Source organism: Squalius cephalus (assembly GCF_949319135.1).
Source record: "Squalius cephalus genome assembly, chromosome: 6".
Lineage (NCBI taxonomy): Eukaryota > Metazoa > Chordata > Actinopteri > Cypriniformes > Leuciscidae > Squalius > Squalius cephalus.
In genome coordinates, this window is record NC_137127.1 from 18224041 (window position 1) to 18296129 (window position 72089).

The 72089-nt window shown below is 39.4% G+C and overlaps 2 protein-coding genes across 2 annotated transcripts; one reads left to right on the forward strand and one right to left on the reverse strand.

Moving 5' to 3' along the window:
- The first annotated feature begins 6527 nt into the window (after window positions 1–6527).
- On the forward strand, window positions 6528–25178 carry LOC307160452 (regulator of G-protein signaling 9-binding protein). The gene is made up of 2 exons (XM_079874584.1): window positions 6528–6592; window positions 23388–25178. Exon 2 carries the CDS (start codon window positions 23418–23420, stop codon window positions 24144–24146), a length of 729 nt encoding a protein of 242 aa, XP_079730710.1. The 5' UTR covers window positions 6528–6592; window positions 23388–23417; the 3' UTR covers window positions 24147–25178.
- Window positions 25179–32474: 7296 nt separating this feature from the next.
- Window positions 32475–38164, reverse strand: LOC307160451 (uncharacterized protein). The gene is made up of 13 exons (XM_079874583.1): window positions 38024–38164; window positions 37454–37659; window positions 37223–37360; window positions 36937–37075; window positions 35550–36252; window positions 35313–35454; window positions 35083–35226; window positions 34931–34989; window positions 34652–34827; window positions 33585–33985; window positions 33389–33485; window positions 33061–33250; window positions 32475–32894 (listed from the first exon to the last, which is right to left on the reverse strand). Exons 1-13 carry the CDS (start codon window positions 38144–38146, stop codon window positions 32752–32754), a joined length of 2661 nt encoding a protein of 886 aa, XP_079730709.1. The 5' UTR covers window positions 38147–38164; the 3' UTR covers window positions 32475–32751.
- Window positions 38165–72089: the final 33925 nt, after the last annotated feature.

Sequence of the window (72089 nt, forward strand, 5' to 3'; positions counted from 1 at the left end):
CACTACTACATAATAATAGTTAATTAATCCCATTATAGTAATAGCCATATATTGTAAAACAAATGCACTGAAAAATAAAGGAAACTTTCATAATTAATTTTGTACTAATTTCTATTCTTGAAAGAGTATATTTCTATACTTTACAGATGTGATTGGGCCAGCCCAGTGTCAATCAAGAAAAGAACCAATGGGCCGCTGATCTACGTGTTTCATGGGGTGTAAGAAAAAAAAAACTAATGCTGACTTTTTTAACCAATGCATTACACCGGCACAAACCCATGCGCCGCCAATTAAGCAAAACAAAACGAATGGGCCGCCGATGTACGAGTTTTGTGGGCCGTTAAGACAAAAAAAAAGTATGAGATGTATCGGCCCAAAAAGCACGTCGGCCCACCGGGAATCTCCCGGTAGTCCCGATGGCCAGTAACCTACATGCCTGGACGTCACACTTTAAATCCTACCTGTTGCCTTTCACCATCCACTTACTTACAGTAGCTGCTGTCGCATCAATTGACATGCCATCTCCTTTTCCCTCTTTCTCTTTCTATTTTTAGTCCCCGACAGTTTTTTTGCTTTATCCATCTTTTTCGACGACAACTCACTACGTTACTCGTTCCTGCTCGCTCAGCGCTCACGGCGACCGCGCCCGCCCCCGCCAGCGCGTCCGCTCGCGATTTTTAAATTATTATTTAATTCCTATTTTTAACAACATGAAAAAGACTATTTAAACATGACATTAAAATATAAATATAAAAAAATTACAGACATTTCTTGGGGGTGCTGGGCAGGTGCTATGGCTATTATAGGGGGAGCTACAGCACCACCTAGCTCCCCCCTGGCGCCGCCACTGCCTTGCGGGAATATAACGTTAGTCGAAATTGCCCCCTTCGTCCGTTTGAGACGCCGAGAGAAGCCTGGGTGCTTGATATTGTTCCAGGTTAGAAAAACAGTCCGTGGTGAAATGGACAGAGCAACTAACAACTTCGAATTAAACTGTAGCGGTATCCGATTATAGATAGATTATAGATAGATCTGCCATTTTCCCTATGATCCTCCTCCTGCTTGTTTCTTCACCTGCAGAACTTCTGATGATTCGGCTGCGCAGTTCCGCCTGGCATTGAACATGGGCTGGCATATGCAAATTTTTGGAGGCGTACATATTAATGATCCCAACTGTTGCGTCACAGTCGGTGTTATGTGGAGATTCGCCTGTTTTTCAGGAGATCCAATCGTTCTGCTGGTACTCTTATTTTGATGCATAAATTTAGAGGAGATATTTTAAAAACTTTTTCATCTGATGAGGGTAGATGGATCATTCTAGTATGCAAGACCGAAAATGTGATTTTCATCTTGTGTAATGTTTATGGGCACAACTCTAGAAATGCTAATGCATCTATGCTTAAAGAATTGGGAGCTAAGCTTATAAGTATACAAAGTTGTTTTCTAAATTCTTATTTAATTATAGCTGGAGATTTTAATGAAACCCCTGACAATGCACAAGATAGATTTCCTATAAGAACTACCTCTAATTCACATGATAATATTATTTTATGGTTGTGTGAAAATCTTTCAGTGGTAGATGCTTGGCGTTTCTTTAACAGTAGTTGTAGAGGCTTTACTTGGTCCAACAAATCTGGTTCACTTAAAGCTAGAATAGATCTTTTTCTTATTTCTCATGCTATTTTGAAAGATGTCCATACTGTTAATCATCAATTTGCCCCGTTTACTGATCACATGTTAATTTCTTTGAATCTTGCACAAAATAGTAAGTTAAATAGAACAAGGGGTTACTGGAAATTGAATAGTTGTCTTTTGGAAGACGCCAATTTTAATGATAGTGTAATTCAGCTGGCTAATTCTATGTTTAGTAATACTGGAAACGACCCTGGCTCTAGCTGGGAGTTTTTTAAATATAGAGTTAGAGTCCTTGCTGTCAATAGAAGTAAGCAAATTAAAAGAGAAAAGAACATTAAAGAATTAGAACTTATTAATAGATTAAGTGTGTTAATGCAGAAGGAAAATCCCAGTAAAGAGGATGAGGTAGAAATGAGCACATGTCATTTGCAAATTGAAAATATGTACACAGAGATTGTTAAAGGTGCTTTTATACGCTCTAGAGCAAAATGGATTGAGAAGGGCGAAAGAAACACCAATTACTTTTTTGCTCTTGAAAAACGAAATCGTAAAAAGACATCTCTCTCTGCCTTAAATATTAATAGTGTTTTATGTACAGATCCAGGAATGATTTCAACCTTTGTATATTCCTTTTACAAAAATTTGTATACTTCTCAGTTTTCTCAAGAAAAATCGGACGATTTTCTTTTAAGTATTCATGATAAGATTTCAGGTATTAATGATGACTTTAAGCAACTTTGTGATTCTGATATCTCTATAGTTGAAATGGAGGATGCACTGAAATCTATGAAGAGGGGGAAGTCTCCAGGTACTGATGGCTTATCTGTTGAATTTTATTTACATTTTTGGGACATTTTAAAGCAACCTTTACATAATTTGTTTAAAGACTGTATTAAAAAAGGAGAGATGACTTCCTCAATGAAGCAGGGTCTTATTTCTTTGATCCCCAAAACTGATAAAGACCCACTTTTAATTGAAAACTGGAGACCTATATCACTGTTAAATGTTGATTATAAATTACTTGCTTTAATTTTGGCGGTTCGTTTAAAATCTGGCCTTAATAGTATAATTGGCGAAACACAAAATGGATTTATGAAAAATAGGCACATTAGCTCCAACATTAGATTAGTTCTTGATCTTATTGATTATTCAGAGAATATTGATTCAGAAGCTATTATAATGTTTTTAGATTTTTATAAAGCTTTTGACTCTTTAGAACACCAATTTCTGCTTAAATCTCTTAGCCTTTTTGGTTTCGGATCTACTTTTATCAACATGGTGAGCATGCTTTATAATGACATTAACTCTTCAGTTTTGGTTGGCCTTCAAACCACTAAACGCTTTAATTGTGATAGAGGAGTGCGTCAAGGTTGCCCTATTTCTCCATTTCTTTTTCTGCTAGCTGTTGAATTGTTATCAATCGTTATTTTACAAAATCCCAGTTTAGAAGGTATCTCTATATTTAGTAAAGAATTTAAAATATCTCAACTAGCTGATGATACAACTATATTTCTTAAAAACCAAAGTCAAATTCCCTTGTGTATCAATATTATTAATTCTTTCTCTGAAGCTTCAGGCTTATACTTAAACGAATCAAAATGTGAATTATTCTGTCTTTATGACACTCAACAATCAATGTTGCACAATATACCTGTTAAAGTTTGTATCAAGTACCTGGGGATTTTCCTTACTAAGGATAGATTGCTCCGCCAACAACTTAACTTTTCACCTAAAATAAAGAAAACAAGAACCATCTTTAATCTTTGGCTACAACGTGATCTCTCAATCTATGGGAGAGTACTTATTTCTAAGGCAGAGGGTTTGTCTCGTTGTGTTTATCCTTCTTTATCTTTATTTGTTAGTGACAAAATCTGTGATGATATTAACAAAATCTTATTAAATTTTATTTGGAAGAACAGATCTCATAAAGTTAGGAAATCTGTTTTGTCTAATAGACGTTCTGAGGGTGGATTGGAAGTTTTAAACTTTAAAGAATTAGTCAGCTCTTTCAGAATTAGTTGGTTAAAAAAATGTCTTTGTAGCAATGGCTCAATTTGGTACTATATACCCAATGCCATTTTTAGTAGATTAGGCAGTTTAGAGTTTCTTTTAAAATGTAATTTCAATCCTTCTAAATTACCTATTTCTCTCTCCAAATTTCACCAACAAGTTTTACTTGCTTGGAAATTGTGTTATGTGCACAATTTTTCTCCCCATAAAGAAATTCTGTGGAATAATTTGAACATTTTAATCCGAAACAAATCAGTTTTTATGGCTAAGTGGTATGATAGAGGTATTGTTTTTGTTTTGGATTTATTTAAAAATGATGGCAGTATATTAGAATATGAAGAATTTATGACTTTGTATAATTTTCCTCTGCCTGCTAGAACTTTCAATTCTGTCATCAAAGCTTTGTCTCCAAGTTATGTGCATTTATTTAAAACACACCTTTTCTTTAATGAGAGAAAAACTATTTTGCCCAAACTTTTATTGGATGGAGTTAGCATTCTTGATAAAAAATGTAATAGTAAACTGATAAAGTTATTGTTACATTACACTGTTTACACATCCCCTCGATGTAAATTTTTCTGGAATAATTTTTTTGACTGTATTCACTGGAAGAAAGCGTGGTTACTCCCTGAGAAATATTGTATGTCCAATAAAATAAGAGAGGTACACTTTAAGATTCTTCATAATGTTTACCCAACTAACTCACAAATTTCCTCTTTTGTTGATATCTCTGACCTTTGTGTATTTTGTAAAGTTGAGAAAGAAACTTTGCTTCATTTATTCTACCACTGTAACCAGGTTAAGCCTCTTTGGCAAAGCTTGGGTCTCTATCTTTCTCATTTTGTCAATTGTGATTTAAACTTTTCATTGAAGGATATATTCCTTTATTTTTCTGGGAGTGACTGTGCTATTGATAGTGTTGTTAATTTCTTTGTGTTGCATTGTAAATTTTTTATTCACAAAAACAAATTTCTCAAGACTTTGCCTAGACTTGAGGCCTTTATTGCTGAGATTTCCCTTATTGTTAAATCTCTTAAACTCATTGACAATAGTAAGAACAAGAAGTTTCTTAACTACTATGAACAGTTTTTTCTTATTTGAGGAGGCAGTTATTTATTCTTTTTATTTTTTATTTTATTTTTATTATTATTTTTGTTCATGTTTTCAATGCAGTGCTGTATATTGTATTTCTTCGTTAAAAGAATATCAATAAAAAAATAAAAAAAATAAAAATAAAAAAAAAATAAAAAATAAAAAAAAAGCCTGTTTTTCAGGGGTGTTTTTCAAAAACGAGATTTAAATAAGAAAGAGAAAACTATGGTGTTTGAGACTCACTGTATGTCATGTCCATGTACTGAACTCTTGTTATTTAACTATGCCAAGATAAATTCAATTTCACATTCTAGGGCACCTTTAATGCATGTTCACTCTGATTTACAGTGAATTTAGAACAGCTAAGGGAGCGGAGCGCCTTTTATAAAACGGTTACTACATAAAAATATTCATTCTAATATTTATTTCATTCATAAAATAAACACCAACAACAAAAAATATAACGTTATAACACATGTATTCCTCCGCCAAGCAATGTAGTTCCAAAGAGGTTGCCAAGCAACACATGCAACAAAGAATCACGGCAGTTGCGCAGTACTATACTAATACTAATGTATTGCGGTCACAGGTGTATGTTTGTTGAGTAATTTACAACGGCTTTGAACGCGGCTCAACCAATCAGAATCAAGGACCAGAACTATCCATTTTATAATTAAATATAGATTTTTCCATTCCACGCTGCTACTTTTCCATTGTTTTTCAGTGTGAACGCACTAGCCATGTTAAAGTGTTGCGCTCGCGTCTCGCGCATGACACAGCGTTCTCAAAATGCAGCACTCAAGTTAAAATAAGTTAAACTAAAACACACCTCGAGACCTTACGTTTTTCCCCCGTTCCACTGCCCTCGTTTAGCGTCTTGCGTTTTCGCTTTGAAAGATTATGTATTCTGTGTGAACTGGTGTCATGCCAAATTTAGTCTCCCTGCCAAATTATTACCCCTCGTTGAAGTCAGTACCTGATTGCCTAATCCTTACCCCACCCCTAGTCCTAACCCCTCCCCCACAACTATTCCTAAACCTACCAATACTAGGGGGTATTAATTTGGTGGGGGTCAGAATTTGGCACTAGCTCCTGAGCGTGTATCATAAGGTAAGATGCAGATTTTTGTGCTGTGTTTTTAAAATTGATCATGAGTTCTGAGCATTCTCACATAACTGTCCTCATTCATGTTCATCTTTTTGTTTAGGCTGTTTAATATTAGGATTTTGTTTAAAATGCTCTACCACCACCACCCTGCAATAGCAAGCCCCGCCCCATTAATCCCGCCCCCAGCACCCTCCTGATAAAATATATAACAGGAACGTAATCAGGGTGAAACAGAAACATGCAAACTGAAACAGAGCAAACAAAACCAAAACAGAATAAAACTGTTACATAAGTAATATTTATTTAAATTGTAAAGTATTTATACATGATGGTAGTATGTTGTACCACCTTTCAAACTAATTTTAAACTAACTAATTAAACTAACTAACTAACTAACTAACTAATAAAAAAAAACATAAAAATAAAGTAATTAAAACACCCTTTAAAAACAATTTTACAAAATAAACAAACAATATAAAGATAATACATATCTTTAATAAATAATACGTCAAAGATAATATTCAGGTTTAAAAGATTTAATTTACTATGATAAAATCTTACAAAGTGTGAAATTAACGTCATGTCATAATTCTCTGCATCTTGTTCTTTTGTTTTATGCTGCTTGTAGTATGCAAAGTGCATTGAAGTGATAATGATTTTGTCACCAGGCCAAACTGAACCAGCAGTCAGCAGGCAGAGTGTTTGGCTCATAATGACTCAGATACACCAGGCGTGGCAGGTGGCAGTGGTAAGTAACAGTCTGCACAAAACATCTTTGACTAAACCTGAATTATTAAACATCCCACTAATGCCACAAGCCCCTCCGCATGAAAAACCAGAGTTTTAGAAGAACGACTCAGAGCTAATTATTTTTTAAAAGCTTTTATAAACCTCTCGAATATGGCCTCTGTGGACGAATTTAGTTCTCTGTGCACATAACTGAGCTTTCATGCAGCAACTAAAGTGCACAAGGATTATGATTCAGGCCTTGAAGTTTTCCCCTGCATTTTCTTTCATGCCATGATATTCTTGCCATTTTTGCTGCGAATAATTTGAGTGACAGTACTTGAGTAATATGACACTTACATCATGTTTCCCTCTGAATTAATATTTCAGTTTTTGTTATGGTCTCTAAAACTGCCAAGCTGCAATTATGTACACTGATGTGGTTTAATTTTCTTATTGTAAATCAACAGCAAATATTGCGTGCTTCAAAGGCCCTCGCGATTTTCCTCTTGAGTTCACACTTCAGTGACTTAACGTCGCTTTGACTGCCGGGAAGAAGTCTGCTGTGGAGTTCGTTTCAGTTCAACCTCAGTAAAAGTGCACATCGAGGGCGCATATCAGCCGCAAATGGGGTGACCACGAGCACCCTTACAAAACCTAAAATGACAAATGAGACCCTACGGTTTTGTGGACTTAAAGTCCCCAGAAAATCAAAATGAAAGTTTTTTGGCATTTAGTATGAATATGTTAGCCTTAAAGTTATCTATAAGCTTGTGTGCAACAAAACCATGACAAAAGTCGTATTTAGAAGAGATAAGCATTCAAAACCTACAGTCTATCACTTCTGTTAATATGTATAAATGATTTTGATCATTCTGCACTTCAGCTTCTTATTAGATTTTCTGTCCAATAAAATGCTCTCTAGAATCTGAAGCGTCCCGTCTCCTACACTATAAATAGACGCTGAAGCTGCAGCTGAAATCAGTCACTTGTTTACAGAATTACTATTTTCTATATGATGAATGGCCCATATTGGGAATAGGGAACGATTCAGACAGTGTAAATATGCTTTCCATTGGGGCGAATGAGTTTGCATTTGCAAACCACCACAGTTTGCACACAGTCTGCTCTGGTCCAGAAACATGATGGCACAGAGCGGATCATACGCACAAGTCGGCCAGACCACAAAACATATCGAACACATTTGAAGTCTACACAAAATGCTATATATTAAAGCAATAGAGTGGTGCAGGTATGATATCATTTTGTAGGCCAACCAGCAGTTAGCATCACACTGGTTCCCTCGACAAAAACCCAATAGGGTTTTTCCCTAGGCTTTTGGATTATCGCAAAAAACAAGCTCTTTGATCAACAAAAGTTTATGATACTTACATGTTCATTTCCCCCCTGTTATTGGCAACTAAGAATAATTTTATTCCTAAGAATGTTTCGTGAAGCCGGCCCCGGTGTTGTGATTCAATGCTATTGCAGCCACGTACACCTTCAAGGTGGAGGCAGAAAGGTGCCCCTCCAGGCCCTCATCTCTGTGTGTCTTCCCCATGGCAAGAATACAGAGCAACAAATAGGCACCACTTCAAAGCATACAGTCGCCTCATTGAGGGTGCTCTAGCCTGAGTGATTGTGTCTAGATAACCCATCCAGAAAGTTTCCAAAGGTCTGGGCGCAGGTGCCAGATTGTGCCCTGTCGCTGAGAAAGAAGGTCCTTCCTCAGGGGGATTCGCCAGGCAGGGGCCTCTGCCATCAGCGTGAGCTCTGAGCAGATGTGGCATCAGCCGATTTTGCCAGGGCTTCAGCCCCGAATGTTTTGAGTGTAGCCCCGAATGTATTTTGAAAAGTTGACTGACAAATATGAAACCGGACAATAGCCTATGTAAACCCCCGAAATCATAAGTTGCCTTATTTTATTGTGCTTTGGCTTTGCACATACTGCACACAGCCTTTAAAAATAGACATAGGTCTTAAAAATAATCGAGCCTATAGAATAAGTTTCTTTGCTGTCGGTAGCCTATGGGCTACTCCGTTTCTTACTCTCTGTTGAATATGCAGCAGGTAGGGGAGGAGCTAGCACAGTCGTTGACATCAACTAACGTTACTTGCTGGTGAGTTAACAGCAGTTAGCAGGAAAGACAGCAAAAAAAAAAAAAAAACTCTTTGAGTGATTCCTGTATTTGCATAAAATGGTCTGGGCTAAGCCCCGGATGTCCTTCAATGCTGGAAACGCCTGTGGCTCTGAGAACCAGGTTTGATTAGGCCAATAAGGTGCGACCATAAGGACCTGTTCTGCGTCCTCCCTAACCTTGTGTACTTGCGCAAGCCCTTGGACCAGCTGTGTGCAAGTGCCGAGGGGGGCTCGGTCAGGGAATACCACAGAGGACAATGTGAGGATTCTTGGGAGGTGAACAGATGTTCCTGGCCAAATCGACTCCAGATCAACCGGACTGTCTGATGATGGAGTCTCCACTCTCCTCGGAGCGCAAGCGAGAGTTAGCCACGCGTCCAAACTCTGTACCAGCGGCACTAAAACAACTATGTCCGGTACATCCAAGGCAGGGTTACCACGGTATTGTGAAACAAGGTCCACCATGCCGGGAGATCACGTATCCCTTGATGTTTGTGGTGGAAAATGTGCTTACCTTGTTCCAGGGGTCCGCTGTGGAAGAGGCCGCAGGGAGCCTTGTCAAATTTATATTCTTTTCAAATAATAATTATTATTATTTATTTATTTTTTCAGTAAAATTGTGTTGAATATTGTGGAATAATGTAAAAAAAAATTTGCAGTTGCAAAGCATTAACTGGTAAATAAATCAAATAAATAATTTTGATGTATTGCTGCGCTGTTGAGAGGGACATCTAGAGGCGAGTAAAAATCATTGCGTAATAAAGTCATGCGTAGAAGACGGTTCCTCGAAAAACAAAACAAAAATGAGTTTAAAACCACAATCGAGTGGATCAATGAAAAGAAAGCAAAAAAAGGACAAAGAAGCAAGAGAAGCTCAATTGCTACAAAATCTACCAACAATCTCCAGCTTTTTTAAAAGTCGCGAGTAGCACTGATAACGATAACCGACCTTCTCATCTAAGCTGCTTCAGCACTCTCAAACACATGACCGAGTGACCAGATGACCAATCAAATCACAGTAGGCGGGCTTTATGTTCACAGAAGCGCGAGCCGAGCGCGAATTCCAGTGTGACGTGCTTCACGCTTCATTTAACGGTCATACAGTGCGAGATAAGAAGCAAAACAGCTGTTTTAAAGGGGACATATCATGCTAAATCCACTTTTTTAGCCCTTAAATGCATTTTGTTGTATATTTGGAGTGTTTAGAAGTACAGAAAAGTTGAAATTATTCTCTTCAGGTGCTTCGTTGATATCTTTATATTCTGTTTTGGCCTTTTTTTTCCGACCTGTTCCGATTTTTCTGTTATCTATGACGTTTTGTGAACTATTACGTCACAGTATTTGTAGCGGAACTGCCAAATAAGGACATTGACTTCCAGCCCAACACTTCGAGCAATCCGCCATTTTTATTTCTCGCTGCAATTTTGTAGTCCAAGCTAAAAGATGCAGAAGTTACGAGAGGGTAAGTTAAAATGTTCGGTTGTTGGATGTAGTAACCCACACGCTTCATTACACCGTCTAATGTAGATGAACTGCCGCGCATGTTTAACTGAAAGAACGAGCAGAGATAGAGAGACCCGGTCGCGCGCACGCACTCTCTCTCTCTTCGGAGCCAGGCGAAAGTGTAAACAAGACACCGTCTCCAAACTAGACGCTGTCTTGCTCTCTCTGCCACGCATATATTAATCAAAATAAATCGAGACGGCGGTAAAAGGTCAGAAGACCAAAGTTTCATGTGTAAATACAGTAACACACCATTGCGATACATCCATATGAAGACGTTGTTCTGCAGGTTCGTCGTCTTCATTTTCATCTCGCTCCGGCTCCGACTCTGGCTCGAACATGTAAGGCTGGTTGGACAAGTCTTCCGTTGTTGACATTTTGTTAATAACGTGTGAATAAAAAGTTTCTGTGCGGCTAGATAATCGTATCTCTGCTATCAAACTACAAAAATGGCCGAACGGGGTGGAGTTGAACCGAGTGTCACCTGGAGAGGGGGCGGGGTATGAAGTGTCTCAATTGTATTTAAAGAGACCGCACCAAAACGAGTTGCTCTCAGACGCACATCAGAAAAGGGGTAGAAAAGGGGCCTGTGGAGCTATAATAATGAAGAATTCAGACCCAAGCATTGCAGTTCCGCTTTATATAGACTACAAATGTATGATTTATATGTAAAAAGGAACGATTTAAAAGCATGATATGTCTCCTTTAAGACAGAAGTTTTAAGCGACGACAAAAATAATCAGTTTGCATTAAAGACTGTATCAATCAGAGCTCGAAGGGAAGATACAGGTCAAGATAAAGAGACTGAGAGAAGAAAGAGAGAAGGAGATGGAGATGACGAGAGAGGAAGAGCAGGTATTGCATACTGTGCCCAGAATGAATTCATACGAATTGGGCAACTCGTAAAATATGTACGATTTAGCAAAAAAAAAAAAAAAAAGAAATGTCAAAAAATGTGGTGAATAGGGCCTTTGAGACATCCGTGCCCAGGGCATATCATCGCCATAATCCATCCTTGCACCGGAGGGGTCGCCGTCCCAGGCCCGCTGTAAAGCATTGTTTTATTGCCTCTGTCTGCTTTTTAACTGTCGAGAACTGCTGTGCAAAATCCTTGACAGTGTCGCCGAACAGGCCATCTTGGGAGATGGGACTTTCTCGGTATCTCACATCCCCGTCAGGTTAAAACACAAGTGGTGCTCCTTCCTGGACCACTAATGTGGACATATTCCTCGACCCAGAGCATGGATTGCCATAGCGTCAGGGCGGAGACGGCCTGGGCAGCGATGTTGTAAGCCCTCGCCATGAGCTGAACTTACATGCCCTGAAAGGGAGTGGCAGTATTTTGAGGGAATAAATACAGACCTCGTACCCGGAGGTAGAAGGACCAGGGCGGGATGCAACTGAGTGACTCTGGGTCTTTTGTAAAAGAACATTGAGGACATTAACCATCCATGAACAATGTCTCGCGTAAGCATGGCCCAAACATTGAAGGCAAAGATTGTGGCTGTCCGAGGGAGATATGAATAGACTGCACCCAGAAATTGGAAATTCACACAATTCGCTGTGTAATGCTCTTATAAAGCATTATAACAAAGCTCGCTGTAATAAGTGACACACGCTGGCCCTTTTTAGATGTCCGGGAAGTGGACAGACACAAACATTTCACTTTCCAATTCCATTGGCCTTTTCTGAATATGCCAGAGGTGATTGGGGCTCTCAAGAGTTTTCGACACAACATTTGAAAGTGACCGACAGAAAGGGAACTTTATTTATTTTTTCCTGAAAGGTTTTAGTTGGACGGTTAGGGTTAGGTCTAATGTTTTTCAAATGTTTCAAAATGTTCAGAGAACATTCAAAAATACCATTCTCATAATGTTTTCAAAATGATAAAATGTCCGCTCAATGTTCGTATAACCAAAATAAGTAACTAATTATAACTCATGGGAAAGTTAGCAAAATTTTCTTAGAACATATTTTTGGTAGCTGGGTTAACAGATATTATATTATGTAACTGATTATTGACCAAAACCCATTTTAGATTCTAGTCAAGCATTGATCACCGTTTGATTTTCTCAGACTGTGAACAATAGGTTAACATAAAAGACAGAAATCTCTTTAAAAATATATAATTCCATTTTACTGTGTGGTAGATTATAAGAGAACTGAGAATTACATTTCTGAATTTAAATTTAATTTGAACTTACTTCGAACACAACATGAAATGGCACCAATAGAAATTTGTATTTAACTTATATGTATTTCATATTTGATAAACCTTCATTTTATGGAACAGAACAACTCCAAAGTCTAAGCTATCATTTATGACTAAATGATTCCATTCAGATGTGTAAATCATTGTTCTCTCTATATGACAAGCGGGAAAATAGAAGGGCTTGATGTTGTAAACTGAAAAGTAATTTCACAGTGGCCGCATCCAAAAGCTTAAAAATGCTGCCTTCGGAGGATTCCAAGAAGGCATCAAGGCACATCCGAATCCAATGTTAGCTTCTCTTCCTGTCTCCTGAGATACCTTCATCTGATTGCTTTTTGAATCCTTCGCTGCATTCGATATCCCACAATACTGTGTGTTCCATTCTGTGACAGTTGAGCTAAAAAAATTAAGATGGCGTCTGAAAGTTGCAGTTGGTGGTCAGTTTGTATGTAAAAATATATGTTTTTGACCAACGTTTTCCACTTTTGATGTAATTTCTAGCGAGAAAGTATTGTAGTTATTAATATTAGTAACACTTTATTTCGATAGTCCACTTTAGACATTCTACTAACTATAAGTAACTTTGCAGCTACATGTCAACAACTGTCATTGGAGTATTAGTAGACTGGCTGCTTAATATCTCAACGCATTCTCATCCTAGGGCGTCATATACTGACGCTTTTGACATTTCGTCTACATCCAACGCACATAGCACCCTTTAACATCTAATATGAGACGCAGATAGCTTTGTTCGGTTATGGGTAGGTTTAGGTCTGGGGTAGGGTTAGGGTTAGACTGCTAGGAGGTGCCTTCTGGTCCATATCTATCTGCGTCTCATATTGACGATAAAGGGTGCCGTGTGCGTTGGATGTAGACGAAATGTCAAAAGCGCCAGTATATGACGCCTTGGGATGAGAACGGGCTGAATATCTGCTAACACTTTATTTTGATGCTCCCCCAATAGACATTCTACTGACCATAAGTAACTTGGCAACTACAAGTCAAATTATACTAACCCAAACCCTAACAACTAACCATAACCTAACAGTCTACTGACAGTATACTACAGTCTACTAATACTCTAATGAGAGTTAGTTTACATGTAGTGGAAAAGTTACTTATAGTTAGTAGAATGTCTAAAGTGGACTATCAAAATAAAGTGGAACATTAATATTAGCTTAGTTATCACCAAAGCTCTCTCTATTTTATTATAGATCATTAAACCGTTATTCTGCCTCAGAAGTCTGTCCAAAATCAGTTTGTGCACAAACGCTGCCTGCAAGGTAATTGCCTGCCTGCCTAAGTTTTCGGACGCAGACACTTTTTCCTTTGGAAAAACATGTACTGATGAATCATGCACATTCAGTCCAGGAATATGTTATATAGTACATTTTAATTTCTTGCTGATTTAATGAATATTAAGATGAGCACTTTTTCTAGCTTGACAAGCCTTCAGATGTGTTTTCTAAGTATAGGTTGTTCTCAAAATCTTTTGTCATGTGTTTGGAATGACACAGGATAAAGCCATATCCATTTGTTGCAAGAGGAGCGATGGATGGTATGGAATGAGGGAGGAGGCTTTTCACTCTCACCTCAAGTTCTCGGCTATTTGCGGGTAAAGATGAGATCGGATTAGTGCTAAAACTGGCACTGGCAGATGCTTCGTCTCTCATCCAGATGATCCTTTTAGTGGAGAGTCATGGTTCATAATGCAACTGCAGACATCAAGGTAATCTGCATGTGAGAGGCTATCAGCAGATTTATGTTAAAAAAATGTTTAGACTGAATTATATATATGAAGCTAAAGAGCGTATGTGTAATAAAGTGTATGTGCAAACAGACTGGAAAGGTTAACAATAAATTAGACTGTATCAGACTAGTCATTAAAACACCCAGAAACGACAATAGATAGATGTGAATTTCCGGTTACGCCAGGTCAGATATTGCGTGTACTGTGCCAGGAACTACACAGTCTGTGAATCTGTGGATTTGGGCATCAATAATTCAATAAAGAAGACAAGCACTCCTTTTACCTCTATTTTCATCTTGCTGGTGTGCTGTTTTATTTTTTTCTTCATATCCTGCTGATAAAACACTCATCTCTTTTTAATGCGCGTTGAAAAACTCCAAAAAAAAGATCTTTAAATATTCACTGCAGCTTTTGTTGATGTCTGGAAAAAGAAACACGGAACGAACATTACTGTTTAGAATCATGCTATTTTTACTATAAGTATACTGTGCATATTCATTTTCTGCATGAAATATCCACAAGAACAGCATTTGAGAAGTTGTGCAGCTTGACTTTCCATTTCCATTTCTCACAATGCAATCACCTTTACATTTCCATGTGACACATGAATAAGAAGTAATATGATTTAATATCAATTTTTTGCTCGAGTGTTTGAGTGTAGTGCTAGGAGTTTACCTCAAACTGGATTTAAAATGCATTTAAACGTTATATTAACGTTAAAAAACGTTTATTTCCATTTTTTATTTTTATTTCCAAGATGTTTGTTGCACTGCATTCTTTATATATTTGAATAATACATATATTTAAATATCATTTAAATTCTTTTTATTTATTTTTTAAATATTAGGCAATATTTAATGCATAGTATGTACTCCACTGGTATGTGCAGTTCTCTAGTATTGCATTCAAGATTTTATGCTTCTTTTTTTAACCACTTGAAAACAATGCTTTGTTTGCATTATAATATAACATTATAGCTTCTTTATAGGCTACTTGGTTGTGTATCTTTATTTTTCTAAGTACAGAATGCAAATTCATGTAAATATATTTGCTGGTCCTCCTGCCTCTGATAAAGCCCTTTTAAAAACTCTGATGTGAAGAAGCCATTTCATATGGTCAGTGAGCTCAGAAGAAGATTGAGGAAAAGGCTACTTCCATTAAAAGGGGCATTAGAGAGCATTATAGTGTTAATCCAGGGGCCTTTTAGTAACATGGTAATCTGGATTACATCATGTGTAGATCATCCTGTGGTTTGGGCTGGTGACCTTTCAGCCAAAGACCAACTTTATACTGCATTAGCGTCCTCATAGTTACCCCAGCGTCACTTTTCTGTACCATTTCCATATCTGATCTACTGTGCAGCTGCTAGAGCTAACATGAACAACTGTACTCCTTCCTCTGCTCTGTGTTTCTCATTAATATGTAAGCTTTTGCAAATGTTTAAGTGCCTCAAGGGGCCAGTAAACACACTTATTTCGCTTATTTGGCTCAGTGAAAAATGTGCCTTCCTTTCCATAGTTAATTTACTGGAAGTTCTTTACAGGGTTGTTGATCAGGTAAAAAAAATAATAATAATAATTAACCCTTAAATGCATGAATGTTTCGCCAATTATTATTACATATTTGGGTCTTTAGCGACCCGGATCTATATCGAACACGGATGGATCTCTACATTGTGATAATATAAAACTCTCCTGATATTAGAGTATCAATTACAGGAGAATAGAATAAAGCATATGCTGTTACCTTTTGTAGCTTGGAAGGGTTCAGTTTGAGCATATGTTTTATACCATCATCACTGTCCTCATCAGAGCTTATTTTCCAGTGCATTTAGCATCTGGCTCATATTAGCGATCTCAAACATATTCTCAAAACTATCATTTTCAACATCTTCAAAATCAATATTTTGATTGCTGACAGCTTCTTCAAAAGATCCACCATCAAGTGACAGTAACACTTATATTTGATAGCATTCAGTACTTGCTCTACAGTAAATCACTGAGCCATTTCATGTTTTGCTGATGATACTTCATATTCTTTTGTTTTCTGCCTGTGGTAACTTACTATGAGTGAGGCTACGTCTACAGTAATACGGATACATTTGAAAACGGCGTTTTCGTTTAAAAACGCCCTAAGTCCACACTAGCATTTTCAGGCGTTTTCCGACATTTCAGTGTGGATGAGAAACTTTTGAAAAACTAAATTCACCTTACTGCGCATGGGTAAAACCTAACAAAAGCTCACAGAGATGATACAGACGGAAAAATAAATAATAAAGTTATCGCGATTCTTCTGACAGGATAATTTTATTCAGCAAAATATCTCACCATTCACTGATGCATCCAGCTCGTACTTAGTCACCATACGTTTGGTCTAAAAACCCAACTGCTCAAACAGTCATTCTTTTATTATTATAATTTTTTTTGTTAGATTGTTTATAATAAATTGATTGAGAAATATAAGAAGGTTGATGTCTAACTTAAAAAATTGAATGAGGAGGAGGGTATGTGTAACGATGAGGTACAGTAGGAATGAAGCGAAGAGAGAATCCACATGCAAGCACTACTTTAATAAAACTAACAGGTAATCCAGGCAAACAACGGAACACGGAACTCAGGACAGGAACATGGAACATGGAAACAGCTACAACGACCGACAAACAACAACTGAAGCACAGAGGTTTAAATACACAGGCAAACAAGCTAAACAAGATAACAAGGGGGCGTGGTAAATCAGAACCACCTGGGGAGACTAATAAACAAGAAAAACTACAAAAGACTACAAAACATGGCACAGGACAGGAAATAACAAAAGTCCACACAAGACAAGGGGAACACAAGACAGGAATCATGACAGTATGAATGACGTCCTGGGTCGCTAAAGATTAAGACTAAGGGCCCTATCTTGCACCCAGCGAAATTGACTTTGTACACCGACGCATGTATCATTCCTATTTTGCACCCGCGCACAGCGGACTTTTCCCTCCACAGACGCACGTCGGTAAACTAGGAAATGCATTTGCGCTCTCGGGGGTGGTTCAGTGCAAAGAGGAGGCGTGTTCCGGCGCAAACGTTCCCTGATGCTATTTTGCAGGTTTAGAAAACAATTCCGCCACTGACCAGGAAAAACCTAGTCTAAAGTCAGTGGCGCGTTGCGCATGTTATTCATATGCTATTTTAAGGGCACATGCTTGGCCATAATCAATGTAGCGTGTGCACAACGCGCATGCACTTTGCTTATCTCATCTACACACAGACGCAGCAGTTCTCATTTTTAGAAAACCATACATTATTATGTATGAAAAATATTAACACACGAGGGAAATCATTGCTGTGTCCATGAAGATGGGAAAAAATAGGCATAAATCTAGCTTACACATTTTTATACGCCTGTTTAACCGAAGCTAATTTGGGTGGGTTTCTTCCATCCCCATACAATGTCACTTCTCTATGTTTTACGGCCCTGATGAGAACATCGGTCTCCTCGGCTGTGAACTGCTCCTGGCGTGCACCTGGCAAATCCGCCGTTATAATAGCAATCCACCATGGAACAAGCGCACCTGCTCTTAAAGGGAATGTGAGATGTCGCTCTGATTGGTTTATTTCACGTTACGCCCAAACCACACCTATGAATAATGAAGCTACTTCAGACCAACCCATTTTAGATTTGCGTCGGGCGCAAGAGTCATTTATCCCACCGGTATAATAGCAACAGCGCCCAAGACCCGCCCACAAAGTTACTTGCGTTTCGAGCTTGATACTTGCATTTCAGATCATTAAAATAGGGCCCTAAGGGTTAACGAGTTTGCTTGCCCATAAAATCTTTCAGATATTAGGTTAAACTTATTTGGCTTGCTGTCCACTGAAGAGGGGCTCGATGAAGCAGCTTCAACTCGAGCTCTGATATACCCCCCAGTGGCTAAATGTAGGATATGATAATTGAAGGGCAAGGTACCGGAGATGAAGGTGGAGTTTGGGGAGGTGGAGGGATACTGGAACAGCTTGATGCTAGAGAGAGGTAAGCGGCTGCTTATATACTCAGGCTGTTGATTGAAAGATTAGATGGGCTCACTCCTCCCTAACTTGCGTTTAGGAACTTCATTTAAAGGGATAGTCCACCCAAAAGCTACAATTCTGTCATATTATTTATCACTGACATGTCGTTCCAAACCCATGTTGTCATGGTTCAGGGTGCTCCTTCGGCTTCCCTGTTGTCTGTGTTGTCCTGTCATCTTCTGCAGCTCGTGATCAGTGCTGATTTTGCAGTGCGGGTGTGTGCAGATTGCCCTGATTGACCGGCTGATTGCCCTCTCCTGTCTCTTGTTTCCTTTTCCCTTATATTCTCTGCTGTCTCTGCCCCTTGTTGTCAGAAGATTTTTGTGTGCATCGTCTCTTGTTGGACCTTTGCTGTGTTTTTGTGTCTTACCCTTGTCTGCTGCTGTGCCCATGATTCCTAGACGAGGAGTTATACAGCTGGCCGTTCGCTCGCTATCCTGTCTCGTCTCGCTCCCCGTCCCATTGGGCATTCATCTGAAGTGGTTTCCACAGCAGTGTGTCCGCAGGTGTCTGTACGGACGGCTCTGGAGCTCTCTCACATCCTTTGTTGTCTGTGTGTGTGTCACTACACTATTGTTTATTCCCTAGAGTGTCTAATAAACTGTTGCTTTTGAGTCCTCTCTTCACGCTCCCTGAAACATGTGCATTTCTTTCTTCTGTGGAACATGAAAGAAGATATTTTGAAGAATGTTTGGTAACCAAACCATTTTTTTGTCAAATCAATCTAGGTCAATGGGAACCAAAAAATATAGCATAAAGAATTAGAATCAGAAGTAAGAAATGCTTACAGGTTTGGAATGACATGAGGGTGAGTAAATTATGACAGAAATTTCAATTTTGGGTGAACTATACCTTTAAAGATTACATTTTAAATTCAATATATCCAGGAAAAGTAAAGAACTAGTCTGGCACCTAAACAAACCTTACTGCTTTTACTGCTGCAAGCTTGTGGACTGATTTGCCCTCTCCATAAGAGCTTCCTGTTGTGGGTGTATTTCAGGTCACCTCTCTGCATGGAGAAGAGCCATTAAGCATCAAGCAACATTTTGCCTGAGCATGATTGGTTGTGTGTCAGTTTCCTGCAAGATTCCCTCAGTGGCTCTGGGGCATCAAATCTGCTCAAAGCACAAAGTAATATGGAATTTGTGAAGGTATATATGAAAACAACAAAAATCTGCCAGCACCAGATGTCATGATTATGGTTTATATCAGATAAGGTACCATGAAATTAAATAGACTTTATTATCCCCCAAGGGAAATCTGAATCGGACTGCACACATAGGCTACATCTAAAAATCATTAGATAGATAGATAGATAGATAGATAGATAGATAGATAGATAGATAATCGCAAAATGCATTTAAGCTTTCAATAAGAATAAAAATGTATGATTAAAACTATAGACCTAAAAAACAACACTGCAAAAATAAGATCACTCGATTAGCTTGATTCATCAAGAATCAAGTACTAAAAAAGCTTTGTAAATAAGCATTTAGGTAAATGTTTTGACTAAATAAGTTATCATTTTCATTTGTGAATATTATAACAATTTAAAAGAACTGTTCTCTATTTTAATATAATTTAAAATGTAATTTATCCCTGTGATGCAAAGCTGAATTTTCAGCATCATTACTCAGTCTTCAGTGCAACGTGATCCTTCAGAAATCATTCTAATATGCTGATTTGCTGCTCAAGAAACATTTATGACTTATCAATGTTGAAAGCAGAAACTTAATATTTTATTTTATTAATATTATATCTTAATATATCATGATACATTTTATTTTTTAGGATTCTTTAATAATAATAACAGAAAGTTCAAAAGAGCATTTATTTGAAATATAAATCTTTTGTAACATTATACATGCCATTACTCTTTACTTACGTTTGGTCAATACAAAACTAACTGAAAGTCAATGAAAGTGAAACTATGATGAATGAGTCCAGATAACTGTAACAACCAGAGAGCTTTCATTTTAATTGCACTATAATAAGAATACTAAACTATTGAATTAACCATGGTAGGCCTATATATATTATTATATACAGGATATTATTTCCTGTTTATATTTTTCCTGTGCATTGGCCCTATAAAAAAAAAACAAAAAAAAACCACTGATATTTGATTACTGGTATACTGTATTCTAATCACCCGAATGAAGTCTCTTGAGGTGGGCACACTGGTAGGGTGGCACAGCTGGCAGATGTGACTGGGAGGCTGACTCAGCCAGTGGCCTGCAGGGACGTGCTGTTTTTCACCCTATGGGGGAGCAGTTGGAACGGCATATCCTATTCTGCATGCACACAGCAGGTTAATGTGGAGGTTTTTTCCTCTATGTGGAGGAAACCCTCTGGGTCTCCCAGCAGGTGAAGTCTCAGACACATCATGGCTCTTATTGTACAGCAAAACAATATGCGACTCCCTATCCCATTAGAAACACGTTAAAAACACTGTAATTATCAATTAAAACAAGACCGATGCAGTCTGTGAGTATGCAAATGTATAATTGTTATTTGGCAGTGGCTTTTTATTTAGAGCATCTCCCAGTGAGATAATTGCGGAGACATTCCCGCTGGAGCAAACCTGGTGTTAGGCGTCTTTCTCAAAGAGACAATAGTGATAATAGCAGCAAAGCTATAGCTGAAGGTTGCCTCAGACTGGGATCCTGCTCACAACATTTGTGATGGAAGCACAGATTCTTAACCGTTACACAGACACTCTGGGTTTGTATCTGGATAAGTGCAGAGGAAAGGGTAAACTGAGAACAAAAATCAATATTTCCTCCTTATTAATGCATGACTAATCCTTCTTTCAAATATATTTGGCATTCTCAACTCCCCATGGTCTCTCATTCAATCTAGAACAAATATTGCAGAGCAGCTCTCCCCAATTATTTCTCTCTTAACATGGTGATAACTGAGAAATAAACTATAATATTTACAGAAACAGTGGAAATGAATGGACGGACGGACAGACAGATATAGATAGATAGACAGATTCATGCAAAATCCATTTGTGAAATCCATATCATTTGTCAATGCACAATCAATACATCACAAAGCAATACATAGCTACATCTGGCTCCCGTTTCATTATTTTCCAACAAGTGGCTGTCTGTTAATGAGAGGCACAATCTGGCATAAGATGTTTTGAAATGAGATGCTATTGAAAGTAGCACATGGCTGAGTGGTTGCCAATGGTGATTAAGTGAAAGTGACCCATATAGAAAACAATGCATAACTATATTTAACTGAAAAATCATACAGTGCTAGACATAGTGCTTAATTTGTAAAACAGACTGGTTTTGAGTCATCTCAAATCATATTTCTAGTTTTAGTGAACTTAATATTTTCCAGTTCAGTTTTTCCAATTCAAAGAACCCTAAATTAACACGACAAGTAGAAAATTCTTCATCTGGGAATGAAAGACTGGGAATAAAGAATGTGGAAAAAATCATAAAACGAAAACTGTTTTGCGCAAGAAATCTTTATTAAAATTGTATCTGAATTTGAAGGACAAAATAAAAATAAGTATGAAATGCTGCTATATGCATTTTTAAGGTTAAAAATAAAACCATAGCACATACACAACTTATGATATGCGTAACTGATTTAAATGAGATATATAATACAGCACTATACAGTAAATGATAACTATTTGGATTGCATACTTTGCATTAGTTTGGATTTTAATGTCATGTAAGGTGGTGCTACTGTATATAATAAATTTTTAATAGCTAAAACAGTGCCTCTTCAATCTTGAGATAAACTGAGGCTAAATGACAAGAAATAGAAAGTTTAAAAAAAAATACAATGAAAATTAGATTGCTTGATGCTCAAAAGTTGCTTGTTTCTCCAGAGCTATTGTCTGTTGTTGCTTTTAATGCCTCATCAAAAACTCCTAATTGTTTGCAGCATGTAAAATAAGAATACATGTTCGAGTAAAGTCCAAATGTAAGCCTTTGTGAGCTTTGCTGAACAAAATAAAGCATATAAGCCACTCAGCATCAACACTTCCAAGTAGCGTAGGGATAAAGTTGTAAGGTGTTCCAAAACCACTTGAGCTAAATCTAACCAAGAAAAGGATCAACTTTGCTGTGCACCTTTTCAGCCATGACATCACTGTAATGGTTTATGAATATCAACTCTTGTTCTTTGTTCAAATGTACTGCACCTGTTCTTTAAACATTTACTGTGGAAAGGCATCATGCAAAGCACAAAACAGAAGCTCATAACATGTTTTGTTATAACATGTTTTGTTTTCCAAACTGCATCACATTTATACCATAGACTGTAACAAAAACAAAAAAACAAAAAGAAGGATCTAAAGCCTATGTAACAATGTAAAAAATATTCTTAGTTTTTATATATATATTTTTTTGATAATAACACATTTTATAACAAAGCTGTTAGTATTTATTAAAAAACTAATTTCCAAATAGTGTTCATAAATACTTTTGAGAGACCTAAAAAAAGGAATGAAATGGTATCGGCCAACCAATCGCGACAGGTTTGGCTGATCTCCCAGGATGTGAGTGACTGGTTATTTCACCAGCAAGCGTTTACTCGTAGCCTATTTAAACTCGTATCACCGTGGACGGGCGAATAACGGATTGCTGTCTTATGAAAATCTCGGCATCATCACCATCCCTATCATCATCATCATCATCATCGACAAAAACATCACACGCGAGCAACTCCGCGCGTCAAGTCGCGTTAAGAACGCTCTGGCGTTTGTTTAAATTCCGCCTTCGGAGAATCCGTTTACATTGCTCTCTCTCTCGGAATGCCTTTGTGATGTCATGGAGGTAGACGTTCTCTTTGGAGTTTTAAAATGAGCACCTGTTATGTTTAAAATGGCATGCTCGTTGCGCAAAAAGAAAAAGAGAGGCGACGTTTTAAATTCATGCGGACATAGCCTACTGAAGCTTTCTAATCTCTGGCAGCACAACTAAAGCCGTTTAGGGATCCATTTAGTGATAAGCCCGACTGTTGCTGTCTGCACCAAGAGGGAACATGGATGGTGAGGAATTTGCAATGACGAGAGCGATGATGATGATGATGATGAGTGCACTCGTATGGCTGCTCTGCTCCCGTGGAAACTAGAAGACACTATCATCCAGCGTGTTATTAATATTTTCTTTGGGATTTTTTCAGTGAGAAACGTATCCATATCCCCGCGCAAACATGGGCAAAGATGAATGCAAGACCATGTTGGACGCTCTGAACAAAGTAACAGCTTGCTACAGGCATCTTGTTATCGCTTTGGGGAGCACATCCGACTCCCAAAACCTGCGTGAGGAACTTAAAAAGACCCGAAAGAAAGCCCAGGAGCTGGCAGTGGCCAACAGGACTAAACTGACGGCTCTTCTGAAGGACAAAAGCATCAGTAAAGATGATCGTGCAGAATACGAGCGCCTCTGGGTGCTCTTCACCAGCAGCATGGATCTCCTGGAGGTGGACATGAAGCGATCCTTAGAGATCGGGCAGGATTTCCCTCTCAAAGTGCCAACGAGACACCTCATCCAAACGGGAATGACCGGCAGCACCACCACCGTGGCTGCGCGAGCCATGAGCGTCCAAAACATGAAATACGAAGCCGATGCGAACATCGACACGGTGGACCTCAAAGAGCTGGAGACCGAGATCGCTCAGGTGGACCAGATGATGGAGGAGATGGAGATGAAGGTCCAGGTGGCGCCGTGGGCAGTCGAGGCGAAACAGGAGGCGGGAGCCGAGTTGAAATCCACCGTCAGTGTTGGGAATTCATCAGTTGGTGTCATCTCGATCTGCGAGGAGGAACCCAAAGAAACGGTCGAAGGAGAATCTGGGACGATGAGAGTATTCGCGGGGATCATTTTCACTGCTGTTTTACTCATAGCTGGAATTCTGGGGTACCTGGTGATTAATTTATAATGTAGCCTATAGTTTGGCATGTATATCTGGATGACAGACAGTGGCTCGAGGGCTTTAGATTTTCTTATGGAGGAAGCAACACGTTGCTACATTACGGTAGGCCTATCAATTTGCGGAGGCAGTTTATGTTGCTCTTGATGTGGAGATAAACAGATCACCTGGCCCTGGGTATTAGTAAAATGCATCAGTGTTTAAAGGGAATAGCCAAAAGGAATAAAAACTCTTCCAGTGGTCCGTCATGACTGCTTCCTCAACCCCTGAAGGTAAAACAACTGAACAGTGTACAATCAGAAGTGGGATTGTCTCAGAAAAGGTTTTACTTAAGGTACTTTTTTAAGCTAAAATTTGAATTTTAAATGAATTGTCAATTGTTTTGGCATATCGGTAACTGGCTGTTTCATTGCTCTGCAAAGACCTAAAGAATACAACTTTTGTGACTCTCTGACAGAGCATCAGCGGGTTGTGCATATTTAACAGGTATTTGTTTCACAGTTTATATAGGTAGGTGACATATTTAAGGTTGCTCATCGTGTTTCTGACCTCCCCAGGATTCTTGTTAAGGGATAGTTCACCCAAAAATGAAAATTCTGTCATCATTTACTCACCCTCAAATTGTTCCAAACCTGTATGAATTTTTTTCTTCTGCTGAACACAAAGGAAGATATTTCGAAGAATGTCGGAAGCCAAACAGTTGTGGGCCACCATTGACTTTCATAGTATTTATGGAAGTCAATGGTGTCCCATCAACTGAACAGAACAAAGAAATTCATACAGGTTTGGAACAACTTGAGAGTGAGTAAATGATGACAAAATTTTCATTTTTGGGTGAACTATCCCTTTAGTCCCTTTGCAAGCTATTGGTCAATGTCTCTGAAAATGGCCCATCACTGACTGCTTGTAGCCTACTCTTGAAAAACGGGCCTTAGGCGTGTTTTGAAAAACACTCTAGTATGATAGTTGATTTGTACATATGAACTGTACTCATGTTAAATTAGTGTACATAAAATATATTTATTATAATAAATGAAGTAAATTATGCTTGTTTTGTTAAGCTTGTGCTTTCTTCATGATGCAATTTATGTTGAAAACTTTGCATAATGAGTTAAGTAATCATGTCTTATTCCACACTGCCTTCTGGTTCCTTAAATAGTATCTTTAAAAAATTAACTTGGTTTTCTTTATCCTTATTTAAGCATATAGACTGATCACTCTGGTGTCTCTCAAGCACATTTTAGTGTTGATTTTTCTTATGCAATCGGATTCTTGAGTGAAGTTTATTTGGTCATTGTTATTTTTAAATTCTGATCCCCTTAGTTTATTTTCAGACTTCAGGAGTATTAAGTAGGGTTGGCAGATACTTCTTGCTAAACTAATTAAAAATGTATTTATAGAAGATTTTAAAATCCTATTTACTGGCCTACTGTTCGTTGTAGCCCTGGCACAGACTAGACTCTGTATTTTTTTACTTTTAATGTGATCAGCTGTTAGTCCTCTTTAAATCGAAGGAAGATTTGTTCTGAGCTGTATAGAATACTTCCTTTACTGCCTAATGGTAAAATTGTGTCTGAAATGGTAAGAGCATATATTTCCTTTTTTATTAATCTATTCCTCATATAAATTGTATGTTAAGTGCATGAAAAAATATGGGTTTAATAGTCTTTATCGAATTTTTTTTTCCATAATGATGAAACTCACAGCCTGTTCATATCATCATCATCATCATCTTCTCCTACAGCATAACCAGCTTTTACCCAAGTTTGATCGATTAATTAGTCTCCCGCTGTGCCATGTGACTCAGGATCCCATAATGATTGGAACAACTGCTTGTTAAGTGGCACCCTAGAATGGAGCGTCAGGTAAGAAAATCAATGCCATTTAAAGGCCAAGTTACATATCCAGCTGCTATCTAACATTCATTAGGAAAGACTGAGAGTCAATGTAAACTGCAGCAATGCATGTCAACATATGGCTGATTAAAAAGGTGCCCATTCATTTCTTTATTTGTTAAATTAGTATAATTCTGTGCAAAATAAACATCCATTTTTGTAGTTTTTGTGAACATTAAAATAGCTATTTTTCATATTTAGTGCACATCGAGATCACAATTAGCTGCATGCAAACTTCCAATGATAAATTCCTATGAATCCATTTATGCGGTGTAGGTATCAATTCATCCATTAGGCCTACAATGTGTGTTTTTATTGTTTACTTTTTATTTGTTATATAATTTACATATATACATTATCAAGTTCTTAATTAGGCTATTAAAGAAATGATTCCTTTTTATGCTGGCTTGCTTTTGCAAATTACTGTTTTTCCTGTAGGCCCTATACTTGATCTGCAGATGTACAATAGGCCTCCTATTGTTGAACTCATGCTTAACTACCAAATCAGGTTAGTTTAAAGCTCCATAGAAAAATAATATGCATTTAAATATACTGTCTTCCTTACAAAAGGAGCAGTTAAAGGTATTGCTATGATTGGGAACTGTTAAAGGGGTGGTATAATGCCCTTTTCACAAGATGTAAAATAAGTCTTTGATGTCCCCAGAGTGTGTATGTGAAGTTTTAGCTCAAAATACCCCACAGATATTTTTATATGTTAAAGTTGTCACTTTTTGAGAGTGAGCAAAAATGCACCGTTTTTGTGTCTGTTCCTTTAAATGCAAATGAGCTGCTGCTCCAGGCACAGAGGGCGGAGCTTCAAGAGCTTGTGTCCTTTTATCTCACACAGACATGCACTGAAAAGTTCAAAAACTTTTAGCCTTTTATGTTCAAACCAAAGTCAGACAGATGGAGAGACTCAAGACGAAGTGACAACATGTAACGTTTCTGAATGGTTAGTTGATGAATTTATGTAGCTTATGGGTAGTTATCTTCTAGTAATTGATTAGCATATTCTGTCTTGATAATCTATAAATCGCGTTCCCAGGGGCGGGGTTTATGTAAATTTTAGGGTTAGTGATGTCACTAACCCAGGAGGAATGTCGTCTACCAGCCGTTTGTTGAAGTCCTTAAAAAGCAATTTCTTTAAAAGCAAATATCTCCCTTTGCTTTGAACTTTGAGCATTGTATCTTTGCAGATGTTGTTTATGCTCAAACAGCAACATTACACTACTAATGTTAGAAAAGTGAAATCATATTTAACCACCCCTTTAAAAAATATTTTGTTGCCTTACATTTTTAAGTACAATCAACTTGGATGTTTAAGTCATTTCAACTTAAATTACACTAAACTGACTTAAATGTATTAAATATTGTTTAACTTAACTAAAAAGTTGGAAATTGCTTAACTTGTTTTGATGAGTTAAAACAATCTAAACTTCTTGAACTTATTGTTAAGCTTAAAACTTATTGATCATATAATTTTTTACAGTGTAGGCTAAATGCCAAAAACCTGAAAGATGTCTTTATGTCAGTATTATGGCCTACTTGATCGCTTAAATTTAGACTTTTGTAAAGAAAACATATTTATTTATGTACATGGTTCCCACAGTCATGGAAAAACAGGACAAATACATGTACACTTCTATGGACAATATGCCTTTTTCTACACAAATTAATTTGAAAGCACTTGACAAATAAGAAGAAATAAAATGTATTGGTCTAAAGCGAATGTCTGCAGCTTTGTAAAAAGTTACATCAGATGATAAGATGTTAACGGAAAGTACAAATGGCTGCTCAGTGACAACATCTTTTATATTAGAAATTGGTGTTGCTGTAACTTTTGCATTCAAAAGCATTATAAATCTGGCCTGCCACCTAGTGGACAAATATAAAATAGTGCACTCTCCTAAACGCTCTCATTACAGGGACTTTCTGCATTGGGCTAAAAATGTGATAGAATTAGTGAATGTGAACATTTCCTTAATTAAGCAGAAGCCTTAATATTTTAATAAAAAATGAACTAATAGTTATAACTAAATAACTAATAGTTATCACTGAAAGGAAAAAAGGATTGGTTTAGTCTCTGATATAGTGGATGTTTGTTTATTTGTCTTTGTAGATGTGCATGTTTGAACAGAATTTTGCACAGAAATTCTGATCAAATATTCCACTTTGTGTGTGTGTGTGTGTGTGTGTGTGTGTGTGTGTGTGTGTGTGTGTGTGTGTGTGTATGTGTCCTGGTAAACCCTTCATTATAGGGACAAAAGGTCCCTACAAAGCAAAATCCAAAACCCTTGTCCCTGTGGAGACATTTTTTGGTTCCTATTAGGAAAACAGCTTATAAAAGTGATGTTTTTTGAAAATGTAAAAATGCAGAAAGTTTTCTGTGATGGGTAGGTTTTGGGGTAGATTAAGGGGATTGAATATACACTCACCTAAAGGATTATTAGGAACACCATACTAATACTGTGTTTGACCCCCTTTCGCCTTCAGAACTGCCTTAATTCTACGTGACATTGATTCAACAAGGTGCTGAAAGCATTCTTTAGAAATGTTGGCCCATATTGATAGGATAGCATCTTGCAGTTGATGGAGATTTGTGGGATGCACATCCAGGGCACGAAGCTCCCGTTACACCACATCCCAAAGATGCTCTATTGGGTTGAGATCTGGTGACTGTGGGGGCATTTTAGTACAGTGAACTCATTGTCATGTTCAAGAAACCAATTTGAAATGATTCGAGCTTTGTGACATGGTGCATTATCCTGCTGGAAGTAGCCATCAGAGGATGGGTACATGGTGGTCATAAAGGGATGGACATGGTCAGAAACAATGCTCAGGTAGGCCGTGGCATTTAAACGATGCCCAATTGGCACTAAGGGACCTAAAGTGTGCCAAGAAAACATCCCCCACACCATTACACCACCACCACCAGCCTGCACAGTGGTAACAAGGCATGATGGATCCATGTTCTCATTCTGTTTACGCCAAATTCTGACTCTACCATCTGAATGTCTCAACAGAAATCGAGACTCATCAGACCAGGCAACATTTTTCCAGTCTTCAACTGTCCAATTTTGGTGAGCTTGTGCAAATTGTTTTTCCAATTTGTAGTGGAGATGAGTGGTACCCGGTGGGGTCTTCTGCTGTTGTACCCCATCCGCCTCAAGGTTGTGCGTGTTGTGGCTTCACAAATGCTTTGCTGCATACCTCGGTTGTAACGAGTGGTTATTTCAGTCAAAGTTGCTCTTCTATCAGCTTGAATCAGTCGGCCCATTCTCCTCTGACCTCTAGCATCAACAAGGCATTTTCGCCCACAGGACTGCCGCATACTGGATGTTTTTCCCTTTTCACACCATTCTTTGTAAACCCTAGAAATGGTTGTGCGTGAAAATCCCAGTAACTGAGCAGATTGTGAAATACTCAGACCGGCCCGTCTGGCACCAACAACCATGCCACGCTCAAAATTGCTTAAATTTCCCATTCTGATATTCAGTTTGGAGTTCAGGAGATTGTCTTGACCAGGACCACACCCCTAAATGCATTGAAGCAACTGCCATGTGATTGGTTGATTAGATAATTGCATTAATGAGAAATTGAACAGGTGTTCCTAATAATCCTTTAGGTGAGTGTAGTTTGTACAGTTTAAAAAACATAATTTCTATGGAAAAAATGAAAACACAATGTGTGTGTGTGTGTGTTTGTTTATTAAACAGCCGTTTCCTCATGCCAGTCTATTATTTATTAATTACCTATTATATACAGTCTATTTACCTGCCCCTGAGTGGCATGTGAAAACAAAAAGAACAAGTCGTTCCCTTTATTTGAATGTCATGAATTCCTTTTTTCTAAGTGAGCAGTTATTTACCGCAATAAACTGCAGTGTGGATCAAACTTTTTGTTCGCCAAAGATATGGGTCAAATGTCAAAGGATATAGGCCTAATAGTGACCTCATATTTTGTTTCTTTTGACGAATGAACTAGCAACCTTATGGTTAATAGCCCTTTAACCACCATTCTCCCAGTACTGTTAGAGGTGTTTGAAAGTGCTTTAAAAGCTGCATTATTTGATCAAAAATAAAGTAAATACATTAATATTGTAAACAGAAAGTTCAAAAGTACAGCATTCATTTGAAATATAAAACTTTTGTAACATTATAAATCTCTTAACTTTCACTTTTAATATATAAAATAATGAATTTCTTCAAAACATCTTTACTTTCAACTTTAAAACAGTAGTGTAAACCATGTCTTCCGAGAAATCATATGGTTTAAATGTGAAACTCACACTCGACATAGCAAAAATACCTCTTCAGAACTCTTTCATTCATTGCTGTTTCAGTGCCAAATGTCTTGCGTCTGACAGCAAAGTTCACAATGGACTGGAAAATCTTGTTGCAGGAAATCGATAGCTCTGCATTAGTTGATTGTAGGTTATTGAACATAAGAAAGTTTGCCCCTTTTCTTTGCTCTATTTCAGTTTCTCACGCCAGCACTTCTCCACAACAATTAGCTGAAATAAGATAAATCCATTTAGACAATACCTATTTGCTTTCTCAAATGTCACCTGCTTGACTAAGATTTCACTTGCTGATGCATTTATAACATTTGGAAACAGAATTGGTTTAAGCTTAAAATCATATAACATATTAAAGGAACTGGATGACTTTTGTCTTTTGCTTTGCGTGAAGGATGCAGCGCAATACTGATGAAACTGTGCGATGAAATGAAAGATCAACAGTAACATCAGGTAAAGCCTGTAAACACAGAATACTTTCATGATCACGCACAGATAAGAATGAGATCACAATCTTTTATTTTTAGCTCAAGTCCAACATGATTATGGACAGTCATTAGGACCTGAAAACCATATTTATATTAGCCAATTTCAAAAAGTTCTGTATTTTACATAAGATGAAATGCTGCTTGCATACTGTAATTAAATCATTTAGTTTACATTTCTATTCATTGCCTTATAAGACAGAGTATTTCACAAGTAGAATGCAATTGTGACATGACTCATTACCAGTATCATCAACTAGTGACAGGTCTTTCAGTATCTGACATTGACTGACTGACATCACTTTTGAATGTTTAGGTTTGCAAAGCTTTTTTCATGAACACAAGAACAGAACAGAACAGAAAACAATATAATAGTTTCAGCTTGAAGATTCCACCTTGATGGAATATAATTAAAATGACTGCCAGTGTGGGGTAACACTTTACTTCAATAGTCCTCTATACATTGTACTAACTATAAGTAACTTTGCAACTACATGTCGACTAACTCTCAGTAGAGACTGTCTGCTTAATATCTGCTGACACTTTATTTTGATGGTCCCCAACATAAATTCTACTGACTATAACTTTTGTACATGTCAACTCCCAGACAGAAACATAGTGTTGGCCTAGATCTAGGCCACATCTGGTACATGTGGATTCAACGCGTACCAGATGTGAACCGGACCTGGGCCGACACTATGTTGCTGTCTGGGCTTATTCTACTAACCCTAACCCTAACCCTAACCCTAACCCTAACCTAACAGTCTACTATTACTCTGAAAGAGTTAATTGACATGTGGCTGCAAAGTTTGATAGTAGAATGTCTAAAATGGTCTTAAGGCGTTATCACATTATCAAATCCTGCACTGATAGTCAATCTGACAGTAGCGGATGACTTATTTTTGTCATGCTATTTGTAAATATTTTTGATAAATTGCTCAGATTCTTCTTGATGGTGCTTTGCACCTGAATATGAGAGTGAGTGGAATGCATGCCGATTGACTGTTCTTTCCACCCACCCATTTAAAGTATTTGTGTCATTTGCCCTTTCATTCTGAGGACTCATGATCAGGTGTGGTAGTTTTGTCATGGAGACATGGCACATAAACATAGAGTAACAATTGTCGATTGATTGATTGATTGATTACATTGCAGTGTTGTGCCGACAATCTCAAATTTCAGTCACGCCATCACCCTGGATGTTGTTTTGGCCTTTTCAACTAATAGTTGTTCTCCAACTTCAGTGGAACATCAGCACTCTGCTCCCAACTACCACCTTAATTATAGCTTTCTTTGTAAGCAAGAGAACTAGAATATTCATTACAGTCAAAAACTGTCCATACAACGACAATTTATACAATTTTATTTGTGTTTCAATGACATTTCAAATTATATGTTTTGGAAGTGTTTCTAGTGGGGAACATATTGATAAGGGTTCATTTTAAAAGCTGTTGTTAAAATGAGTATGGTTATTAAATAGTGTTCTTTTGAATATTTTTATGGTCCATTTGACATTGATTTCGATTCACTTGTTGCTGTGAAAGCGGTTCAACATTCATGTGATTAATGATTCACTAATTTGTATTCATGAACCACAATTGATAATAATGCATGTATTTAGCCTTTGGTGAACATGAAAAAAGACACACACAAAAACAAAAACAATACAGGAGGTATGTTTATTTATTTCTCTTTGTGGACGTGCATTATTTGAACTCTTTTTAAATCAATCAGATATCATTTTTTTTATCATTAACAATCTAAAGGGTGCAAGAAAAAGATACCAAAACTGTGAAATATGAAAATAACCCTAACAACCATTTATAGATTATAACACAATATTTAAAAGTGATCAAACAGAAACAAATATTTCAAAATCATAATCTTCCCAGAGAGAGCAAAGACTAAATAGTTTTGTAGTCTTTGAGGCCGATTCATTAAATCTCATTTGATTGAAGCGGTTGATATTTGACCTCTGTTCTCTTGGTTTTGTAGATGAGAACCCCACACACCATGCCAACAGCTGCCAGGAGACATCCGGCAATGAAAACCATATTCAGGTTCAAGACCGTGGAGGACACTGTGGAAAACACACAAAGTGTCGGTTAATAAAATTAAAAGTAATTCACAAATGATCGTAAAAGACTCTATTGTGATTCAGCCAGCACAACACTTAATGCACCTTTAAAATTGTATCACATTCTATGAAAATATTCGTATATGTTAACTTGTTTCTGAGGTTTTACCTTCAACCTCAACGCTCCTCTTCAGCCTCAGGGGCCCCTGGGAGACAAAGTGACTGCCGGTCTGGATGGGAGCCTCTCTTTTGCGATGGTGGTGGGATGGTGGAGCGATTGTGCTGTTGGTGCAACCCTGAGAGCAGCGGGTGTTGGGATTGTTCGCCTCACACATAATCACAGAACAGCTGATGAACACCTAGGGAGAAAGAAAGAGAAGATGTCACAGCTCTCTGGAATACTTCATTCTTAATAGTCAGTAGTAGCATCATGTTTTTGTATGTTGTCTCCTATCATTGTAGTCTAATTAATATATATATATATATTTTTTTTTTACCTGATCATGGATTCCAATAAACTGGAAGGCCTGCAGGCCAAAGCGGACCATTGGTTGGTGGCTTGTGTAGAACTCTACAGTTTCATCCATGATGCACCTGAAAAAATAAAATTGATTAAGATCCATTGTGAGTTAATTAATTTTACTGTTTACCAGTGCTAATTTGTGTCTTCAGCTCATGGTCGATTGTTCTTACCCATTTTGGATGATTGTGTAGGACACTTGGGAGTTGGGGTCATTGTATGGTGTCGCTACACATGATTCGACGAAAAGCTCGGTGTTGTTGATTGAAGACTGGGATTCAATCTCCATGTAAATCATCTCCCCAAGTTCATACTCTGGTGGATATGAGATCACATCTATTTCTTGGTAGTAATTTACTGTTTGAAAGAGCCCGAAGCGGTAGGTGAGGGTTCCAAAGCCTCTCTCGGTGATGGTGGTTGTGTGTCTCCGTGCAGTGAACTCCATTGAGATGTTGTTTTTCTTCTCAAAACGACATGAGAACTCAATCTCTACCTCGTGTTTTCTGGTAATAATGCTATTTGGATCATCAGTTGAGAAAATTTCATTCTTGAAAATGATGTACTGATCATCCTCCTGTAATAAAAAAGTGGATTATGAGATATAAACTGCACTTATTTGTGTCATCATTTGCGCATACCAGTGTCATTCCAACCTGTGAAAGAGATCATTGAATGTTCAAGCTTCTGTTTTCCAAACAAAGTGAATGGTAACTTGCTAAGCACAGAAAGAAAACACCACAAAAGAATTCCAATGGACGGCAATTCGTACAAATTTTATGAGGTGGCTAATTCGTACGAATTCATACGACCTCACTCGTACGAATCAGTAACATTTTTGCTAAATCGTACATATTTTACGAGTTGCCCAATTCGTATGAATTCGCAAGAAGGACCTACTCCTGACCCCGCCCCTAAACCTACCCATCACGGGGGTTTAGACAAATCGTACGAATTCGTATGAGTGAGGTTGTAGACATAGCCACCTTTTACTCACTTGTACGAATTCGTACGAATTGGTCGTGAGATAGCATTGAATTTTTGGTGCCTTTTTTGAGCCTTGTAGTATAAATCACCATATACTTTCATTGTTTAGAAAAGACAAGTTCTACCTAATATCTCCTTGGTTGTTTCATGGAAGATAGAAAACAAAATGGGGTCAGAAGGACACGAGGATAAGGAAATGATGACAACCATGTCATTTTTGCTAAACTGTTCCTTTAGCCCATGAGAAAAGTTTTACCTCAATCATGGTACCACAAGCATTGAGGGAAAAGTTTGCCAACACATGAGTGCCATTTGAGTCCAAAGTGCAGGCAGGATCGTTGAGTCGCAGATAGTCTTTGTGGAGCCCGACAGAGTGCAGCTGCTCAATTTCAATCACTATGTTGGTCCCAGTGCAAATCACATTTGCATCCACTGTAAATGCAATCAATCATTCAGAATTATTTACCAAAATTATAAATACCACAGTGTTTGTACCGCTACACATAGTTGTTCCAAGTAAAAAAGTGATACTAACCAGTCTGGTGTCCAACAGTGACAATGACACATCTCATTTCAGACTGATAAACGCTGCTTCTGTAAATAAATAATTAGCAATATTTATCAAATTCAGTTTATGTGAAAGGTTGCAAGCTGCTAGATTTAGAATAAAATGAATAGTTTGCCCACCCGCTTGTGCTCTCAGCAATGAAACACACAGGGAAATGATCCCCGAGGTCACTTCTCATTGGTGTCCATCTGATGGCGTACTCTCCATTGCTCAAAGCATGCTTGGTTATGTTCAGAGGACCACTGATAAGGACATCAGAAACCCTAGAATGAAAAAAAGCATGTTATACACCCATCTAATAATCTTTATCAATGCTTGCATTAGGTTTAATTCACACATGAGCCCTCACGTTGAATAAGCTGCTGCAGCCTTAACCCGGATTTCCAGTTCACGGAGTGGCGCCGCTTGGATTTCTTCTCCGTTGCGTGGAGTTGGCGACACAAAGCGAGGTATGTAATGTCCCTCAGTGCAGGAAGGAGCAGGTGAATCAACTGCAATGATTCAAAATCAGAAATCACGGATGAGATGACACTAAAATGAGGATCTTGTGTTCTTTGCGTTTGGCTAATCATTGAGAAAGCCTTACCGAGAACACCGAATTGCAGAGGGATCTTGCTGAAAGGTTCGTAAGAACGCTGATGTGAAGCTACAGAAGTCGTGTACTGTTGAGGTGAGCTTGTTGTTGTGGTTGTGCTTGTGGTCTGCAGCCACCACCACCACTGGGATGCTGTAGGTGGAGTGGTCGATTGTTGCTGTTGCCACCACCACCATGGCGTAGTTGTAGGTGGAGCGGTGGTCGATTGTTGCTGTTGCTGTTGCCACCACCCCCACCATGGAGAAGAAGTTGTAGTTTGTTGCTGTTGCCACCACCACCATGGCGTAGTTGTAGGTGGAGTGGTGGTCGTTTGTTGCTGTTGCTGTTGCCACCACCCCCACCATGGAGAAGAAGTTGTAGTTTGTTGCTGTTGCCACCACAACCATGGTGTAGTTGTAGGTGGAGAGATGGTTGATTGTTGCTGTTGCTGTTGCCACCACGCCCACCATGAAGCAGAAGATGTAGTTTGTTGCTGTTGCCACCATGGTACATTTGTGGTACTTTGTTGGTAATACCATGGGTATGCTGTTGAGCCTATTGACCTCCTGTGTCTTCCATTTAGAGAGCATCTGTAAGAGCTGGAGCCATCAGTATAGGCCAGAGTGGTGTGTTTCCTTGGGAAGTCCTCCAAAATCATCTCAAATCCATAGACGCCTGTGTTGTAGGCATAGCTGTAGTCTAGTGTACAGGCACCCTAATGAAGAATTGAGATGTTCATTATAGTGAATGTTCATTTCGTTTTATTTCTAGAACATTCTAGCAGCACTTATTGAGTGGATCAGTCACCAGAATGATGAAAAATAGCTGCTAGAATATCCTAATGATCAAGATAGTCAAGCGCTGTTTTTAGTGCAGCATTTGTATTACTTTACTGCTGAGTGAGAGGAGGTAACCAACAAAACTGGATCTGTCTTGTATGTAGCGTTGAAAATTCAATTCATTATAGTGAATTAGTTTGTCTTAAACTGTCCTCCTCTCATTTCTAGCTTTGGAAAGATTCATTCTAGCGCAGCGTTTCATCCTATGGCTCTCTTTCTATGTAGCATTGGAAAGTCCTATTCATTGTAGTGAATCAGTTTGTCCTAAACAGACACAAGCTGTGTCCAAAATCCCATACTGTATAGTAGGTAGTTTACTTTGTGACTTACTACTTTTTTTTTATCAGAACGTTTTTTTTCTCCCTTCCAGTATATTTTGTATAAATTGATCACACAGATAGGCCTATAACCACTGATCTATGTAATGATCAGTGCCTATAACCCTATTTCACAAAGATTCACCCACATGGAGATTTCTGACCTCGCCACTGGTTCATATTGCCAATATACATCAATAAATGACATCAAGTTATTACAGCAAATTATTTTCTGTTTCTTACTTGATTTATGCTGAAACCACTTGGCTGGTCACATCTGGCACATTCAGCTTGTTGCTGAATTCCATATCTGCATCTGACCTGGTCACCATCTGGGTCGTAGTCCATCAAGTGGTATGTACGAGGACAGTTTTGGGGAACACTAATGAAAAAATAAATAAATAAATAAATAAAACAATCAGATTTTCTGTTACTAATTTAGAAAAAAGATCATGCGTCATTTTTGCATTCTCATTACTTCTATTAATCTTGTTAATGGAAAACTACATTCAATAAAAATAAAGGTTACCGTAGAAGTTGTAAAATAGTCGTGACAGGTGATCGGTTGGGTTGATTAGTATCAGCTCTTATGCCTAGATCTACATGTGTCCTGAGGAACCAAGAATCAAGACCGTTCACTGTGGGCACCCAGCAGCATGAGGAGTCCCTGCGATGGAATGATGCATTGAAGATTATGATTAATGGACAGTTTAATATTTCAGTTGTTGTCAAATGATTCAAAACTGATTGAATTACTTACTGCAAGTCAAAGGGTGTGTTTCCATAGATGTTTCTTGTGACAACAGTTTCTGTTTGGCACCAGCTGTTGGTGTAAGCACTTCTACCATTAGAGCTCCTATCGATTTGACCTTGTCCATTTGTGTATTCATTGCCACAATTCCCGGAGGCGCAGTACCACCAATCATAACCACAAGAGTCATAGGTTCGCTTGAGTCGAAACTCAACCTGTTGGCAGATCACTTGTAGAGTTTAGAACACTTGACCACTTGTAGAGTTTTATTTTTCTTCCGTAATGATGCATTTCTTTTTTATATTTAGGCGTGATATAGACCAGTCAGAAATACTCTTCACCAATAAATATTATCACATGATTTTAACCAGTTCTCACCAAAGTTTAAATATTACGTTACTTTCACCATCTTATTTATTTCCATGATTGCTTCTCCCCATCTTTTCACATTGATGCAATAATTTATTTTATTTTATTTATCTTACCCATGCATTTTTTATTCAGCAAGAAAGTGTGATAAGTTAGTTATGCATATGTGCGAAGGACTATTTTCTATGCAAATAAGAAATAAATTCTCACCCTCATGCTCCCATCTGCATTGGCTCCTTTAGGGCTGAAGGTCACCGAGCCTCCATAATGGTGTCCTGCTGAAGCAATGGACACCAGAAGCAGAAGATTCAAAAACAGCGCTGAGAACATCATTGTACCTGCGACCTCACTCTACCTGTGAAGTGCACCGGGGCACCTGCTTTTATACATCTCAGGTGCGCAGGAATTCAGGGATGGGTTCAAAGGTTTTGCACTAAATCACACACACACAAAACTAGAGGGCAGTTACTTGCTTCTTCTGAGAAGTCACATGGTTAAAATCTGAAACTAGACACTGATCTGACCTTACTTGCAAAAGCACACACCTTTTCATCCACATGCAAAGTATGCCATTGTCATGAGTGTCAATTAGAGGGGCAAGCTGGTCTGAAAAAAATCACTAACTGCTTGCTATATTTTATTTGCAAAGCTTCAGTCCCAAATATGGTATAACATATCTCACATTTTCATTACAGTTAAAAAATTGCAAATAATGGATATCTCTGCATCAGTTAGTAGTAGCTTATAGGATTTAAATAGCTCAGTGAATATTTTTAGCTCTATTGTATTTTTTTGTGGATGCCAGCACTCCTCCATAAACAATGACCTGACTTAAGATATAAATCCATTTAGACAATACCAGTTTGCTCTCTCAAATGCCACATGCCTTACCCACAGCAGTGAAAGAGCAAATCTCAAACAAACAAAGTTTATTTCAGACTTTGAAATGTGCTTGTTGATGATTTATAAAAGTTGGAATGATAGAACTGCATTAAACTCATATTCATATATCAAATGCACTGCTTGAGGGGATTGTTTTTTTTTTGTTTTTGTTTTTTGGCATGATGGATGTGTCAGTTATGAAACAGGAAATGTTTTTTTTTGTTCACAGAAACAATGTAAATACAATTAGGTAAAACCTGTAATTTGAGAATTACAGGTTGGACAGGTAAAAGATTCTTTCACTATCGATGAGACAGAATTAAACAATCATCCAGACCTGAAATAACCAGCAAAATAAAACAAAAGTGAAATTTTGGATCAACCAAATTTCCACGTGCGTCTTGAAAAGCGGATGTTTTGGAAAGTGCTGCGGCAAGTTTTTGTGCCATCTAGTGGTTTAGAGTAAAATAAAGTCAAGGGGCCTTTTACCCTGGTGGTCAGATTTACCCTTGCCTAAATGGCACATAAAACTAAAACAAACTATGGTTGGTCATTATACAATATACGTGTAATGTGTGGTAGCAAGACAACATGAAGAACACCACAATTCCCCCTAAATCGCAGAAAAAAAACTTTTGTCATGAGGCTGGATATAAGCTCGCAAAGAGGAAGAGTACAACAAAATAGTCTTTAGTTCAATAATTCAGGAGATGGGATATAAACACGGGGAACAAATCCACTGTACAGACGAGACTGGACAAGGAATGAACAAAACGGAGTATACAGGAACTAAACGAGGGAACCAATGAGATAATTAATAAACACCATGGAGGTAAAGTAAATGACTAATCAAACAGAACTAGGTCACAGGGGAAACACAATTAAACATAACATAACTATGACACTGTTAGGGGATTTACAGTCAAAGACCCAGAACCAAATATGATGAATGAAGACCCGGAGTCAGAATTATAATAAACTGAAGAAAAGTTACACTGAAGATAGTTTGCAGTTTCATCAGGCAGAAGTCAGCTTCAAGACTCACAAGGAGTTCGTAGGCTCCGGTTACAAGCGTCCGGTAACGCTTTGTTACAAAGATCACAGCAATTATACCCTTTGAATTGAGGTTAAATGATTCACATTGGCTAAGAAATAGATAAACATAGTAATTTTCCACGCATATACAGATAGACTGAAGCATATCTACATCGATTATGCAGCTGATACTCGGACCCTGAAGTTAGGCACGTCGTGACCTTCCAGGTCGCAGATTTGGGTTGCTGGGTGCCAGCCTGTCCAGAACAACAACTCAGTCAATCTCCAATAATGCCAGTGGTTCCTTAACCTGTAACCAAAAAGACTAACACACACACCGACACACAGCTTTTTCAAGGTTGGATTCGACCAGCCTCTAACTATAAACAGGAGAGTCGTCTCAAAACATCAAGATAATACATTCTCTCAAGGAGAGGACACTTTAGTCTAACTGGAAAGTAAGGCTTTAACAAAGAAATGGTCCCTTAAACTATAGACTTCAATGACCCCTTTGACCATAGTTGTGAGGGTACCCTAGAAAAGTAGACGTAGTGACGCATGTTGAAGACCTTTCCAAAACTAAACAAATCCATATTTAATTTCTGGAAGCCGGTCTAAATGAGCAAGCACTGTTACTGCATTCAGATATCAAATACTGACATTAGAGAATACATGAAAATAACGTTTCAGTAATCACACTGGTAACTTCTATAATAAAGTAAAATCTCACAAGCCTAAAGAAGTCATTCAACTATTGGTTAATTCCTTGATTATAATCACTGTATCAGATAGGGGAGAGCGGGGCACAAAGTAACGCTTTTTGACTTTCTCAGTTTGTGTAAATCTACTTATGGTTCAGAGTATTTCTTTTTTCCCACATTAATTTCCCACATGTCTAGTACAATTATGTGTTTTTGTTTTATTAATACAGTATATACTTTTTTCTTGATATACCCCGAAAAAATGGAAGTGAAATGTGACAACATGCCCCATAGGTGGGGTACATTGTAACATGAGAGGGGCACATTGTAACATGACCATATGACAGCTTAAAATGTTATCTGATCTAATAATATGATCTATAATAATAATAATATAAAAAATATACACGGCAAACTAAAATATTTTCTAAATAAAATACAAGTATTAACTTTTTCATATAAAATAATGGCAATTTTTAATAATTAAATATAAACTCATTTTTGAGTTTTGACTACGAACACATGAAAACACAGCTATACAACATAGTTCAAAACAAATAAATAATTAGTAATTTCTGAACATTGACTCTCATTCACCTTTTTCTCACGTTTTCTCAATAAAATTAATAAAAGTATAGAATATAATAGCATATTTCTAATAGGGGCACATTGTAACGCAGTGTTACAACATGCCCCTGCCTGCACAACTGGGATTTAAACCCTGCTAGTGTCTTCTGCTAGTTAGCGAAGCATTAAATAACTATCTCAACTGTTAAATAACATCTTGGAGATTAAAATAATATCAGATTTGTCTTATTTTAAATAAACAAAAAATAGAGATGAAAAATTAAAATTTACTTTTGCTATGGTTTAATAAATGTCTATGGATATCTTCCAAAAAAATAAATAATTTTGGCGGATTTTTTTTTTCTATATAGTGTTGATATGGCAACTAGTAAATACACAAAGTTTCGTCATCCAAGCATGTGCGGAAGTATTTAAAACAAGCGTGTTACAACTAGCCCCTTGTTAGGTTGTGCCCCACGCTCCCCTACATTGAAGTAGGGCTGGGCGATATATCGCATGACATTGTTATGCGCATCTCGTCAGTAAAGCCGGTTCCTTGATTAGTAGTAAATCGCCATCACCTGCTTTCAGATGGAGCGGCATTTACTATACAGAGCCGTAGTTCACTGACAAGTAGGGCTGCAACAAACGATTATTTTGATAATCGATTAATCTAACGATTATTAGAACGATTAATCGACTAATCGTCGATTATTTCGCCGACTAATCACTAAGTTTGGAACGATTATTCAGCCTTTTCAATTAGTTAAAACACTGAGTTATACATATTCTAACTATAATATAAAAAAAGAAAATCACTTCAGCTTTTGAAATGGTTGTTTTAATGAACTTTGAGCCAACTAAACCGGTCATTCTCTTTAAGTTTTCAGATTTCTGTCCAACTCAAATCACACACAAATGCAAAAAGCATTGGTTAAATATTCGGTTCTCTTTCAATAGAAAAAAATAAACAAAAAAAAATTATCAGCTGCATTACAGACAAACTTAAACTGCAAACAATTATTATAAGAACACAATTTTAAAAAAAATTGACAGCTGAGCTGACAGAGACATTCTCATTCACCTTTTAATTTACAGTATAAAAAAATAACTGACATGATATTCTTCATAACATCTCTTTTTGTAAGTCTTCATGAATATGGAACAAAATACAGGCAAGTGATAAGACTGTAATAACTAATAGTTACAATAATAAACACAGCCCTGACTCCTAAGCTCGATCAAGCTTTATTCTATGCAAAAATAATCATCACATTACTGTAATTATAGCTAGTTATTTACGTTAGCTCCAGCTGGAGAACATTCACCTCTCACCGGCTCGTCTCGTGCCGGGTTTTTCCTCTTTAAGTGCTTTAACATGCATGTTGTGCTCCCGTGAAAAGCAAGTTACGCCTTGCATGTATTGCACACGACAGCATTCTTGGTTTGAAGTTTTGTGAAACGTTTCGGTTACTCACGTAACCTCTGTTCTCTCTAGAAGAGGGAACGAGTATTGCGTAGTTGCTACGCTACGGGAAAGCCTTTCTTTCTCGAGATACTGAAGCCAAAAATTATCCTTAATTTTTATAATCTTGTCAACGCAGTGCGGCAGCCTGCAGACCTAGGGCGAGCTACTAGCGTGCCCATTGGCTGCCCTGCGGCAACTGCAGCAGCCTACCGCTGAGCCCTTGGCGTGACGTCACGACCAATGAGCGCGCTTGGCGCGCTTACTGCGTCACAGCCCGCGAAAAGGGGGGTGTGGCTTAGCGTATATAAACGGGGCTCGGAGGCTGCTTCTCTGGTTTCTGTCGCATGAAGCGAAATGAGCTCGTGGCGCGAGCACGGCGGGCTACGCAATACTCGTTCCCTCTTCTAGAGAGAACAGAGGTTACGTGAGTAACCGAAACGTTCTCTTACGAGAGGTTCTCTCGTATTGCGTAGTTGCTACGCTACGGGAACGCCCTTGTCAACGCCGTGCGCGCCCAGCATCCACTGAATGAGTCCCAGGGAGAGCCCGGGGAACGTGATAGCGGAGAGCCGGGCGGCCTAAAGAGGGCTAGCGCCGTACATAAGCACACACTAGGGGGTTTAGGAGCGGCACGGCCGGTCCGAACTGACAATTCCCTGCATAGTGCAGCTCAACCAGTAGAGCTAAATCACACACCGTAGCCCGCGCACAGATAGTGGGCCGGCATACGCGAGACTTAGACTGATAACACTTTCGCCTGCAAGGCGGGAACATCCAGGTTGTAAAACCTAACAAATGTAGAGGGGGAGGCCCAGCCTGCCGCTGCACAAATGTCATGAATGGGAATCCCGCTGGACCACGCCCACGACGAGGCCATGCCTCTGGTGGAGTGAGCTCGAATGCCCAATGGGCACTGCAGGTCTTTAGACGCATAAGCCACAGCAATAGCGTCCACTATCCATCTGGACAGGCTGTGTTTCGAGGCGGCGAGACCCTTGGTGCGCCCACCAAACGAAACAAAGAGCTGATCCGAGCGCCTGAAAGCGGCGGACCGTGAAATGTAGTTTCTCAACGCCCTGACCGGGCAGAGGAGATTACCATCGGCCTCGCTGCCATGCGTTGGCAGGGCTGAGAGGGAAATGACCTGTGCTCTGAAGGGAGTGCCCAAAATTTTGGGAACGTACCCATGCCTCGGTCTGAGAATGACTTTGGAGTCATTAGGTCCGAACTCGAGGCACGCGGCGTTAATAGATAACGCGTGAAGGTCTCCCACTCGTTTGACTGAAGACAGTGCTATCAGAAAAACGGTTTTGAGCGTGAGGTATTTCATATCCACAGTTTCCAAGGGTTCGAAGGGATGCGCTCTCAGGGCCTCCAAGACCAGAGAAAGATCCCACATAGGAACCGCGGGGGGTCGCGGGGGGTTCATCCTCCTGGCTCCCCTAAGGAAGCGGATGACGAACTCGTTCCTTCCTAATGCGCGGCCCCGCTCTGAAACAGAGAGCGCTGAAATGGCCGCAACATAGACTTTGAGCGTGGAGGGGGACCTGCCCGCGTCCAGTAGCTCTTGAAGGAAACACAGAATTCGCGATACCCCACATGTCTGTGGATTGAGCCCCTTAGCAGTGCACCATCTGTTAAACACTGACCATTTCGACATGTAGAGCCGCCTCGTAGAGGGGGCTCTAGATTGTATGATCGTGTTCATGACCCCGTCTGGCAGATCAGCGTGTAATCGTTGAGGCTCCACGCATGCAGAGACCAGCGCTCTGGATGGGGATGCCATATCGAGCCGCGGGCTTGAGAGAGAAGGTCTCTCTTCACCGGTATCGGCCAGGGGGCTGAGTCTGCCAGCTGTATTAGATCCGGGAACCAAGCTTGGTTCTCCCAGCATGGGGCTATGAGGAGCACTGAGTGGCGCGCTTCCCTGATTCTCTCGATGACCTGAGGCAGCAGAGAGACCGGGGGAAAAGCGTACAACGGGCCGCTGGGCCAGGTCTGGGCCAGCGCGTCCTCGTTCTTCGAGAAGAACTCTGGGCAATGAGCGTTGTCTTTTGACGCAAAAAGGTCGACTTTCGCTTTGCCGAAACGGCGCCACAGTGACTGGACTGTTTGGGGGTGTAGAGACCACTCCCCAGGGGGAACGTTGTCCCTGGACAGTCTGTCGGGACCCTCGTTCAGGTGGCCAGGCACATGCGCGGCTCTCAGCGAGCGCAGAGAGTGCTGAGCCCACACGAGGAGGCGTTCCGCCAGGGTGCAGAGCGTCTTTGATCTGACACCGCCCTGGCGATTCACATAGGCCACTACCGATGTATTGTCCGTGCGGACTAGAACATGGTGACCGTGGAGGAATGGGAGGAAGTGTTTGAGCGCTTTCTCGACCGCGAGCATCTCTAGACAGTTTATGTGTAGGAGATTCTCCTGGTCTGACCAGCGGCCATAGACCGGTCTGCCTTCGAAGAGCGCTCCCCAACCTAGGTTGGAAGCGTCTGTCGAGACAACTTTCCGGTGTGAAATCACTCCCATAGTCACTCCCGTGAGATACCATTCGGCTGCCAGCCAGGGCTGCAGGGCTGAAATGCAGCCCTGATTCACTCTGACTCGCAAGCCGCCGGCCGCCCAGGCTCGGTGGGGCACGCGCGCTTTCAGCCAGCGTTGAAGCGGGCGCATGCGCAGTAAGCCCAGCTGGAGCGCTGCTGCAGCTGAGGCCATATGCCCCAAGATACGCTGGAATGTCCTCAGCGGAACCCGGCTGCCTATTTGGAGGGATGCGGCGAGGAGGCGGATGCGGCGCGCGCGCTGCTCCGACAGTCTGGCCGTCATAGCCACCGAGTCCAGTTCTATTCCAAGAAAGGAAATTGACTGACGGGGCGATAGCGAGCTCTTGGTCCAGTTGACCGAGAGACCCAGCTCCTCCAAATGGCTGAGAAGCGCTGTTCTGTGAGACACAAGTTCCGTCTCTGACTGCGCTAGAATAAGCCAATCGTCCAGATAATTCAGTATTCGCATTCCCTGTTTTCTCAGGGGAGCAAGGGCTGTGTTCATGCATTTCGTAAATGTACGGGGTGCCAAAGACAGGCCGAAGGGCAGGACTGTGTACTGATATACTCGACCGTTGAAGGCGAATCTCAATAATGGCCTGTGACGGGAAGTTATCTGGATCTGAAAGTATGCGTCTTTTAGATCGAGAGAGATAAACCAGTCTCCTGGGCGAATCTGCGCGAGGATTTTTCTGGTTGTGATCATTTTGAACGGCCGTCTCATGAGGGCTTTGTTCAGATGTCTCAGATCTAAAATAGGTCTTAACGCTCCGTCCTTCTTGGGTACGAGGAAGTAGCGGCTGTAAAAGCCCGACTCGCTCAGAGAAGGATGAACCTGTTCTATAGCCCCTTTGCGCAGCAGCTTCGCTATTTCTGCTTGAAGCAGGTGCGCAGCTTCTGAACTCACTCTCGTCTCCGTCTGTGCTGTAAAGCGCGGAGGGCGACGAGCGAATTGAAGCGAATAGCCGTGTTTTATGGTATTCAGCACCCATTCTGACGCGCCCTGAATCGCTTCCCATGCTTTCGCATGCATAGCTAGGGGTCGAATGGTCTCTGGGTTCAGATCGCCGCGCTGCGCGGGATGGGGAACCTGTATCAGAGAGGATGGAGCGGCGTGCGCGCCGCTGGTGCTCGAACACGGGGGCTGGTAAACAGTATTGGCCGACTGAACAGCATTCAGTAGCTCGGTCCCATCGGATGGAGCGTGATTTGCTGTCAAACATCCCAGGCGCGAGAGTGGCGTGGGGATTATAATGTCTAAAAGTGAGTGCGCGTGCTCGTGAGCGGGCGCAGAGTTTACACTTATGACATGGCCAGTGTTTGGGAGCTTTAGAGGGTCTGTGACCCAAGGTAACTGACTGGCAGAGCGAACAGCGGGTAGGTGTGAGCACAAGGCTGTGGGCACATTTTCTACACTTAATACTCGAGCGGCTTGCGTCCGCTTCATGAGAGAGCGCTCTGTGCGCGTTACCATGGGGACCCTGTTTGTGTGAAGCAGTGAGCACATGGGAGTGGGCACATTTTCTACACTTATAATACTCTCGGCCTGAGCCGTTGTTGCCCGGGGTAACCGAGTGACAGAGCGAGTTACAGGTAGATGTGAGCACAGAGTTGTGGGCACATTTACTACACTTAGTACTCGAGCGGTGTGTGACCGCTTTATGAGAGAGCGCTCTGAGCGCGTTACCATGGGGACCGTGTTTGTGTGAAGCAGTGAGCACGTGGGAGTGGGCACATTTTCTGCACTTACAACACCTTCGGCCGGAGCCGGAAAACCCGAATTTACACTCTTTCTGAGATTTATTTGGGCCGCCGTAAAAACGGCGTTTGTGTGCAGGCGAGCGAGTGGTGTTACTGGCTCGTTGGCTGCGGTGTAAGCTGCTGCAGTAGCCTGTACTGAGGGGACTGACAGAGCTGGGCGTTTTGATGGCGGTCCGGCCGCAGCGGGACTCAGCCATCTTTTCCTCCCTGCGGGTGCTAGGAGGACTTCGCGGGCTCAGACTTCAGCGTTATCTTGGGACGCGGACCCCGGGGGGGCGGCGGTCTGTGACGGCTGGTTGAGCGCGACCTAGGGCGGCCGCCCTGGCGTCGCTGCGAAGCAGTTGGTGGCCGAGACGAGCGCTGTGTGGAGCTGCGCGCAGGAGGCTGAGCTTGAGAGCGGCCTGCGGCTGGGCTCGAGCGGCGGGGCAGGAAGAGATTCATAGCCTGCGACGCCTTCTGTACTTCAGAGAAGCGGTCCACAATCCCGCTGACCGCAGAGCCGAAGAGGCCAGTGGGCGAGAGCGGGGCGTTGAGGAAAACAGCGCGTTCTGACTCACTCATATCCGCCAGCGTCAACCATAAGTGTCTGTCGATGACGGTGAGCGCGGCCATGGATCTGCCGATGGCTTGTGCAGCGGTTTTGGTAGCGCGGAGCGAAAGGTCCGTCGCGCTGCGCAGATCTGTTAAGGCTGTGTGATCCGAGCCCTTCTCGTCCAATTCGCGGAGGAGGTCGGCTTGCAGGATCTGGAGAACAGCCATCGAGTGCAGGGCGGAAGCAGCTTGGCCGGAGGCGGCGAATGCGCGGCCGGCGAGAGCTGATGTGGTCCTGCAGGCTTTGGACGGCAGGGCAGACTTTGAGCGCCATCTAGCAGACGGCGGGCAAAGGTGCGTTGCCACCGCTTCCTCAACGGAAGGGATGCCGGTATATCCTTTCTCGGCGGCCCCGTCCACCTGGGAGAGGGCCGAGGAGACAGATGAGCGGAGTCTAGCGGAGAAGGGCGCGTTCCACGACTTCGATAGCTCCGCATGGAGCTCGGGCAGGAAGGGTGCTGACCTAGAGGCTGGCGCTTGGCGGCGGCTAGGCAGAAAACAACCGTCGAGTCGGTTCGGCGCGGGCTCCTTGGGTGGGGACCAGTCCAATCCCAGTCGGTCGACCGCTTTGGTGAGGAGGCGGATAAGCTCCGCGTCAACACTGGAGCGGGACCTGCCAGACTCTGGAGTCGAGGAGGCGGAGCGGTGAGAGCCCGACCACTCCTCGCTGTCCGAAGCAAGCAGAGAGCAGCTGTCAGCGGCGTCATCTGCTTCATCCCCTAAGGCGACGGCAGTGCAGGCAGTGGCCGGCCGCTGCGCGTCGGTGAAGGGCGGGGGAGAAGGAGAGAGCGAGGCTCGCGGGAGGGGCTCCGGCGAGCGCTCAGCTATAACCACCGGCTCGGGAGGCCTTTGAGAGCGGCGTTTCTTCTTTCGCGGCCCTGAAGAGGCAGCCGGGGAAGGTGGAGGATCATCAAACATGGCGAGTCGAGCCCGCAGGGTCGACATCGGCAAGTCCTCACACTGTTCGCAGCCGCCCGTGGAGAGGGCGCGGGCTGCGTGGTCGAGGCCCAGGCAGAGAGCGCAGACCACGTGGCGGTCTCCGTCGCTGAGCGAGGCTCTGCACGAGCCACAGGATGAGCGAGGCATTTGCAACAACGCCTCGCGCTCTTTTAGATGCAAAGTGTGTCGCGGGGCGAACACACACACACATACAACACAGAGCAGTAAAGGATATATTCGCCGGATAGCGAAGCAGGCAGGGAAGGCTGAAGGCGGCGAAGGCGGCCGGCGTCCTCAGGCTGAGATCCTCGGCGTGCTGGTCGCTTGATTCAACGGCGGCTTCCTCAGAGAGCAGCGATGCGAAGAGCTTCGCTGAAAAGACAGAAATCAGAGAAGCAGCCTCCGAGCCCCGTTTATATACGCTAAGCCACACCCCCCTTTTCGCGGGCTGTGACGCAGTAAGCGCGCCAAGCGCGCTCATTGGTCGTGACGTCACGCCAAGGGCTCAGCGGTAGGCTGCTGCAGTTGCCGCAGGGCAGCCAATGGGCACGCTAGTAGCTCGCCCTAGGTCTGCAGGCTGCCGCACTGCGTTGACAAGATTATAAAAATTAAGGATAATTTTTGGCTTCAGTATCTCGAGAAAGAAAGGCTTTCCCGTAGCGTAGCAACTACGCAATACGAGAGAACCTCTCGTAAGAGAACTTTCACACACCTTGCTAGTTCGGATTCGTTTGCACTCCGTCATAATTCGCGCTGTGTTTTCTTCTACCGCAATAGCATTTGTAACGGCTGCATTACACTCTAGCGCTACAGCGCCGTAGCGGTCAAATCGCGATATTGCAGGCCCTTACATTAGGTCACGTGGGATCAAACGACTACTCGACAACAAAGATATTTGTCGACAATTTTTTAATGTCGACGTTGTCGACAATGTCGACTAATCGTTTCAGCCCTACTGACAAGCTGAGCCGTATCGCATTAATTATCGCAGGCGATACGTCCACTTATTTCTACTGTTTTCACAAACCAAAATATTATGTTACTCAGATCTCAACCCAGACAGCCATATAGCTGCTTTCTCCTTCAACATTTATTACATAAATTGTAGCTCTCTTAGACATCTAATGTCATACATCCACTTATGTATGACAATGGATTAAGAAATAAAACCTTTTTTTTACAACTCATATTCACTCCTCCTTTGTTCGCCCATCTGCCTTTCATAAAAGTGAGGGAGCTCTCTGGATAATTTCGATAGTGACTTAGCCAATGTGTCACTTTGTCTCTCTGCCGTCAAGTCTATTTTTAAGTTTACCATTATGATCCCAACTTGTCTATTTAAATTGAGACCCTCAGCTGAATTAGGGCAATACTTTTTACCCTATAATGGACGGCAATCTTTAACTTCACAATTCCAATTTACATAAATACACTAATCAAGAGAGTAATTCAGATCAACATCATAAATTACAAAAATAGTCATAATTACCAGTAACAGACCGAGCTGGAAAACCAATCCAATTAAAGCTTGCCCCATGTTCTGAATCATCTTTTCATCAGATTAACTCATTTTTTGAATGATCATCTCCTTTAAAGTTTGTCGTTTCACTTAACCATCTGTAATTATAAAACACTTACTCAAGAGGTTAATGACACGATATCCACAAAATCTGGAAAGAATAGTACCCCAAAATAACGCATACAAGACATAAAGTGCTGTCACCATCACACACACTCATACCAGACACACATCAATATAAACCGCTCATAGTCGAGGTTTTCTTTAGCAGTTAGCTTTAAAAATATATACTTCACATTTTTCTTTACGTTTTACCAAATTTTACATGGTCTCTTAACCAATTTCAAAGCATGTCTGTTCATTATTAACTTGTTTTTAGAAAAGTCAGCTGGGTTGTTTTTATCATTTTTAAAACTTTCACAGAGACCTCAAACAGAAAGCACAAAGCCTTTCTTTAAAGCGAATTTAGTTTTGTATTAATTGTATCTTACTTTTAATCAGTGTTTCATTATACAATTTCCTGGATTTAATAAATAAAAAGTAAATATAGCAGACATAATCACTACACGGAGGCGCCAGCGCCTGAATCCATTAACAGAAACTCAGCGTATAAGGTAGCCTACGCTATGATAGAGACATATTAGTTCAATATCAACACTTCTACACATTTTTATTGTCCATTAGGCAACCAACATCATAAAATGTTTTGTTACTGTCTCCACAACAAATAATGACAATCACCTCATGGTCTCAGCTGGTTTTTGAAAGCCCATTCCCCCATAGCTCTATCTATAATCTCCTTTTCTTCAGGGTGTTGTCCCCTGGCATAGTTGCAAGTTGTGGACACTTGTCACATTGAAAAACAAGCCATCCAAGCAATGCGGTTTCTGGTGAGTGGTGTGGAGGAACATTTCTGGGTCAGACTGCTGTAACTTCTCACAGCTCATCCATGATGCTGCTGGCCTCACAGTAATCCGCTCCATTCTCATACCCATCTCACATAAAACACCTCCCTTCAGGGTAGATGCCAAGTGCCGACGGTAACCCCCTGCCTTATGTTGCCCTCTGTTTGGCCAAAGAGAATCTAACCCGTCGTTCAGAAATCACCTCGTGCACACTGATAACCGCTCTTTCCCACTATGGAAACTTTGACAGTTTTCTTCAACAGAATCAGGTGTTTTCTCGAGCTTAGGGAAGGCGCATTCAATAGTCACCAGAGCCATTGGGGTTGCCTATAGTGTTAAAACAGGGAAACAGGTTAATAACAACAGTTTTTAGCCTAATCGCTAACCTCTGTTAAACATCTTCAAATCAGCAAAATCTCAGTGCTGAGATTATACTCAGTCAATTTAGTTACCACAACCAATTCAGTGTACCGTTACATCTGTAGCCGGAGCCATCAGCCCTGTATCATGGTGGAGACTGGAGACTAAGATTAGACTAGTCAAAAATGTCACTTCTATCGTTTAAGGTCTGTATCATTATTTTACAGACTTCTTAAAATCATTCAGTTTTACTTTTACTACAACTTTTACTACTTTTGTAACATTTCAATACAAATTGCCCTCTAAATGTATGAAATCTGAACTGCCTGTAGCATGATTTCTTTTAACATCTCTGTGTATATGATTTTCTACTGGAACACTGTGCTTTAAAATAGCATATTAATCACTTATGGCACAGGCTCAGATAGCTTTCAGCTAACTTTGAATGAGAGAGAGACTCTGAGGCATTCAGGACTGGTGCAATGCATTCTCATAACATCAGCCTGTATCTACAATCTTTTAACTCTAGCCCAACTTAAGACATCTTTGCCAGAAATGATATGCATTTTCAAAAAAACAGCATTTTTATATATTTTTGCAACTCACAAGTGTTGGAGTCATTTTCTGTAATTGTACATCAACCTGCATTTATCCATTCACTTTTTATAAAAAAAAATTATAGATCTTCCCTTCAAAAAGATTTCCTTAAGACTTCAATCTTTTGACCTTATTTTTATCTCTTATGTTCTTTCTCATACAAAAACTTTAATATCATCATATTAAACACTGATCTACTTTCAAACCCACATTAACACCAGAAATTTCTGTCACTTTATAACATTCTTTCTTACCTTCTGAGTGGGCAGGAATGTAAACAGAGCCACTGATAAGCAGTTCTCTGTATTATTTTGACAGTCCACCAGTGGCGGATTCAATCACAATAGCCAAATCATAATCTCCATCATTATAATTGGCAGCACATTAATTTTCATAAGCAGCACGGAAACACTAAATTTTCGAATGGGTTTTCACAAAGTTTCAGTTTAAAGGTCCCGTATTATGCCCCTTTTCACAAGATGTAAAATAAGTCTCTTATGTCCCCAGAGTGTGTATGTGAAGTTTTAGCTCAAAATACCCAACAGATAATTTTTTACAGCATGTTTAAATTGTCATTTTGTGGGGCTCAGAAAAACGCGCTGTATAAGTGTGTGCCCTTTAAATGCAAATAAGCTGCTGCTGGACGGCACAGGGGGTGGAGCTTCATGAGCTCGCGCTCAGTCTCTCAGGACAATTTCATCTCACGGAATGATGATAATATCAGAAACTCTCAGTAACGGTGTTCATTTCGAGTCGGACAATAATGCCTACAGAGTGAGAGTGCTGTATAGAGATGGAACAGGTATAGTTTAGTAGTTTAATTACGGTTATAACGTATTTGTCATCTGCTTGTATGTATCCATTATTAATAGCCTAACGTTACAAGTCTGCTGTTTCGGACCAGGTCCGAATGATGATCAAACATATGCTGATGAGTTTAATAAAGTTTATTGTACATCACACAAAAGATGAAGCGTCAGTTTTACTTTATAAAATCACCGTAAGAGCTGAGTAAACACAGTAGCCTAAGTTATAAGAAGTGCGCAAGTACATAGGCTAAACAAATTTCGGTAGAGTTGAGGGAGAGGGAGCATATTCTTTAAAAACAAAATAATTCCACCTCGTCTTCAGCGGCTGCCTCAGATTTCGGGAGTAAATAGAGAGAGCTATGTGGATTAATACTTCCAGCCACACAACACCTACAACGCTTGGGAGACATTCTCGTCAGTGCAGCAGCTGTGAACTCGATCAGGGCGGGTCTATGTTGAAACAGCAGTGTCTGTCAACACTCGTGGGCGGGGCCTGTGGCTGTAGTGACGTCACTAAAACAGCATTCTGAAAACAGGTCATTGGGAGACAGTGCTGATGATTTATGGGGATTAATAAAAAAGGAGTGAGTGGATTTGTATCACTATTGGCTGGTTGTGTACACACACTGCCAACACACATTTATGTCCAAACAGCATGCAAAAGTGAATTTTGCATAATACGGGACCTTTAACTTTAGTCACACTTGTCCAGGGAAATGATCCCAACCCATAATTAATTAAATAAATAATAATATTTAACAAAACCTAATTAAATAAAACCTTTACTTGCTTTTTGTAATCATCGTAAGCAATTAAATTTTTCAGGTTCTTTCTTTGTTTGTAGCCAGTCAAGTTGTTGTTTAACTTTCCAACCGGAATCAAAACCCTGACTAACCATTTTTGTAATGTTAGGTCTTTCTTAGTGAGGTCTTCAAAGCAAAGCCGCTTACAGCGTTTGCTCTCTTCTGTCTCACTATTTGTTTCAGGACTGTTCAGGTTACTGATCAAGTTACTTAATTTATCAGCCATATCTTAAACACGGTTCAAACTCACCTGAAGTTATAACAGCAGAGATGGAGGCACAACTTGGCTTCTGCGTGATGAAACATTGAGAAACATTCTTTATACACGCACCTATAGCACACCTGGACCTAATTAGGCGATTGCCATTCGGTAAGTACCACGGGTTGCCAATTTAATTAGGAAACTAATCCTGCAACAATTCACCCCACCAGACAGGATCGACGTCCCGGTGATCGCACAACCACTACTCCATCCGCAAATGGTTCTTAAAGGAGAACTCCGGTCAATTTTAACATTGAGCTCATTTTTTTTTTTGTCAATTTGGAGTGCTGTCAATACAGATAACAACGACAAAAATCGGTGTTGCCTACACCGTGTTATCCTCTGTTTTAAATTTGCACCCTGTTGACTTCAATGGGGCAATATTTAAACCTGCTTTTAGCCTCTTAACATCCTTGATGTGTCATTACAAGTGCACAGGTCATGTGAGTGATTCCTTCAGAGTGAACACGAGTGAATTTGACTGCAGTAGATGTGAAAGAAATGGATAAAAATGATGTTATTTAAGCCAGCGCAAATACCTGTATTTACATCCTGTTTTCGGTTGAAGTCCAAAGTAGTCGATTGTCGAGTTCACGCGCATAGGTTTAGTTACCTATGATCACGCGCGTGAACTTGGCAATCGACTACTTTGAACTACATTCCTTTAGGGATCATGCGCTGTGGTAGCACGTCAAAGCATTAGAGTAGGCTATAAATATGCAGCTATAGCCTAATGCACGTAGGTGATTTTGAATTAATAAATGTCGTTATTCAATGGTTAGCTACATACTGTTAAAACTAATCGTGGTGTTGATATGTTTTTTAGACTGCTGACTCTATAGAACAGTGGCATGGAAAACTAATTTTATTATTAGTATTATTAAATATATTTAAATAAAGCCGCAATACAAAGGAAATGCTCCCGACCACTGTGGTCGGGAGCATTTCCGTTGTGTTGCGGCTTTATTTCGTTGTGTTGTATATTTTCCGTTGTGTTGTGAACTTATGTTTGCTTATGTAGACTCCTGCTCTTGCGGTGGGTGGGGGAGGGGCGGCGTTCAGGGAAAAACTCATGGAGGGGTTTGCAATACAGTTGTTAGCTGTGTCTGAAACCGCTCCCTATCCACTATATAGTGCACTATATTGGGTGTCAGCCATTTTGTAGTGGTGTCTGAATTCTGAGTGAACGACATCATTCCCTACATTCGTTCACTACTTTTACCCACAATCCTCTCTGAATATGAGTGTACATTTGATGTACACTTGCTGAAGCACTATTTCCCACAATCCAATGCGGAGAGGACTGAGCATGCATGAAAGTGCGGGAGCGAGCGAGTTTAAACCAGAGATTACTTTACAGCTTTTTTATTTCTGCTTTAACATGTATTTCATGCTAGTTTTTGTATTTCAGCTATAGAGAGGAAACGGCAGAACGCAAGGAGAAAACTCTTAAAACAAATCACATCACTCATAAAAGCAAGTGACATCTTTTTGTGGCTTGTATATTTTTATTGAATTAACACAGATGTATAAATCATCACATCCACATTGACAGATTTAAATTTCACTTAAAAGTGATTTAAGTCCGGTCACCATTTTAGAGCATGCTGAATGCCATTATATAGTCAAACAAATGAGGACATACAAAATATCCTACATTTTTAAGGTGGTCCTCAGTTTACTGGTGTATCCTGGTGAATGTACCCAAAAGTGACATAAGTATGCGCACGCACGCACACATTGTCATGATTGTCCACTATAGGGCAAGCTGGTCTGAAAAAATTACTAACTGCTTTCTATATTTTATTTGCACAGCTTAAGTAGCCTACCAAATATTACAGATCTAACATTTTCATTAGAATTAAGAAATGGCAAATAATGGATATCTCTGCATCTGCATAAAAAACATAAAATATTAGATCAAATTAGCACAGAACTTTGCGCTGCTGCCCTTGATTTCTAAATGCATCCTAAAAAGCAGATGTTTTGGAAAGTGCTACAGCAAGTTTTTGTGCCATCTAGTGGTTTAGGGGAAAATCAAATCAAAGGGGCCTTTTACCCTGGTTGTACCCCTCACATATTTCATGACAATTAGCCTAATACTCATTTTATAGAGACTAACCTCACCATTACTTTTTTCCTCACATTGGTCTAAAATTGTGCAGTCGGATTTACCCTTGCCTAAATGGCACATAAAACCAAAACAAACTGTGGTTGGTCATTATACAATATATGACGTGTGGTATCAAGACAACAGGAAGAACACCACAATTCACTCTAAATCACCGCAAAAAGAAAAACTCTGTTACAGTCCTGTCTTCTGTCACGACTGGCTGGATATAACGAAGAGTACAACGAAATAGTCTTTAATTAAATAATTTAGGAGATGGGGTATAAACACGGGGAACACATCCACTTAACAGATGAGACAGGACAAAGAACTGAACAGAACAGGGAGTACTTTTACAGGAAGTAAACGAGAGGAACTAATGAGTTGAAGTAAATGACTAATCAAACAGAACTAGGTCACAGGGGAAACACAATGAAACATAACATAACTATGACACATACAAGCAATTTATTGTAAGGGACAAATAAATGTTTCCCAAAAGCCTGTTCTGTCATATTTGACATTTGCATTAACATGAAAAAATGTAAAAAGAATTTCATTCTTAACATTAAAAAATTATGTATGATTAATCAAGTAAACCCAAGTTGCTTCAGTTCAGTAAATGTTCAGTTTATAAAAGTCATTAAAGATTTCTTAGCAAAAAATCTATCTGAGGACAGAAGGCATGAAGTAGTTTGTGTACAACAGGGTTTTCAGCAAAGTTGTGGTCATATTTATAATTTATTAAATATGACACAGTTGACAAATATATTCATAAATAGGCATTATACTTATTGCTCAACAGAATGCTAAAATAAAATAAATACAAACATGCAGGCTACATGAGGAGTCCCGTGGGCCGATAAATCTTTCTAATCCCCAATTGCATTACATTACACGGACCTTGCTGGAATAAAATATTTGGGAACTTGTGTTCGTGGGAGAGCTGTGTCTGAGCTCTAGTTTTGAGTGCTATTCAGGTTATCATCTGAGAAGTAATGGAAACTGATGAATGCATTTCCACATGATGACTAACGCCCAAGGGTTGGTAATACTTTAAACATCATAATGACAAGAATGCTTGTCCTGTGTCCTACAAAACATTGTGTTTTTATATTTTCACTTTAGTTTAACCTAGTTACTCAGCTGTTCAGGTACAGTGTTTTCATGGAGTCACGCATATAAACATGACCAGTCAGCAATGTCATGGGTTGCTGGAGATGTGTTTGTGTGTGTGTGTGTGTGTGTGTGTGTGTGTATTTATCAATTGATTAATTAATTCAAAAGCAGCTAATAAAGTATTGCATTCAATCTACAAAAAAAGTTGTTAATATTAGTTGATGCATTAGCTTTCAGGAGCTAACAGTGAGCAAGTTTTTTAGAGCATTTATTAGCATAATTATAATATTATTTTATAAATATTTTATTGTTCATTGTTGATTCATGTTTGTTCATAACATCAAAATTATAGAACTTGAAAAGTAAGAAACTCTATGTAAAAATGAATAGTAATTGAGCTAATTACTGTAAAAGTATTACTCATTATTAGTTTATGATTAACTAATGAATTAATGAATGAATGAGGCATTTATACAGCGTTTTCATATGTACTACTGTACACCCAAAGCGCTTCACAATCATATCAGGGGATCTCTCCTCAACCACCACCAGTGTGCAGCATCCACTTGGATGATTAAACCTGATATGGTATATCATCAATAATAATGAATTTTATATTGACTGGCATCTCTAATGTCACAGCGCTGTGTTGCAAACACACAGGAACACGAAGATGAAGGGAAACAGGCAGTCCTTAATAAATCCAAAGGTATATTCACAGATAGAGAACACCAATCCAACACAACCTAACCTAACCATATACAGTAAAAGACCCAACAGCAATGAACAGAAACAAAGAAACTTAAGAACACCAACAAAACAAGGATAATTAAGGACACACCTAAACTGAATGATTAATTCAAATTAACACTCATGACAACAAACTCAACTCAGGAAAACAAAAAAACAAAATACACAAAGTACAAATGGTGTGTCAAGTCAAGTCACCTTCATTCATATAGCTCTTTATACAATGCAGATAGTTTCAAAGCATCTTTACGGTGATAATAGGAAATAAATACAAAGATTGTTTTGGTTGTACAGCAGCTCTAAAAGAGAGTCACTGTCCAGCTCATTTATTTATTTGTTTTTGTGTGTGTGTGTGTGTATATATATATATATATATACACAGTCGTGCTCAGAATTAATCATACCCCTGGTAAATACGATCAAAAATGGCTGTAAAAAATAAATCTGCATTGTTTATCCTTTTGATCTTGAAATAAATGTTTTTCTCCAAAACACGTTGGCCACAATTATTGATACCCCTAGAATTTTTTATGAATAAAAAATCTCTGAAGTATATTCCCATTAATATTTACCTTTTTTTTAGCACACCAGGGTGACTAGGAACATGAAATTGTCCAGCTATGACTTCTTGTTTCACAGGAGTTTAAATATGAGGAAACACAAAGGCCAAATTCCCTTAATCATCCATCACAATGAGTAAAACCAAAGGATATAGTTCTGATGTGCAGCAAAAGATTGTTTAGCTTCACAAAATTGAAAGTGGCTGTAAGAAAATAGCTAAAGAGTTGAAAATCCCCATTTTGACCATCAGGGCAATAATTAAGAAGTTATAATCAACTAAAGATGTTACGAATCTGCCAGGAAGAGGACGTGTGTCTATATTGTCTTAATGGATGGTGAGGAGGAAAGTTTGAGTGGCCAAAGACTCTTCAAGGATCACAGATGGAGAATTGCAGAGATTAGTTGAGTCTTGGGGTCAGAAAGCCTATTAAAAAAAAAAAAAAATCAAACAACCCCTACATCCCCACATGTTGTTTGGGAGGTTTTCAAGAAAAATGCTCCTTGCTCATCCAAAAACAAACTCCAGCATATTCAGTGGTCAGACACGACTGGAACTTCAAACGGCACAGGGATCTGTGGTCAGATGAGACTAAAAAAAGAGCTTTTTGGCAGCAAACATGCTAGATGGGTTTGGTGCACACAAGGATAAAAAGTACCCCATGTTTAATATACCATTGGATCTTTAATGTTGTGAGCATATTTTTCTGCAGGAGGTCCTGGACTTCTTATTCAGATACATGGCATCGTGGATTCTATCAAATATCAACAGATAAAAAATCTAAACCTGACGACCTTCTGCTAGAAATCTTATAATGGGCCGTGGTTGGATCTTCCTTCAGCACAACGGTCCAAAACAAACATCAAAATCAACACAAATGTGTTAGGGAGCACAAAATGAAGCTTCTGCCATGACCGTCCCAGTTCCCTGACGTGATGAGTGGAGTGAACTGAAGAGGAGAAGCACCAACATGGATCTGGGAATCTGAAGGATCTGGAGAGATTCTGTATGGAGGAATGGTCTCTGATCTCTTGTCAGGTGTTCTCCAAACTCATCAGGCATTATAGAAGAAGACTCAGAGCAGTTATCTTGGCAAAAGGAGATTACAAAAAGGTATTTAATAAAAGGGTATCAATAATTGTGGCCAACATGTTTTGGAGAAAAACATTTATTTCATAATGTGATTTCCCCCCCACTTTCAATTCTTTTACTTCAATGAAAGGTTAGGATTTTGCCAATTTTTTGAATGAAAGATCAAAAGGATAAACGATGCAGATTTATTTTTTACAGCCATTTTTGATCATATTTACCAGGGGTATGATTAATTCTGAGCACGACTGTATATATATATATATATATTATATCACTATATATGAGTGCTCTCCACTCGTGTTACAGTTTTTCTCAATTGCTTAAACACTATAACCAGGCTTTTGAACTAAAATTTCAAAACCATAATGCCATTTATCAAAAAGCACACCCATTTCACTAAACTATAAACAATATTCCCTGTTTTGACACATGAGTCAGATTTATTGAACTTTCACTGCAAAACTCTACACACAAATCCCTTCATTTCTCATTGCCTACACCATGTTGTCATTTAGAAAGCACTAGCATTCAATATTGTTCACTCAAGTCAGCACAGCTTCAGCTCAGTTAGCACACAATTACCCAAGTGGAAACACTAAGAGTCAAAATTTAACACACACATCAACCAGATCCTTCAATAGATATATAAAAGGGCCCAAATCAGTTTATTGAGTTTTGGAACAATGTATCCAGAAAGACATGAAGGAAGAGATTGAGGAGGGATAAGGAGAAGGAGGAGGAGGAGGAGGAGGAGGAGGAGGAGGAGGAGGAGGAGGAGGAGGAGGAGGAAGGGCAAGAAGACGAGCAGTCTCAGATGAGACCCACTCTAGTTGCCCATGTCTTAGTCAGTGGTATGACTATGAGGGAGGCTTGGGCTACGAGTAAGGCCAAATTTGAGGTGCTTTACCGTCGCCTCGAGAGCCTTCAGGGAGGTGTGGTGACAAACAAAATTCACTGAATAAAAGACAAACATTTCCAATAGTCTTTGATGAGGTTTATTTTCTTGCAAGAAAAGGCCAGCAGTCGTACAGTCAGACAGTGTGGCTGCAGAGTGTGACAGTGAAGGCATCCTTTCTCCTATAGTCTTGACTCCCAGAATGTTATCATTCTAGGCCAATGATGGTATTTGGGGACCACAAGCAACATAACTTACCAGTTTTGGAAATGTTGTTTTGAATTTATTGCACCAGTGTGTTAGACTATGTTGTAGTGTGTGTGATTTTGAGGGCTTGTGTGTCCTGTCTGAGGGCAAAGTTTGGTTTTTCAGCAAGAGTGAATGGTTTTGAGTGTAGAGCTTCATTTTGACCTGAAAATAGGATGTTTGGGAAATGGGTGAGACGTTATGGATTTGTGTTTACAGTTTTGAGAATATGAGGCATAGTTTCAAGAAATGTGTTTAAGCAATCGAGAAAAACTGTAATTATCTGAACATGCTCCTCCTGAACTTTGTTAATAAAACATCATTAAAAAGAGCAAGTAAGGGTTACTCCAATAACTTAAGTTCTATCAATCATCTATTATAAATCATTGAGAATAGTTTCAAAATTTTACAAAGATAACATTTACAACTGGACAAATAAATTTAAGGCAAACGATACAGTTCAAAGGTAAATTTATTGTATTTGTTTTCTTAACTGACACAGGGGTGGTCCATACAAGTTTGCATTGGGGTATACAATTTATGTAAATAGTCACTTTAGGTTTTTTTAAAAAAAAAGAAAAAAAAGAAAACGGTAACACTTTATAATAAGGTCTCATTAGTTAACATTAGTTAGTGTATTAACTAACATTAACTAACAGTGAATAATTCATTTGCTATTGTATTAATTAATCTTTGTTTATGTTATAGTTAATAAAAATCCAGCTGTTCATTGTTAGTTCACAGTGCATTAATGTTAACAAATACAACCTTTGATTTTAATAATGTATTAGTAAATGTTGAAATTAATATTAACCAAGATTAATAAATGCTGTAGAAGTTCATTCTTAGTTTATGTTAACTAATTTTTTCTTTTTATTTATTTATTTATTTATTATTTATTTATTTGAACAGGGACAATGTAAAATATACATTAACCTTAAAAAGGAGAGATGAATTTTACCAGGTTGTAGCACTTGTGCTAATTTCCACCTGTAGTCCCTGGGCAGGCTGATGTCAACAAATAAAGTTAATAATACATACAATTAACCTTATTGTAAAGTGTTACCCAAAAACCTTTTACAGTACAATATAAATAAATGTATATAAAATCTGTATAAAAATAAATGTATTTGAGACCATACCCTGACTCTAACACATCCTCAACAAACAGCTTTAACAATTAAATAAATAACAATTACTCACTTTAATCAATAACATTTCGGAGACCAAACTTGCAATATAGAAGTGAGTCATTCTAGAATTGGGGATATATTTCGAGTCTCTCAGATAAACCTTCTTTTATTTAAATAATAAAAAACTTTTTTGAATCAATTTTGAATAATAACAAAAAATATATTTCACTATAATTAAAAATAATGCTTTATGTATATTTAGGTATACAATTTAATGGGGAAATATTAACTAAATGACTCCAACTGCACCTATTATTGACTGTCTCCGCCTCCTGATTCATACATTCAACTTGAATTATCATGAAATAATTAAGTCTAATTTTCTAATATTTTTTTTGTTTAATCTTTTAAGTTATATAAACAATTGCATAGAATATATATTTTCTGTATTATTTGTAATTTAATTAATAAATAAATAGATTTTGTGTCTGTCCCTACATTCTGGTCAACTCTGTTACCTCTGTTATAAAACAAAAAAAAACCTCCAAAGCATTTGTAGAAAAAGCATGTGACTTGCACCAAGGGATGTCACTTCCTCTGGTGGGAAACTCTGGAAAGCGTGAAGTATTTCAGTATTCTTCTCTCATTAATTTGTACAAAATGTTTAGTATACACCAATAGTAGATTAATTATTTGTCAAATCTATTATTTTGATATTGCAGTGAATCTCTCATTCACTTTTTAAAAAACGATAATATGGTGAAAACCCATAAAATTATGATTTTAGACATGCCATGTGGTATCTGGTTTGAGGTTAGCATTTTGAGATAAAGCACAAAATGGTGGAAAATGTCAACTCTGTTGTCGTCAACTCTGTTATCAACCCATATAAATCAACCCATTTTGTCTGTAACAGAGTTGACAGATTTTTACATTGATGTTCAGTTAGTAAATTGATGTTCAGCATTAATATTTTAAATCTTTCAAGTTTAAGATCAGCAAATATTTAAAATGTTGCATTTAAAGTGCCTTCTATGAAAATTAACAGAAAAAGAAAATCATATTTTTTTGTTTTCTTTCTATACTTGAAATGTACCCGCAATTCTGGAATGACTTAACTTGTGCAAAAAAGTGGCTACATTCATTAAACAACGAAAAAGCGATGTCTCTGACACACATGTACATTCGAAATGAATATGCTGACAGCATCTTAAAGGATAGTTCACCCAAAAATTCTGTCATTAATTACTCACCCTCATGCCGTTCCAAACCCGTAAGATCTTCGTTCATCTTCGGAACACAAATGAAGATATTTTTTATGAAATCTGAGAGCTTTCTGTCCCTCCATAGACTGCAACGTCATTGCAACTTTCAAGAAAAGGTAGTAAAAACATTGTTAAAATAGTCCATGTGACTCCAGTAGTTCAACCTTAATATTATGAAGCGACGAGAATACCTTTTGTGTGTAACCCCCCCACCCACAGCGCTTCTGGGTTCTACGTCAGAACGTAGGATCATTATTGGCCAGCATCACACACATGACCAGCGTCGGCCAATATGAGCCTACGTTCTGATGTAGAACCCAGAAGCGCTCACAAAAAGTACCCATGTCTTTTGGGTAATCCAAATTTAAAGCATAAGACAGACCAAAATAGATGCAAATTGCCTGAGGCAGGTTCTGCAGATTATCCATTACAATACCTCTCTCAACAATGATGGCAGTAGACACTGGGCAAAGGTAGAGTTTAGAGAGGGAAGTTCTTCTTCATCAATGACAGTCAGCACCCCAACAGATACTTGTGCCCAGGCTTCATCAACATCACATACCTGAATGAAACCAGACAAAAATATTACAACAGGGAAAAGTGAAAAGGCATGATTAATTGTCAGTTATCTGCCCTGCCTACACTGCCTTTAATCCATGTCCCGTTAAGTATATATAATTTATCTTTTATTTTTCTTGTGGGTTAAGGTTAGGGTTATCTTGTGTGACATTAATCCTTACAATTCAATTTCATTAGCCTGCTACCAAATGCCAAAAGGGTAGGGGGGATGTGCTTTTATTTTTTGCCTTTACAAAAACACGACTAGAAGGTGGCACAGGTAATAGCAAACCAAATCATCCTTGACTGGGGTGCACCAACTAAAATTTAATCTGATCAGGGAAGTAAATTTACAAGGAGGGTGTGAAATGTTAAACATCAGACAGAAGTACCACAGCCTTTTGCAGGTCACAAGAGATCTGCACTAACCAAATGTGTGAACGACACCATAAAACAGCAAATGCTAAGCAGGCAACACCGAAACTAATTTCTGCCCACAGATCTGGCTGTAATGAGAGTAACTTGAAGTAAAGCCATGGGCATCAACCCATTGGAACTCGACACTATGAGTGATAAAAACTCTGATTAATCCAGAAAATTTCCCCAGCAGAACTGGGGTCTCTAATGCTCATGACTTTAAGGTGTCACACACTGCACTGAAACAACAGCAATAATTCAGACCTGGTTAATGAAACTCTGTTTCATGTGACAACTGGAATTAAAATTGCAATGGACATGATAATGGAGCAAGTAAACGAATTCCACATCATAATTAACTGTGGTTCTCTCTGCATTTGTTTCTGTCTCAGGTTTACCACTGCAATTCCTTGGAGGATGGATGCCAGGACGGGCCTGACTCCACCTGGATCAAAGCCAGGACAGCGGGATTGTACATAACCTGAGATTCAGGAGATGGGTGAAAAGACACTTCAAAAGGCCATTCACACCTCACAGTAGCACATCACTGCATAAGTATGGCCTCCCAGTATAGACCTGGAACTAAATTTGCAACACAATTGTTATAGATTAGATTCCATCCATCTCCTAGACATGAACACTGAACACACACCTTCATCACTACACACTCACAGCATCATCACCTGGAATAGATCAAATCAATCCAGGCAGAACACTACACATCATAAGACAAAGATGGCATACAGTCCAAAAGTGTTACTTCACTAAAGATCTATTGTCCATCTTTTCACACTAACAGATTCAGATAGCTTCACACCCATATGATGGTAAAGCTGATCCCATGATGACTGTCTAACAAAGACATACATAGCATACGCTACTCACAACACTCTGTCAACTCATGGGAAAACACTGTAATATACATACGAATGGCTACAGTCACAAATCGATGAAGCAAATTCTAAAGCAGAGTCAGACCTGCTATTAAAAATGAAAATGATTTAAACTTTCTGATTGTTATTGGTGTGGTTGGAAAATCAGAGGGCCCCTGATTTCTCAACATACCACTAATAACAGAAATTTATCTGAATTGTAAGCGCTCCAATCAATTACAAAATTTACAATTTAACCCTGTCATCGACTGTGACTTAGCCAGCATCATCACACACGCAAGGAATGTACAATCTCCATTCTTGAATGACTAAGCATGTTCCAAGTCACTTCTTAGATCTGCATAGGTGGCTTGCATTGGAAGATTATTGAATATTATTAGGATTATTACATGATTTATTGATGCATACCATTTATTTGATTGTTTAGATTATACTGACCGCTTGCTGCATTTCATTTGAGTAATTCAGACCAAGAATATTTAAATTCCACTACCATTTAACTTAATCACAGTGGTAGTGAAGAATTGGATGTTTAAATAGGACCACCCTACCATACATGACCTTAAGAAACACTTGAGACCAGATGTACCATTCGCACTTGCTGACATGAACATTGTTTTTTATTTTGTTGCATAATGTGTTCCTATGCATTTTCTTACGGCTTTTAGTTCATGTGCTCAATCGTGAAGTGGCCATTTAGAATGTTTTTCAGGTGTCTCACACAAAGCAGTGAGGAACCAAGAAGAACCCATTCATCTATTGAAGTCTGCCCAGACCACCACACCATTGGATGTTTTTTTGTTTTTTTTTGTTTTTTGTTTTACCTTTATTTTTACAGGCAAGTCATTAAGAACAAGTTCTTATTTACAATGGCGGCATGACAAGTGGAATAACCACTTAGGGAAAGGGGAAGTAGAGTTAAAAAGTACAAAACATTATAGATACTTACAGGTAAGCAATTACATAAATACAATTGAAAACTCAACACAGTAGACAACAGACCACATTGACCAGCTATATGTATATAGAAATGATGAATGGAGCTACATAGAAATATTTGCTGAGGAAAAAAAAAAAAAAAAAAAAAAAAAACCTTCTTCTTTCTTTCTCCTCCTTTCCCCTTCCTTCTTTTCTTCTTTCCTTTTCTTCTTCTTTTCTTCTCTCCTTTTTCTCTTCCTTTTCCTCCTTATTATTTTTATTTTTGACTATGAAGAGAAACAGCTACATGTGTCCGTGAACAGGTGTGAAATAACAGATTTAAATGATGAAGTTGAAATTTGCTTATCAATTTTGAGAGTATTTTGGAGCGAATTCCAGTCCCGAGCGGCAGCAGATTGAAATGATATTAGACCGATGGCTGTTTTGGTTTTGGGGATTATTAATTGAAGATAAAGTGAAGCCCGGGTATCATAAGTGACGGGCTTTGGCTGCAGCAGGTGACCTAAGTAAGGCGGTGAGTGGCCAAGAAGGGTCTTGTAAATGAAAGTGAACCAGTGAATTTTACGGCGATTGTGAAGGGAGGACCAGTTGACAGATGTGTAAAGAGCACAGTGGTGTGTGTTGGGCGGAGCATTTGTGGCAAACCTGATAGCGGAATGATAAAGAGTGTCAAGTTTTGACAAGGTGGATTTGCAAGCAACCCTGTAAATGGTGTCTCCGTAGTCTAAAATGGGTAAGATGGTCATTTGAATAAGAGTAAGTTTGGCAGAAGTGGTGAATGAAGAGCGGTTTCTGTAAAGAAAACCAAGCTTGGCTTTAACCTTAGATTGCAGCTTAGATATGTGGGTAGAATAAGTAAGAGATGTGTCCAACCAGATGCCCAAGTATTTATATGTAGTGACTTGTTCTAAAGTAGCCCCATTACAGGTGGTGATGTTAAGTGCTGGTGGAGGCGTAGTACCCTTTCGGTGAAACCACATGATTTTTGTTTTGGAGGTATTGAGACTGAGGTTGAGTTGTGTAAAGGATTGTTGAAGTTGGTAAAAGCTTTCTTGCAGGGTAGCTTGAACAGCATCAGGGGAGGGACCTGTGGCATAAAGAACTGTATCATCAGCGTATAAGTGAATGAAAGAATTGCCAGCTGCCGATGGAATGGTATTAATATAAATTAAAAAAAGAGTTGGAGCAAGGATAGAACCTTGGGGCACACCCCTGATGATCGGGAGAGAGTGGGATACAAGGTTTTCTAATCTTAATCTTACCCGGTGTGAGAGAAAATTTGTGAACCAAACCAGTGAGTGATCAGTGACACCAATGCTGCTGAGTCTGTCAATGAGTATGTTGTGGACCACAGAATCAAAAGCTTTTGCAAGGTCAATGAATATAGCAGCGCAGTGTTGTTTGGTATCTAACGCAGATGTAATATCATTGAGTACTTTAGTGGTAGCTGTAACACAACCATACCCTGATCGGAAGCCAGACTGTGCCCCGGATATGATATCGTAAGTGTTCAGATAATTGATAAGTTGTTTGTTGACAAGTTTCTCCACAATTTTAGACACACAAGGCAGGATTGAAATTGGCCTGTAATTGTTTAGATCAGCCTGATTACCGCCCTTATATAGTGGAAGCACCACCGCTTCTTTCCAAGCCGGTGGAATCTCGGATGTATGGATGGAGAGATTAATGAGTGCTGTTAATGGAGCCGCAATGACAGGGGCAGCAATTTTAATAAAAAAGGCGGCAAGATCATCTGACCCAACTGCTTTATTGGGGTCCAGAGCGGTCAATTGTTTCAGGACTTCCTCCATTAAAACAGGGCGGATGGAAAAACTGTGTGGAGGTGCAGAAAGGCTGCAGGGATTAGAGGCTACAGGAGCTGTAGCAGTAGAGATGAGAGCTTTGGGAACAAAGCCTGAATTTATGAAGTGGTGATTGAATGCATTAGCCATGGTGTTTTTATTAGTGACAACTATATCATCCACTTTTAGTGACAAAGGAATGGTCCGGGGTTTGTTTTCAAGTTTTTTCACCGTGTTCCAAAACGCTTTTGGATTTGCTCCACAAAGTGTGAACTGTTCTTTAAAGAAGCTAGTTTTAGCCTCCCTCACCGCTTGTGTGGCCTTGTTCCTGATTTGTCTAAATAAAAGAGTGTCTTCAGCAGATTGTGTCTTGCGGGCTTTGCGCCAGGCTGAATTTTTTTGTTGAAGCAGAACAGCTAGGTCACGGTTAACCCATGGGCTGTTGCGGTTTTTTATGCGTATCTTTTTGTATGGCGCATGTTTGTTGATCACTGCAGTAAGAAGGTCTTTAAACAACAACCATGCGTCACTCACAGTGGGAATCAGGCTGACTCTATACCAACTCACATGGGCCAAATCACACAAGAAAGCTTGAGCGTCAAAAAGTTTTAGGATACGCTTAGTAGTGATTATGACAGGCTGTTTGACAAAAAGTTGTTTTCTAACACAGGCAATGAAACAGTGGTCGCTGAGATCATTGCAAAAGACACCCGGTTGGTACAAGAGTGGGGCGTTAGTGAGCACAACATCTATCAATGTGGCCTTATCACAATTTTTTGTGTTGTATCTAGTAGGCAGGTTTATGATTTGGTGAAGGTTTAGGCAGTCGAACTGTTGTACAACTTTCTCAGGGGGCTTAAGCATGTCCCAGTTTAGATCGCCCAGTAGGATCAACTCAGACCTGGTGAAAGGTACAAGAGCATTGCCTAAGGCCTCTAGTACATGCTGGTGCAGATGGAGGGCGATAGCAGCCAGCCACAGATAAAGAAAAGCTGTTTGATAATTTAATGTTAAGGACAAGAAGATCATACTGTTTGGGTATAGACTTTGCCAGGGCTATACTACATTGAAGATATTCTTTGGTGAAAATTGCCACCCCCCCACCCTTAGATGACCTATCCTGCCGAAACAGGTTGTAACCAGTTAAATACAGGTCAGGGTAGGGAATAGAGTTGCGCAACCATGTTTCGGTGATCACTAAGACATCAGGTCTAGAACTCTCAACCCATACTTTAAGCTGGTCCAGTTTAGGTAATATGCTTCTTGTGTTTACATGCAGGAAGCCAAGATTTTTGCGCTTACAAAAGTCTTCAAAGCATAGGTCATTTAAGGCCACATGACCCATAGGAGAAGCAACACCAGAAAGAACATCAGAAGAAGAAGATGGGCCAGGGTGGACATGAACATTACCAGAGATCATAAGCAGTAATATAATCAAGGCCCGACAGAGCACAGCTGAGGCACTAGTGGTGTTTTAACAATACAGTTGTGTGCAGTTTGTTAGGTAAAGCAATAATTCTAATAAGCATTCTCATCATAAAACATGACAGTAGAGCCGGGGCAACAGAGAATTTGTCAGGCATTAGCCCAAAAGTCCGTAAAATCATTAAGGAGGCAGAGTCTCTATCATGTGAATAGACATGGTCTGCTTTACTACCTAACTGAGCTAGGACTTGTTGTTTGACTACACATGACGTAACGCGAGGCACTGAGAAATATGAGAAAAGTACTGAGAGAATGCAACATAGTTTGAGTGTATCCATGGTTCAACACCAAAACAGAAAGTCACAAAGTCCGTGAGAGGAGCTTTTTCCAGAGTGGCTTTTTTCAGAGTGGATCCAGGTGGAACCACACAGCTAGCCAGCTAGGTATCCATATTAGCACTGTGGTGGAAGTAATGCTGCAGATAAAATAATTTAATTAAAACCAGCCGTATCTAAAACATCAAGCTATATCTTAAAAACCAAAGAAGCACTTTCCTTCATTATAGGGAGAACAAGCCCGTCAAACTCAGCGACACATCTGCACTCGAGCTCCAGTAGATAAGTAAGCTCCAGGTTCCAACCAGTCAGCATGAAACAGATCCTCCAAAGACAGCACTGTGACAGGATTGTAGGGGTGGGAATCTCTAGGCACCTCACGATTCGATTAAGATTCAGAGGGTAACGATAATCGATGCATTTTTTGACTACTTGGTACTTTTAAAGCAAAGTATTTGAGATGACCCATAAAGAATTTACTTCCAATACTTCCTATATTAATTTGATTAATAAAACAAATGGAAGTGATTTGGCAAGTCAACTGTAGTTTACATTTGCCAGCATATGTCCCAACATTGCAAAGAACCAGCAGGAAAATAAACGTGTGCCTGTACTAGCAGTTTGAAAACAAACTTCAGCATATTCTGAATCTCTAGCATTTAATAATAGACTTCTAACCAACATCCTCCTGTTATTTCCAATGAGCAATATAATCCTTCAGACAAAACAAAAAAACAAAAAACATTTTGCTGTAGCAAAATCACAAACAGTTTTCGTTCAAAAATATAGAATTATGTACCAGCAGCAGCTCTCATACAAACATAATGCTTGTGGACTTACGCATATTCTGAATAATTAGTAACATACAAAGCCGCTATTTTGAACAGATTTACACATATTATATTAAAGCTGGGTTCCACCTGACGAGAACACGAAGGAGGGGAAGAAACATCATTGGCCACAGGGCTATAGTCAATGTCCCAGGGCAACGTGGGGGTAATATAACACTCTGTGCAGCCATTACACAGAATGGGGTCCTCCACCGCCATGCCCATATGGGCCCTTACAACACAGCACTCATACTTACATTCTTGGACCAATTGCACAACATAACAGCAGCAAATCAAATCGATCATATGCAATACATTGTTGTCTGGGACAATGTGTCTTTTCACCGCTCTGCTCTGGTTCAGAACTGGTTTCAGCAACATCCACATTTCACCGTCCTATATCTTCCACCATACTCTCCATTCCTCAACCCTATAGAAGAGTTTTTCTCGGCATGGCGGTGGAAGGTATATGATCTCCGTCTCCAGGCTGAGGTACCCCTCATCCAAGCCATGGAGGAGGCCTGTGACCAGATGGAGGTAGCAGCAATGCAAGGATGGATTCGTCATTCAAGACGTTTCTTTCCAAGGTGTCTTGCTAATGACAAAATTGCCTGCGATGTTGATGAAATTCTCTGGCCAGATCCAGCTAGGCGAAGAGACAATGTCTAGTTTTTTTTTTTTTTTTTTTTTTACAGTAAACTTACAGTACAATATGTAAAGTGACATTTTGTTACAGTATTATGAATCTCCATGTCAACATTTTGGGGCGTGTTGAGAAATAAATGAGTTTCTTCAGTCTGCAACATTGGTCTTGTGTAGTGTTTGGTGAATTTACATTATATTTGTACTTTGTTGATGGTAGCCTACTCTAATCATAGGGAAGTAGAAGTGCTAAAAGTGTTTTTAGGTTTATCACAGCAGAGTGTAACTCGTGCAAACAGAGTATAGTAATGTGAAACGTGTGTGTTTCATATGGTAACAAAGTGTGGTTTTTAAACAGAAGTGTATAGTTTTTACAAGAGTGTTTAATTATGCAAAGGATCTGTAGTGTTGAAGAGGTGTCTTATCGATCAAAAGTTCAGTATGGCGTACCACAAGGCTCAGTACTAGGACCGTTGCTGTTCACTCTGTACATGGTACATGCTACCCTTAGGAGATATCATTAGGAAGCATGGCATTAGTTTTCACTGTTATGCTGATGATACTCAGCTCTATATCCCCGACGAAACGTACCAATTCACAAAATTAACGGAATGCATAGCTGATATAAAAAAACTGGATGACTAGTAATTTCCTACTACTTAATTCTGAAAAGAAACCAGATTCTAATTATTGGACAAAAAACTTCCTCACGTAATAACTTAGAATATTGTCTAACACTTGATGGTTGCTCTGTCAAGTCTTCGTCGTCGGTACTGAGCTGCGGATTCTACCCCCTTATAATAAACACTGTGCGCTACAACTATTAAATAAATAAAAACATTGTACATACTGTAATTCACATTATCTTTTGTTCTTCATCAGAAATATTGAAGAAAATCTATCATCCATCTTTTTAAAATGCATCAAAACAGTACACTCATCACCATTTAAATCATATTGTATGAAAAAAAAAAAAACATTTAAAACTAGGTGTAAGGCCACTGAGCCTGAACTATGGAGCTTATAATATGACAAAAGGATTTGAATTTGAATTGTGTAAATTTGAATGATTTGCAAGTGTAATCTAACAAAATTGAATTTTAGGTGGTAGTTTAAAGAGTTCTGGATTTGATTTTTTTTAAACGAATATTGAACATTTGAAATTGAACAAATTGAAATGTTTTTATGGCTGAATTTTATAGACATGTATTTTCAAACAGCTAGTTTTTTCGTTCTGAATTCTTATACTGCAAATATTCAGTTAAAAAAAAATACAGATTCAAGTTTTCAAGATGAAGAAATTCGGAACTTCAAATTAAGTTTTCTAAAATTCAATCTCAAAAATTCAAATTCAAAAATTCAGATCTTACAGAAAGTAGGTCACAGGTCATCCACAGGGAAGATTAAAGGATCTCAGATAAGTCGAACAGAGCATTTTGGCTGCACTGCAGTAGTTTTCTTCCGCAAACGCGGTGGTGGTTCAAGAGAATCCGAGTATCTTTCGTTAAGTCGTTTTTTAATTTAATA

Excerpts from the sequence above, each read along its gene's own strand:
- LOC307160452 (XM_079874584.1), top strand. The coding sequence starts at position 23,418 with ATGGGCAAAGATGAATGCAAGACCATGTTGGACGCTCTGAACAAAGTA.
- LOC307160451 (XM_079874583.1), bottom strand. The coding sequence starts at position 38,146 with ATGATGTTCTCAGCGCTGTTTTTGAATCTTCTGCTTCTGGTGTCCATT. Across the intron at positions 35,227-35,312 it reads GCTGCAGCAGCTTATTCAAC|GGTTTCTGATGTCCTTATCA; the intron begins GTGAGGGCTCAT and ends TTTTCATTCTAG. Across the intron at positions 33,251-33,388 it reads TTATTGGAATCCATGATCAG|GTGTTCATCAGCTGTTCTGT; the intron begins GTAAAAAAAAAA and ends CTTTCTCCCTAG.